Source organism: Alexandromys fortis, unplaced genomic scaffold (genome assembly GCF_014885135.2).
Source record: "Alexandromys fortis isolate MF-2015 unplaced genomic scaffold, M_Fortis_MF-2015_v1.1 scaffold_50, whole genome shotgun sequence".
Classification (NCBI taxonomy): Eukaryota; Metazoa; Chordata; class Mammalia; order Rodentia; family Cricetidae; genus Alexandromys; species Alexandromys fortis.
The window spans coordinates 6,715,821-6,782,593 of NW_026067932.1; the positions used below are offsets into that span (position 1 = coordinate 6,715,821).

Consider the following 66,773-nt stretch of genomic DNA (forward strand, 5'->3'; position numbering starts at 1 on the left):
ACTAAAGTGTTTGTAGACCATTAAGATTCTGCTCTCTTAGGAGTATTTTATTTAAAATTTGTTATTCTTATTTGTACATAATAAAGTTGGAAAGACCAATATTAAATATGTATATATAATGTTCATTTTTTACTTAGTAAAAGTTTGAAAGAGTGAAGATGTTTGTAGTGTTTGTGGTCACCACTGTTCTACAAACACACAGTGTTGTGTTTTAGAAGTTCTCTCATGTGACCCACAGTAACATTAAGATACGAAGCTTAGTACAGTACACTTGCCAACCACGCTCCAGTATAAGGAATGAGCTGGCGATTTTCTTGAGTTAAAACATGCCATCTTGAACTAAAGAGGCTCAAAAGGCAAGCAACTCAAAAGTCTCAAAAAGTCCCTAAAACTTAGCAGATTCACAAGGCCTCTTCCATCCCAGAATGTGTAAAGAGTAATGCCTGCTGAGAAGATACTTTCTTACCTGCAAGTCATGTGGAGCACTCCAAGGTGTCAGCTTCTTCTGAGTTGTCAGACAGGCTGGCATGGGCTTTTAGTGACGTAGTTACCGGAGATATCCCTGTTCCTGTATATGTCCCTCACCCATATTCCTGTAATTAACCCCAATAAACTCATTGGTTCATGAGGTTGGACTTTGGCAATATTGTTACTTTGATATGTTGTCCATTCCCTATCTGGGTGACTAGACATTTGTTTATCCCTTACCCCAAATAGCATCACACAAGACAGTGACAATATGGGTCTAATTGGTCAAAGATGGGATAACTTTAATTTAGAAGTTGAAAATACAAAACTGAGGCTCAAAGAGAAGATATTTACCCAAAGCAGTGGATCCTACGACAGGGTAATAGAGTATTGGCCAAAGGGTCTGTCAGTCATAGTGATGACGAGCAATTCTCGACAAGTTCATGTCGAGACTCCTGCTCCTTCCTGGAGGGGTAAGGTGGCGGAATGGCAGCACCTTTGCAGTGTTCTCCTGGTTGATGAACCAGCCTCTCAGAGTGGACCCAGTTGGCAGTATATTCATAACCTTCCTGATTCTGAAAATAACCACACACACACACAGGTAGAGTTCATCTGCCATTGTCAATGCACCATCAGGCTTTGTTGTCTGTTTCTTTTTCAAGCTGGGAGAAACACATAAATCCCATAGCTTAATGTTCTTATTGTAACAGAACTTGCGGAATAGTAGAGTAATAATTTATCTACAAAGTAAAAACAGTTTGAAAATATATACATATATGTCAATTTGGACCTTTGTTGTATCTCCGAAAAGGCCACAATGTTGACGTTAGCCCAGTCCCAGTCTCCATTGCTAATCTGGGCGATAGTATGGGTCTCTCCCTAGAAAAACGCTTATGCACAGATAGGCACGGTACTTCACAACATACACACCGTGGGGATGGTTTTCTGGGAAGACCACTTCCTTCAGAGACTGAGCTTTTGCCAGGCATTGCAACCAAGTTAAAAGTTAACTTTTGAGACCATTTAAAACTATGTACCCAATCCATTTCCCCATTGCGGGATGCAACTTGTTTAACTAGCCTTTCTGAAAACAATGTAACCAGCCTTGGATGTTTGGACATACCAGGTTTTACAGCCTACCAGCTTTTACAACCTAAGCTAAATGCTTCACTTTAATCTTTAACTATGTATTTACTCTGACATGTCCGGACTTAGAATAGGGGTGTGTGTGTGTGCATGTATGGTTTTTGCACGTGTGTGTTGTGGTAATCATTTACTGAAAGTAGTCAATAGGTTGAAAACAATCTTAAAGTAAGCAAAAATCCTCCATAAATTTTGGAACCATCACGTGACTCTAGGTTGATAACCTTTTTTGAATCTGTGAATGCAATTCTGGGTCAGTAGGAGTCAGTCCCTTGTAAAACTCTGTTAATTTTTTTTTTTTCTGAGAAAAAAATTCCGCATTCTTTCCTCATACTGGGCTGTTCAGTAACCACAGAACAAAATTCTCTGTTAGGGCCAGACAGCAAGGCAGATCCCACCTCCCATAGATAGACTTCAGACATATACACACCAGAAAGATGAGAAAGACACATCACAGACAACAGAGAGAGGAGGGCGACACTGTGGAAATTGAAATGGAGAATTCAAATTTGTGCTCACTGTTGTTCTAAACTATCCCAAGACAAAGAGTCTTTTTCTTTCTTTAATGTGGCATCAGTACCGTGCACTAACTATACTTTGGTTGTTTGACATCTCTTCATAGGCATCCTCTTGAGACAGGCTCTGTCACCAAACCTGGAGCTAGGGTGGCAGCTAGTGAACCCCAGTGATCCTCCGCTCTCTGCCCCTAATAGTGCGGGTGTTACAGGTATATACAGTCACGCCTGTTTTTTTAACATGGAAACTAAGATTAAGGTTTGTACAGCAAGCACCCTTTCCTGCTGAACCATCTCTCATCCCTTTATTAACTTTAAAGTTAGCATACAAAGAAATGAATTTCACTATGGTCTTTCATAAATATGTCTCTAGACTTTTAACGAAGAGCTTGAATCTAAGCACTCAAGACCAATGAAACAGCTTTTGTCTAAGAAGATGAAACTGATACCAACTCAGGGTGTTTATTAAGCACTTATATTTTATACTCCATTTTCCTCGTGACTGGTGACAGAAATACGATTACACAATGCTTTATTTTTTGTGTAACCTATGCCATATTCAGAGAATGGTGCCCTCACTTCCCTTCTTCCCAGCATTCTGTTCTGTCTACTTCACTTATCTAAATCCTGCCCTATCAAAAAAGCCAAGGCAGTTTCTTTATTAACCAATGAGAGTAAAACATAGACAGATGACCCTCCCGATCCTACACCCTTTCCATACTCAATTCTTAGCCTTGCAGTTGTCCGCTTTAATCAGTCATAAAAACTGGTAGTGGGTGGTGACAATGCACACCTTTAATTCCAGCAATTGGGAGGCAGAAGCAGATGGATCTCTGTGAGTTCAAGGCCAGCCTGTTCTACAGAGTGAGTTCCAGGACAGCCAAGACTGTTACACAGAGAGACCCTGTCTTGAAACAACAACAATGAAATCCACCACCACCATCACTACCACCACCATCAAAAAACAAGAAACAAAACAAAAACAAACAAACCCAAAACTGAGTGTTTTATGGTAGCTGCTGTTCTAGGTGACAGAAGATTAATGAAATGACAGTCTCAGGGGACAGAAAGACAATGAAAAATACATCTGCAAATGCATAATTTCAGGTGTGGATTTATGTGCCAAAAGAAAATATAAACCAGGGCAGAGGTTAGAGAAAAGAAAGCAGCTGTGATGATCAGCCAAGGAAGCTCCCACCTTCCTGAAGGGTAACATCGGGGCAGGGGTCCAAACAACCATGAAGAAGTGGCCCCTCGGTGTATCTGGAAAAAAATGGCTCTGGACGATAGAAAACATAAGTAAGCAATCCTGTAGCAGGAGCATGCGTGCACCCTAGTATAAAGACTCCTGCCTTGGGCTCCCCGAAATACCTCATAGTATTATCTCTGGAGACTCTGTTTCCTGGATCCTACACCCCAGTTTCCTCTAGCTTATATCAAGTTCCCTTCCTCTCGTGTGGCGTACTACAGAAAGTGAGCCAATGTGTACAATATTGCCACTTGTGATCGAAGGAACAGTAGGAAAAAGGCAAACAAAGGAACCCCGCCTATAACCATGCCTTTTTAAAGCATTCATGTCGTATATATGAACAGGCAAATTCACTGATGCCTATTGCCCATTTCATTTCAATGCCTCCTAAAATGTGTTCTTGCCGTCGTCCCTTCTCTTCCATCTGCCCTCTGCATGAACGCCAGAGCTGTCTTCATAAATGCCAGCTGAGCCGGGCACTGTGTGGCTCCAACTCCTCTCCAGTGATTCTCATGTGACAGCCTCATTAGGCCTTGGGTACCCACTGCCATCTTTCTGATGTCATCTTATACCATTTGTTCTGCTTTTTGCTACTTGCTGTTTTCGGTACCCAGGCATCCATCACACTGAGGCCATCTGCTCTGGAAACAATTCTGTCATCCTAATCCCGCCCCCCACTCCGCAGCTTGCTGGACTCTTCCCCCCTTCCAGTAGCTGCTCAGACTTGTTCCCGCTTGAGCTCAACCTTGGCTGCACCAGTTAAACTGTAAGTCCCTGGCTACGCCTTCCCCATCATCCAGAAATCCTCATAAATTGCTATTTTCCTTTTTTCTATAGCGTTTATCACTTCTTATCATACTATTGAACTTGATGCTGTGTCTTCATTATCTGCCTTCCTCCTTTTAAGTATAAATTCCCGGAGACCTTAGATGGTTGCATTTTATTCATGGATACATTACATTCTAAGTCGGAAGAACAATGCTTAGCCATGCATAATAAATTGATTGACTACATTAATCAATATACTTATAAACACAAAGATTGCTTTAAGTCTGCTTTCTTCTCTTTACTGGCCATGAGGAGGCATTATTCATTCTTTAAGGCTTTGCACATTATAAGCACTTAGTAAATTAAGTAAACGATTGGCCTTATCTGCTTAACTCAAAAAGTTTAAAAATAAATGTGCCCAGGTAAAATACTGAGATACACTGGTAAGCTCGAAGGGTTACTCCAGCAGAAGCCAGAGCATTTGTTCAGCCTGCACTTGAAAATGGTGATTTGGTTTGCAAGACCTTCATAAGCGTTGCCATGGCTGTGGTGTCTCTTCACAGCAACAAAAAGCCCAACTACTACACGGCCCCAGTGATCGTGTGTTTCTTTCCATGATCAGTAGCATTACAAGGACTGAAACACAAGGAGATGAAGAGGAGACATGAGCGAAATACCAGATAGCTTGGATGCATTGCTCCAAGAAAAAGAAAGAGCGATGAAAAATTTGGAGGACTTTGTAGAACGGACAGTGGATCTATTCACAAAGATGGTCTTGCATCACAGATATTAAAATCTGGCATGGAATCTGTTTGTTTCTTTGGGAAGTATAGACAAGCCAAACTTCCAGTTTAGCTGGTTATTTTGTTGTTAAAACACACTGGAGGTATGTTGCTTCGCTTGTGTTGCCTGATGTAGTCACTACGTAGGGCCCAGAAGCAGAATCCGCACATCACACATGCTACTTTTAGCACATGCTAAGCAGTAAAGCATTTCTGGCTGTTAGGAGCTAAGTGAAGAGAAGCATGCGCGGGTGAAGGGCAGAGGACTGTTAGGACAGTGGCACAACTGTCTGTGGGAGCGTAATAATGGCTACATGTCATTTTATATTGGCTCACATCCATACAACATAGAATATCAATCACGGACTCTCGTGTGAGCTATGGACTTTAAGTGATAACGATGTTCTGTGTAGTTCACGATTGTTAACAGATGTGACACGCTGCTGGTACAGTATAGGGTATTGAAGTTTGAATATGAAATGTCCCTTCAGGACTCATGTGTTAATTGCTTGTTGCTCAAGTGATAAAACTATATTGGGAGGTTGTGGCATGGAGGGGGCCGCTTGTTGGTTCCCAGTCGCCCAGAACCAAAATAATCACACAGAAACTGTACTAATTAAATCGCTGCTTGGCCCATTAGCTCTAGCTTCTTATCGGCTAACTCTTACATCTTAATTTAACCCATTTCTATTAATCTGTATATCACCACGAGGTCATGGCCTACCAGCAAAGCTTCAGCACAGCTATCTCTGGTGGCGGATCCATGGTGTCCCCTGACTCTGCCCTTCTTTCTCCCAGCATTCAGTCCAGTCCTCCCAGCCTACCCAAATTCTGCCCTATCAACAGGCCAAGGCAGTTTCTTTATTCATTAATGGCAATCATAGCACACAGAGGTGACTCCTACATCAGGAGGTACTGGGAACTTTTGAATGCTGTGCCTAGCTGGAAGCTATTTAGAGACCCTGTCTGAAACAAACAAACAAACAAACAAAAAAAAAAAAACAAGGCCAGCTGCTGAGCAACAACACCTAAGGCTAACCTCTAGCCTCCAGCATGCCTGGCATCAGTACATACAGTTGTAACCACACAAACGTGTAAATACACCTGGCACCACGCACGCATGCACGCGCTCCACCATCAAATTCTTCTTGTAATAGAAGCTGTCCTAGTACCCATCTTAAGCTATTTTAGCCTGAAACACAGACAGAGCAGAGGCAGGGGAGACCGAGGACAGCACGAGGGTGGTAGGACTACCGAGGGGCTACCTAAATGGGTAGCGGGGAGCTTGAGAGGCTGTGAGCAGGGAGGCCCAGGTATGTTTTCTGAGCAATGCGCCTCTTCCATGAAGCAAGTAGGATAGTCATTGTGGAGCAGCGGCACTGGGGTAGTCTGAGAACTTCGTAGAAATGCAGAATATGCGATCCCACTTCTCCATCAGAATCGGCATTTCAACACGGCCCCGTTTGAGAAGCCTGGCTTTCCTAGGTTCGAAGGGCTCTTTACAAAAGAGAGAAACCTGAGTCCTAAGTACCCAATCCCTAGACCTGCAAGGACACAGGTGGCCTGGGAAATGGGAAGGGAAAGAACCAGAGCGGCAGAGTCCAACCAACCAGCCGCTTCTGTCACCCATCTCCATTATACATTTGGGTACCTGTCCTCGTTTTCTTGGAGAATCCCTTTCTACGGCTCCGGAAACTCGGTCTGCTTAGCCTGGGCCCGGGGAAAGCTCATCCTACCTGGACGTCTTCCGAACCAGACTCAAAGGTAGGGCGGACGCTCAGGCTCCACTCACGACCCTTGAGCCCCGCCCCCACCACCCCGCTGGGGGCGGAGGAACGTCCAGCTCCGCCCCTTCCGAACCACCCGGAAGTGACGTCATGCCGGACCGGGCAGGTCTTTCGGTGTTCTTCCCCCTCCCGTGCTCTTCCTCCCCAATCCCTTCCCTCCCTTCTTCCCCCTTTACTCCTCCGTCTCGGGGTTCTGCGGCCTCGGGAGCGGCGGAGGAGATGGAGTAAGCGTTCGGTGGCGGCCAGGCGCGCGGTCCGCGCAGTCACAGCCCGGAGGCCTTCAGGGAGCCGGCGAGGGGGTGGAGGGGGGGGGGACGGGTCCCAGCACCGCCCCTCCAGGTAGCCGGCTGCGAGGTGAGTGAGTGACCGGCCGGTCGAGGGCACCGGGGGGCCAGGGTCTGCGACCAGCAAGTGGGCGACGGCCCTCCTCGATCCTCGCGGCTGGCGACTGTTGCCTGGTGACGGGCCGGGTCGAGCGGGCCGGCTGTGGGTGGCCCGGGGAGCCGGACCCAGGTAGCGACGAGCGGTAGGGAGCGGATCTCAGAGGCCGGTGACTCCAGGAGAGGCCTTCGGGCTACGGGAGACTTGCTGCCCAGTGAGTTCCCCGAGAGGGAGCAGGGGCTCGAGTTTCCGTGGTGGAGATCGCGGTATCCTTTTGGGAAATTGGACTCCGCCCCGGGGAGACAGCCCCCCCCCCCCCCGCGTCTTGTTTCTGAGACCTGGGGTCACCAACTAAGGCCCCTGAACTCCGGTTGCCCTTCTCGGACGGTAGTTGTCTTTCAAGACTGGACGGTTATTGTGTGTGAGGTGGGTGGGGCAGATAAGGTTTGTGTGAATAAAATCCCCTTGGGGTCTCCAGTGCGCTTGTTTGTTTAAGCTACAGAGAAAGGAGAAGGTTTAGCTAGATGAAGCTTTCAGAAACTTCGTGGCATTCAACTGGACACATTGCTTGTGCTCCGTAATTAAGGGCACCACTGGTATCAGATCTACCTCTCTAACAGGACTGATGAGACTCCCGTGCAGCGACTTAAGTGATTGGTTGTGAGTTCCAGCTGATCAGATCCAGAGCTTGTATGATGACACTTAAAAAAGCGGTATTTAAGTTTTCTAGGTAGTATGCCTCTGTTGCAAGTCAGTCAACCATTATAGACCCTGAGCCTCTCTGGTGATTGCTTCAAAGATTCCTTTCCGACTTTGAAAGCTTAACTCCCCCATCCCTTTTAATAAAGGTTGGAGGAGAAGAAGGGGGTGTGTGAAAGAAAGGAGCCTAATTGAAGACCTGGGGCTTTATTCTGTTCAGATATACCTTACATGTGAAAATTGCTCATTTTGTCTGTAAGACCGAAAACGGCTGAGAGAGGTGTGTTGTAATTTCACACAGTAGGACATTGTCATACAAACTCACTCTGGATTTGGAAATTATATCGTGTTGACATAATTGAAATTTATGATCTATCCTCTCAAGGAAAAAATGGGTTTTCTTACTGTGTTTCCATCCCTTTCTATAGGAGTTGAAACTTGTCAAGTTCTGCCATGCTTCCTTCTCCATTTCTTATGAAATCCTATTGATTTTGCCTTTTAAATATTTCTTGCGTCCTGATTTTCTTCATCTTCAGTATTACCTTCTTGTTCCAGCCACCGTTTTTTTCCTCTACCGCTTCATTAAGTCTCTCTCATCTAGAGTTGTTAACTCCCACAGTTTTTATTCTAGGATTAATATTTTCAAAATAAAGATCCGGTCACAATAGCTTCTTCTCATTGGTTCTAGGATGAATTGAAAATTTTAGCACGCTCTGTAGAGCCCTGCTCAGTTGTCCCCTCTGTGTGCTCCTTCAGCTTCTTCCCTTCAGTCAGGGCTTTGGCATTCTTTTCCTCTCCTTGTTCCCCGAGTCTACTGCCTTCTTTTCATTCCTCCTTCAGGTACATGGCTATGGGTTATACTTCCTGGAAGTGTCCATGAGAGCCTGGAAATGCTCTTCTTTCCTTTGCTTCTTGTTAATGCCTATTTATCATACAGTTCACTTCAGACTTGTTTGATCAGGGTAAATTCTCCTCATTAAGTCTTCTCAGAACACCGCTGCAGGTTCTAACTGTGTCCCTCATCTCCTGATACTGGGTAAATGTTTGTTAAGTGAGTAAATTCGTTTAGAGCTTATCAAGCACCCTAGAAATGTACTAAGTATTCTAGATGTATCATCATCTTTAATTCCTACAGCAATCGCTTGGAAGTCTGGGTGACTTCCCCTCCCTTTTTATAGATTAGATACTATGTTAGGTAGACTAATGTATCATAAAATAGATAGAATCAAAGTCTGTTAAAGAGGACTGTTAGGTTGACTTCCACAGTAGAAGCAGGTCAGGCCATTGTTGGTCCTCTGCATGCTGGAGTGGCACCCCTGGCAGCTGTGCGGTCCCCAAGGCCGCCTATCCGGTGTAGAGGGTTTGGCGTTTTGGTGGAGAGCCCCTTGTCTTCCGTCTCTGTTGGGAGACTGAAGAAGCTGGGTTCTGCCGTCAGCAAGGACAGCAACAGCAGTGACAGCCACAGGGTAGAGTCAGTCCCCAGCAAGGACTGAGCAGGCAGGTGAAAGTCTACTTTATCCTCAGATCTCTGTCAGGGCTGCCTCTGGAAGGAGTTGCCTACTCTAGGGGGGCAGTCTTCATCCCTCAGTTCATTCTTCCAAGAAAGCCCCCCCCCATACCCACCAGAGGTGTGTCCCTTAGTTGATCCCAGGTCCAGTCATGTTGACAAGCAGGAGTGACCATTGCACAGATATTCGGACTGGGCTGCGGTGTCCGTGCTGTTGGGTAGCATACGCATAAAGCATTCGGTTCTCGGACATTGCTGTGGGGTCAAGCCCCACATGGTCTAACTGCAGTGCATACATTGTGGTTCACAGATTCTGTTCCTTAGAGTCAGGACGGTCCATAGATGTTTCCCAGTCGGGAAGCTTTGTCTCATGGAACTTGTGTTTCACGAGTTCAATTTCACATGTTGGGCTCTGCTATGCTTGGATTTCCCTTTTGTTCCTTCTGTTTTCTTCTTTCCCTTCCTCCCTTCCTGTCTTCTCTACATTGCTTCCCTTCTTCCCCTTCCTTTCCTCTTTTGCTTCCCTCTCCGTCCCCCGCGCCCCCCCCCCGTCCTCTTTCTTTTAAGTTTAGGCATCTTTTTTTTTTTTTTTTAAACATTGCATTTATTTGCTGTGCACTTGTGAGGGTACTTGTGCTATGGCATGCATGTTGAGGTCAGAGGACAGATCTCACAACATGTCCTTTTCTTCCACCATGGGGTCCTAGGGTAGAACTCGGGTCATCAAGTTTGGCAGTAAGTACTTTTACTTGTTTTTCCATCTTAGCCGCCCTAGGTTTTTAAGTTGGGACTATATAGACCAGACTGGCCCTGAGCTAACCTGTGTAGCTGAGGAGGGTCCTGAACTCCTGATTCTGCCGCTGGGCATGATGGGTTTCTTTCTCATTTCTTCTTCTGTCCCCTTTCCTTCCGTTCTTCTATCTGCTTCTCCCCTCTCCCCTTCTTTCTTATATCTCTGATACTGTGTAAATATAAGTATTTTAATTGTCAAATGTATTTTAAGTAACATTTTTATTATAATACCTTGAACAAAATGCAAGCTAATGCTAGTTTTTTTATATTTGTGGACAATAAACGACTCTATTTGAGATTTAGGAGTTATTTGAGCATAAATAAAATTTTACATACTGCATTTTTTGTTTGTATCTAGTGTTCATGATCAGTTAATTACCCATGTAACGTGCTACCCACTTTTGCCAGCTGTTGTACAATCTAGTATTACGGCAGATTCACCTGTTGGTTCCTTTGATCGCCAGATGAATGCTGAGCCAGATGGCAGAGTGAAATGGTCGTGAAGCAAGACTGAAGTTGCCTTCACGTGTGTTCACTGCCTTTCTTTAAGCGGGGAGAGATGTTTGCATTCCAGGTGTCTGAGAGAACAGCTCTTATGGCCGCTGCTGGTAGAGGTGGTGTTGCAGCTCTTGACTAGGATAGCCGTGGTTCAAAAGGCAGACAACTAGAAAAGAGGACAGTTCAAATCCACGCTGAGTTCTTGCTCTCCTCAACACAGCTGCTCCACATGCCGTGGCTCACTGAATGGTCTCCTCCACACCTGGATTTTGAAACTGACGCTGAAGGTGACAAGAGGGAGCCCCAGCTCTGTCCGTTCCTTTGTGCAGTCGCTCAGTTCCTGTGCTCTAAGGAGGACTTGTTTATCTTTGCTTTGATCTCCTTCCTCGCTGTTGTTTCCTTAATTCAACAATTTGAAATGTAAAGTGTAACGAAATTGCATAACATAGGTATTTCATAGTTGTAAAACACATTTCTCTGTAGCTAGCCGTCTGTGTCTCTGTCCACATGTGCTTTCGTTTTCTAGATTGTTTGTCATCTCTGGATATTGGTGACACTCTCTCCAGTTTTCCATGCTCCCAGCCTCCACCTGAGTCTGGCTTCCACTCTGTTCCACGAACTGATTAGTCATCTACTCGCTTCCAGGAAGCCTTCTGTGACTTCTTCAGCCCGGTGTGTGCACGCTCATCGCTCTGGGTAATCTGGATTGCTGGTGTCGTCTGCCATATTTTCTTCTGCCGTTGTCTGAATGGCTTTGTTTCACTCCTACATCCTCCCCTTTTCGAGTCCTGGCCATGCACCTTAAACACGAGCATCTTCAGCACTGCTCTTCGGTCCCTAGTCCTGTGCTATTGTAACACTGTATCACTTTATCCGAAGAATAAATCCTTTCTAGTTTGTTTTCCTTTGTTTCCCTTCCCTCGGTTACTTACAATGATGTCAGGCACATGGGCACATCGGGGTTTTCAATAATAGCTAACTGATTAGTGTTCGTGTCTCCCACCTGTATAATTAGTGCTGCTTCTCTTTGGATGCTCAATAGGTATCTCAGATTTGAACATCAATTCTGAAACTGTCTTTTGTTTTCATCCTAAATATTTTTATCATTTTCAGTGTACATTATAATCTTCTTTTCTGTATCATGGCACACAGTAATCCTTCTTTAATATTCTGTTTCTTTTTCCTGTTTCCACCTAAACATTTTTGAGCTCATCTTTTTTAGATTTATTTTTATTTTATGTATACGAGTATTTTCCTGCATGTATGTATAGGCATCATGTGTCTGTCCATGAGGGAGAGGGGAGGGTGGTAAAATCTGGAATTATAGATGACTATGAGCTACCATGTGGGTACCAGGAACCAAAGTTGGGTTCTCTGCAACAGCAACAGGTGCTCTTTTTTTTTTTATTTGAAATGAAATGTGAACATTTATTGGGATGCTCAGAAATGAACGACATTATTATCACTCTCCTCATGTGATAGAGAATACATTTGACCCATGTTGTGGGAGGAAAAGTGGGTGTCAAGCAGCTCCAGAGGAAATCCCATTCAACCAAGGGCAGGGTGTTCCTGACAGCACGGTCTCTGCTCTAAGTTCCAGCCCGGGAATCCTTGACTATTTTGTCTTGTCACTCTTCAGGACCCTTCACAGAAGGCCCTCCACTAAAGCTGCAGGTCAGTCCACTCTGCTGTGGGCCTGTGTAATGATGGGCGGAGCATGCAGTGTGGAGCTGGTCTGGCAGGGCCGGAAGAGTGCATGGGTTGACTTTGAATAGGATTTTGTATCCTTGTACCTTATCAAGTCAGCAGAGAGCAGCTTGGCACAGCAAAGCAGTGTTTTCCTCATGCCAACAGCAACATTTTCTAATTACTTATAAAATGCAGCATTACATTAGGGAGAATGGGTCTATTTCCACTTAGATTTCTCAAATCTTTGATAGCAGAAAGTAGGTTATATTTGCATAAGTATAACTAACAGAGCGAGCAGAGTGCGGGCAAATGCTGCTTTACTCCAGTGGTCTTCAAGTATTTTGTATGGTTTTTTTTTTTTTTTTTTTTTTTTTTTTTTTTTTGTGGTTTTTCAAGACAGGGTTTCTCTGTAGCTTTGGAGCCTATCCTGGAACTAGCTCTTGTAGACCAGGCTGGTCTCGAACTCACAGAGATCCGCCTGACTCTGCCTCCCGAGTGCCGGGATTAAAGGCGTGCACCACCACCGCCCAGCTAAATTTTGTTTGTTTTTAGGTTGATGGTATCTGCTGAAATAGTGGAAAGACTTAATTTCTAGATTTCTGTGCTTTATTTAATCCAAACCAAGGATTTATTTAAATATCACAGAGATGTGCAGGACCTATACATAGTTTTTCTTGTGTGGAAGCAGAGATTGAACTCAAGGCCTTGAACGTAGGTACACAGGCTGGCAGCAAGCTTCATGCTCAGCCATGTGTTACACAGTTAACAGTGTGATGTTTCTCTTTATCTGGTCTGTTACTGAGCTAGACCACCCTCTGTGTGTGTGTGTGTGTGTGTGTGTGTGTGTGTGTGTGTGTGTGTGTGACTAGGATAGAATAATCTAGGGCCTTCTGGGTAGCTAAGCTTACAGCCTGTGCCTCAAGGCCAGGCTTAAGAACTCTTGAAGTCTCCAACAGAATTGGTGGTGTTTTCTTTTACTTCTGTCTGTTTTGCTGCATCTGTTTCAAAGGTGGCTTGTTGGGTATCTAGAAACAATGAATTGATTGCTTTGTTATTATAAATAGATGATTAATTGGTTGCTTTGTTATTATAAAGTGTACTATTTGTTTTTCAGTCTGTTGTGCCTGTATTAGTATATGCTGTTTTGTTAAGTTTGCACACACCTTTGTATCTTTACTGTATTTTTCTATAAGCAGCTTATAGTTGAAACTTCCTTTTTAAGTAGTTTGATATTGCTACCTCTTCATTACAATTTAAAATTTATTTTTCCTTGATGTCTTTATTTCACTTTTTTCTCCTAACCTACATAGTTTGTGGCTAACTATTACTTTTTCTTTTAAATAAGATTTATTTTGTTTTATGTGAGCGTTTTGCCTGAATGTGTGTATGTACACCATAAGCCTGACTGGTGGCCACAGATTCAGAAGAGATTGTTGGGTCTCCTGGAACTGGACTTAAGGATGGTTGTGAGCCACCAGGTGGGTGCTGGATACTGACCCAGGTCCTCTGGAGGAGCTGCAGCCCTCCGAGCCATCTCTAGCCCCAGCAGACTATGTCAACACTTGACAGGCCTCATCCTGTTATTCCTGTAAATCCAGGGTATGTGGTGTGCCCTCTGAGACATGTGCTGTCTCTGTTCTGTCTGTGAGTGACTCTTTTAAGACTTACTCCCTGGTTTTGAGTTACTCAGTGTGATAGTTTTAGGGATGTTTTTTCTTTGTGTTTGTCCTTTTCTGTGGTTTATGGAATTTCTTGGGACTTTGTATAGTTTGATGAGATTTGAAAAAGAGCTACATATTATTTTTTGAAATATTTTTCCATCTCTAAATCACAGGTCCATGCTGTCTGGAAATTAAGAGGGCAGATTCACTCTTTGTTCTTTCTTCCATTATCATCAGCTGATAGAGTAATAGTGATGTACAGAATAAAATACATAGGGTTAGAAAGTAAACTGAATTTGAAGCAGTTTTTAAAAAGCTTTAAAAAGCTGTGCTGAGGACTCTCTCAATGCTTAAATGAACAGAATCTAATGTGGGGCCTCAGGAAGCCTCCAATTGTCTCTGAATTCCTTTTCCTTTACCTTTTTCTTTTTCTCTTTAGGACAGGGTCTCTGTAGCTCTGGCTGCTCTCAAGCTCTCAATGTAGACCAGGCTGGCTCAGACTCATAGAGGTCCACCTTCCTCTGCCTCTCAAGTTCTGGGAATAAAGGCATTCACCATTATGTCTGGGTTTCTCTGGATTCTTTCTCTGACTTTAGGTTAGAAACCTCTCTTCTGAAATGTCTAGGCCCCATGGATTCTGAACAGTTTTCCTCTAACTATAGACACAGGGGTGCTCCAGTCTGAAGAGAATTACCATAGACAGCAGATACCATCTTTAAATGAGAAGAGTTAAACATAACAATTGCTAATCATTAGCAAAAAGTTACTGATGATTGTTTACTAAACAATTACTAATAAATGATCATCCAAAACACCAAATTATATCAAATCCTCATCAATTTTTAAGCACATTTTATGAGCTCATGCTATCTGTTTGTGTGTGTGGCTTGCAAGAAAAAGGGAGGGAGGAGATGTGAGGGTTACAGAGAAGAACGAGAAGGCCAGCCATGGCCTGCGCCTGTGGTGGTGGTCAGAGGAGCCTCAGTTGCTTGTTCTAGTCTCTGTTCACAATGTGCCAAGTTAGCTGGCCCAGACAGAGCTCCTGGGTGTCCTCCTGTCTGTGTCTCTCTGGTAGGGGGTGCTGGAAGTAGGGGGTGCCTGCTCTGGTGTACTGTCCTGCATATGAGTTCTCGGTTTACCCACTCACCCATCTCCCTAGGTTTTGTACATTTCTTTTCTGTTTTAATTTTTTTCCCCGCTGCTTTCAACGTTTTGCTGTTCCTGCTCCTCATCATTGCTCTCCTCTTCCTCTTCCGAGACGTCTCCCTGGAGGCCACAATGGCTTCCACTTTCAGTGGTGCTCCTACCCTAGCCTTCCAAGAACGTGTTTTATAGGTGTGAGCCGCAGACACGGGTGGGTTTTGTTTGTTTGTTTTGTAAGATGATTTCAAACTCATGCTGCTGCTCAAGTTGATTATTTTATTTTATTTTTTATTTTTTTGGTTTTTCGAGACAGGGTTTCTTTATGGTTTTGGAGCCTGTCCTGGAACTAGACCAGGCTGGCCTCGAACTCACAGAGATCCGCCTGTCTCTGCCTCCAGAGTACTGGGATTAAAGGCGTGCGCCACCACCGCCCGGCTCAAGTTGATTTTTAAACTCGTAGACTAAAGGGTCCTCCTGACTCAGTGTCATGGGTAACTGGGACTATGGCTACCCATTACTGTAACAAGCACTGTGCTTCTTTTAGAAAATGTTCTCAGGTCATTTCAGGGTGCAGTAGTGATATTAACTTCAGTAGTGCTGTGTGTGTGTGTGTGTGTGTGTGTATGAATATAAACGGTAGGGTTTGTTGCTGAATAAGACATTGTGTCCTTTAAGCTTTTTATTTTGTTTTTACTATGATGAGTGAGTTTGGGACTAAAATTTCTACTCATGGTTACATTTTTCTGAAGATAAAAAAAAAATCAACTTTGATATGGTGTTATTTTAGTCTTTTGGGGGAGGGGTACATTTTTAAAACTTAATATGAATGTGTGCCCAAGTCAAGTAAAAACCATTCAGTTTTTCCATATCCTTTTGTGTTTCTAGGTAACTTGAACCACCAAGTACTGCAGCCATGGAGTCGATGCTGAATAAACTGAAGAGCACGGTCACAAAAGTAACCGCTGACGTCACGAGTGCTGTCATGGGGAACCCTGTCACGAGGGAGTTTGACGTCGGTCGGCACATTGCCAGTGGCGGCAATGGGCTGGCGTGGAAGATTTTTCACGGCACTAAGAAGTCAACAAAGCAGGTTAGTCACTGATGTGACCTGGGAAGTAATCATGCCAGATCCTACAGAGTGAATTGGCTTTTCTAGTAAGAAGGCCCAAAAGTTCTTGAGTGGATTTCCCCGAGACGCAGTTAGCTCAGGCTGTCCTCATTCTCCAACTGTGTAGTTTTGGTTGCCCTTGAACTCGAGTGTTCTGTCTCTACTCACCGCGTGGGGACTGTAAGAGCTAGTGCCAGTGTTTTTGAATAAATTCTTTGTGTGTGGGTTTGGCATGTCTAGTTCTGGGTGAGTGTGCGTGTGGAAGCTGAAGATCGACTTTGGGATGTCCACCTCAGTCATGCTCACGGATTGTCTAGACTGGCTGCCCAGTGATCTCAGGTCACCGATCCACTTGTCTCCTGGCGGGCACATGTTTCTGTGGGTGCTGGGACGGTAGACGTAGAGCCTCGTGTTTGCACAGCAAGCACTGTGCAAACGCGGAGCCATTGTTCCAGCCCTTCAGTGGACACTGGAGGTCTCGCTTTGTTTATGACATGGAAGCAAATGCTTTCAATACCCACTGTGTCTCCTGGCTGCAGAGTCATCGTTTGACATACCATCTTGCCATTTATATCTGTTTGAGTAATAAAAATGTCATGTTAGCATATTAGCTGGTAATATTCAGTGAAGTATATGTTTAGGATAAAAATTCTCAGTCTGTAGATTTTGTTTTAATATTTGTCAATAGTTACTGGTGAAATAGCCTGTTAAATTTTTGCCAGCATTAAGTATGCCTTATTTAGTACTTTTTTTGTATAATAGCACTAGAGAATTGAACATGGGTTTCAGAGGGGCCTGGCAAGGACTTTACCAATGAATTGTACCTCAACACAGTTGCTGCTATTTGCTCTTTTAGCCTATAGAATTATAAAAAAAAAAATAGGTTTCTCTGATTTTTATTTATTTTGTTTATTCATATTTATTTATTTTGGTGTATTATTAAACCTGATAGCTTTTATCACCACCAGAGAAGTACAGTTGTGGGATATAGTAAGTTGTATATTTTGGTATATTTATTTTATTGTTTTTAAAACTTTTCCAAATTAACTAATTCTAGTGGAGTTGAATGAGTTACATTGAAAAAATAGGCTTAAGAAATGTAAAGGCTGATTAATTAACTAATTGATTAAGTGTACTTGGGGAGTGGGGGCTGTGCACATGAATGCATAGACCTTTAGAGGCCACAGGCAACAGATCCTCTGGAGCTGGAGTTACAAGTGCTTGGGAGCCACCTTGTGTGGGTGCTAGAACCGAACTAGGGTCCTCTGGAAGAGCAAGCAAATGTGCTGTCAAACACTGAGCCGTCTCTCCAGCTTGTGTTAAAAATTTGAAATTTTTTTCCCCATATGTACAGTTGTGTGTCTGTGGTGGAGGACGGCCTGGAATGGATGGCTCTTTCCTTCTGCCTCGTGGGACCTGGGGTTGGCAAGTGCCTTCACCCACATCTTACTAGCCAGTTAGTGTTGCAGTTTGTTAGCAGTTTCTGTTGGAATTGTCAAGGTTAGAAATACCCAGGTTTAGCCAGCAGTGGTGGCGCATGCCTTTAATCCCAGGACTCAAGAGGCAGAGGCAGGCAGATGTCTGAATATGAGGCCAGCCTGGTCTACTGAGCAAGTTCCAGGTCAACCAGGGCTAGACAGAGAAACCCTGCTTTGAAAAACAAAAAGAAAAATCCAGGTTTAAAATTCTGTAGAAATATGATTTTCCTGTTTTTATTGCCATTTGGTTGGAAATCTATTGAGATCCAAAGTTGATCTTTGTCTTAAATGGTGGTTGATTTAAATTGTCAGTTTTGAACCTTGTCTTCTCTTTCAGCTAGGTCTTTCTAAAGAGTGAGTGGTTACTAGTGTGGACTAGGGGGGAATGGTTGATGCCGCTGTGAAGGGATAGTAGAGATTGCGTCTGTTGTCATTTTCAGCCATACATTGCTGAATGACTAAGAAATACTGACTTGTTCGGTGTAGGAATATCACAGTGTGTTATTAATAAACTGTGGCAACTTTGATACTGTTAGTCAGTATGATTTGGGGGCATGGTCATGTGCTTGATGACTAACACGTTGTTCCGCACTGACTGTGAATAGGTGAAATTCCACGCCACACTTACAGAACGCATTCTTGTTAAAGCCCTGGAGGTAAATTGGTGTCTTTATGCTTGACCAGAGAGTTTTAGTGGCTGGCGCTGATGTCAGAGGTCCACATGTTAAAATACCGTGGTAGGTAAGGTAGAAGTTTATACTGTTGCTCATAGAGCAGGAGAGTCAGGCACAAATGCTGGCCACAGCCTGTTGTCAGCTGTTGGCTGAAAGTGTGAGCTGGCTTCTCTCCTTAAGTGTATTGCTCTGGGAAGTGGGAAGTAGCTGGATAAACCTGGGGTGCTTGTGGGCAAAGTTTTTGTTCTTTTTAATGTTTTTCATATACTATGTTTTGATCGTATCCCCCCCTCAACCCAGATCCTTCTACCCACCCAACTTATGTTCTCTGTCTTAAACAACAACAGCAACAAACCCCACGAAAATCGGAACAGAACAAGCAAAAGACCAATAAAACAAACAAAAATTAAAACAAAGATGCAGTTTGAATTCTTTTTCTTTGGTTCTTGTGACCCCATGGTCATCAACCTGTAGTACTTCTCCCTCAGCCTTCTGAGTGCTGGGATTATTGGTGTATGCTGTCATATGGGGCTTGGCAGTTGGATTGTTCTTGGATGTTGACTTAGTTGGAGTTTCTATTGCTGTGAAGAGAACATGATCATGACAACTCCTATAAAGGAAAGCATTTGATTGGGGTGGCTCACTTATAGTTCAGAGATTCAGACCATTATCGTCATGGCAGGAAACAAGGCAACATGTAGGCAGACATGGTCTTAGAGAAGGAGCTGAGAGCTCTTACAACCTGATTCAAAGGCAACAGGAAGTGAGCTGAGTGAGACACTTGGTGTGGCTTGAGCACGTAGGATACCTTAAAAGTCTGTGTCCACAGTGACACACTTCTTCCAGCAAGATCACACTCACTCCAAAAAGGCCACACCTCCTAATAGTGACACTCCTTTTGGGGACCATTTTCTTTCAAACCACCACCCGTGTGCCTGTCATTTCTGTGGAACCCTACAGTACTCCGTATGTTCTGCTCCAGCTTTTTCAGGTTGGATCCGCATAGACTTTCACCAGCTTTTAGCTCCTCTACATCCCTACCAATCTTGTCACAGTTATCCTTCGCAGTTTCAGATATTTGGGTGGAGTATCTAAGTTTTGAAAATTCAGTGAAGTATTTCTTTCTTCCCTCCTAAACTTTTGAGGCATAGGGTTTATCTCCTTGAGACTCTGCATAGTTCCATAACTGAGTCTCTATAGAGTTTCATGTTTAGCGTTAAAATGACTATCTGGGCATGGGTATTCTTGTCAAACATGTAACATACTCTAAAATTGGTGTACTATTGCTTCATGTGTTAGGGTTGTTATAACTTTAAAACTGGTGTACTATTGCTTTATGTGTTAGGGTTGTTAGAACATTCAAGGCTCCCAATTTAATTAAAACATGAGACAGTTTTTGTTTTATTTATATCTAACTTCTACTTTAACATTTTAGAAATTATATTTAGAGAGAGACAGAGACTGTGTGTGTGTGTGTGTGTGTGTGTGTGTGTGTGTGTGTGTGTGTGTGTAAAATCAGGGAAGCTTGAGGGAATGGCTTTCTCTTTTAACCGTGTGGGACTTAGGTTTGCAGTCTTGGCAGCACAGGCCTTACCCACTGAGGCATCGCTCACTCCACCTCTGCACACTTTCAAGGAGGCAGAGGCAGGTGGATCTCCATGAGTTCAAGGCTAGCCTGGTCAACAGCAAGTTCCAGGACAGCCAGGATTGTTATAGAGAAAGCCTGTTTTGAAAACTCTGGGCAGGTGGGAAATCATTTGAGTTTGAGCAAACATCTCTGCTTGCTCTGAGACAGTTGCACACTTTACTATATAATTTAGATTTATTCCTTGAACTATTTTGTTTTTGGCAGATTTCATCTTTACAGTAAGCAACTAACTTTAAAATTATAAATCAGGTTCTCCTGCCTCAACTTCTGGGATGCTAGTATTATAGTATGTTACCACACTTGGTCATTTTTTAAATAATTTTTATAGTCTTTTTTTTATTTAAAGTTAGATTAGTAAGAAAATAGTATTTTAAAAAGATGTTTTTAGTCTATGAGAATTTCATACAATGCATTTTGGATATATTTATTGCCTCAATTCCTCCCATAGCAATCCCCTTCCCCCTCCCATTTCTTTCCTCCCAACTTTGAGATTCTTTTTCTTTCTCCATTCAGTTCAGTTTCCCAGCTGGTCTGGGCATGAGGTCTGCTCTGGGATGAGGCTGACCTCCCAGGAGTCACACTTAAAGGAAACTGACCCCTCTGCCTGCAGCTTTCACTGCAGTGAAAGCTCCTCAGCTAGTGGCAGGGTTTGATGCCCACTTCCTGCTCCTTCCGCTGTGATTTTTGTCTGCCTGGTGTTTGCATAGGTCTTGTACACGCTGTCACAATGGGTCTGAGTTCACATGTACGGCGTCCTGTTGTGTCTGGAGAACACTTTCCTTTGTGTTACAGCTACTATTGACTGTTACAGCCTTTCCACTGTAATGGCTGTTCTTAGTTGTCCACTTGCCTATAGCTGGAATGAACTGTAATCCAAAATGAAGGGCACACCTGTGTTCCAGATCTCAAGGCCGGAAGTCAACTTCCTTTGATTCAGCTCTTGAGGGGGAGGGCACACCTTTAACCTGGGCTGCACTTTCTCCTGGAAGCCTGTATTAGGGCAGTGGAAGAAGGAAGTTTAGGAACATTTTAGGTTTCAGATCTTCAAGTTAGGGTTGCTCAGTATGACAGAAAATAATAAAACTATGAGCTGAAGATGACATTGATAACTCTAAGCATTTAAAAGTGCAGAGTTTTAATGTCTTGAAGTGGTGAACAATACAATTTTGTTGAAATAAATTAATTGTCATTAACTGACTCAGAGGGAAAGTTTTAAAAAGTCTAGGGAGGAGGAATCTGTCATCTTTTACCTAGAGCAGCGCATCCAGGATCCTCAGATAGAGTTGTTCTCTTTCCTCATGAACTGTGAAAAGTGTTCCTCTTTAAGAGCAGTGAAATGGCAAGAGTGCCAAAGCCATCCCATGTGATCGTTTTTAAAAGATACTGCGAAAAACACATTCAAATCAGATGTGTTTACAGAAGGTGTCGTAGAAGCACTTACTAAAATAAATGCAAGTGAACAGTGATGTAGGAACCTGGACTTCAGGGTCACTTGTGTTTAGATTTAATTAGTAGCACATGTGACTTTTCCCTTCTGCTTGTGCTATACTTCTTAATAGTCCAAGAGGTAAGATGTGTATAGATAGTGTGAGTGTCCCTCACCTAAAATCTACACTCAACATGCTCCACCTCTAACAGTTTGAGTTGCATGTGTTAAGTAGAAAATTCTACACCTGATTTCATGTAGCAGGTTGCATTCAAAATACAAACCTTTAAATACTGTTTAAAGAATTATCTTCAGGCTGTGTGTGAAGTGCACGTGAAACAGTATCCTATCCGCAAGAGAGTTCATGCATTTGTAAACCTGTGTCAGGAACAACCCTGGTCCCAAACAATGGTCTTTGGTTAAGGGTTATGCAGCCTGTACATAAAGGTAAAGCTGTCACTCAACTTCATTGACGCCTACCACAAGGGTATCCCTCGGAAATTCTCCTTGTTTGTCCTGTGCTCTTTCTGTGCAGACAGGATGGTGTGTTTGCTCTAGAGCCAACGACCAGATGCTGAGTTTTGACTCTTCGTCTTTGTTGTGTTCTTGCACAACATTCATTCTCCAGTGTCATTTTTTTTAATGGGGTGACTATGAAATAATGTCCGATGTGAAGAATTGGATACCCCCCAAGAAGGATTTAGCCCAGTACTTGCCACACGGCTGCAAATGTTGCCTGTTTCTGTAATTAATCAGCTGACATGAGAAACCCTTTTATTTGTTCAGCCTTTGTAGACTGATGCCTGCAACTGTAGCTACAGGGCTTGTTGCCTAAGTTTACTCCTTGACTGACTTCCTTTTGTAGTGCTGTGGTTTGAAAACAACAAGAACCGGGGTTTGAGTTCAAGGTCGGTGTAAGAAATGGCAAAAGTGCTCTTCCAGTTTGGACTTGGATGCTTCAAGAAATTGGATTCTTTAAAAAAATTTTTTAAAAAAGTTCTATTGCTTAAGGGAGGGATGACAGACAGTGAGTGTGGGCACACTTGTCCTGGCACACAGTGCAGGTCAGAGGACATGTGACAGTTCTGTTCTTCCACCCTTGGAAGATCGGGCTCAAGATTGAGAGGCTTGGAGACAGGTGTCCTTAACCACAGAGCCATCTTACTGGCCCTGGAAATCGGACCCTTAACCCAATGTAATGTAATGGTAGTTACATTTTTGGGTGTTAAATGTCTCTGACATTGGAGTGACATTAGATTTCTATTGTAACAGTTTACACAGTCCTAATGAATTAATGTCCCCTACTAAACTGACAAGATAAGGCGTATCTGTATTTTTCACAGATGCTATTGATCATCAACGTGCAGATCATTGATCAGGTGTATAGCATTGATCAGATGGGTATTAGCAGAAAATGCGTACTTAGAGTAGAAAAGAAACAAAGTGTAGATGTTGGCGTTAAGTCAGTGGTATGCCAAGATGCTCAGAATTGAATGTCTATAGTGTGCCAGGAATTGTCATTTCTTCCTATAGTTTGTTATTTGTTCTCCAGTGAGCAAATCTTCCCCTTTCCTCTTTGAAAGCTTCTTCAGTGGCAGCTGGTAATTTGGAGGGAAATTTTCTCAAAACTGTGGTCTGAATTTGTATAAGCATTGAGTTCTGTGTCCTGTTTTATGATGGTACATGTCATGATTTCCAAGTGCTTGGAGTTACTAGGTTGTCATTTCTCTCTGTGTCAACTCTTAAGGTCTTCATTCCCTAAAGTCCTTAATCTACTTCTCTGCGTTTGCAGAGCATCTAACTTATATTTGAGAAAACTATTGATTTGGAATGTTTCCGTGAAGTCTTAAGATAAAGGTTTTTAGACTAACTTGTAAAAAGCAGTAATCCTCACATCTAAGCAAAAACCAAAAAAACCCAGAAAATAGTTAGAAGAGACAGACGAGTGGGTTGGGGGGGCACACAAGCAGTTTAATGTGAGGCTTTTCAGGGGACTTTAAAGACTTACTCAAAATCTTTGTTCAGAGAGTCCTGGCAGACACCTGCTGTTCTGTGCCAGTTTGCTCTCAGCTTTCTGAGTGCCTGTCACCTGCTGATGGCATAGAAAGATAGTGTAAATATAGAACAGTTTTCCTTGTGTGCCTGAGAAAAATAAGAATATGGCAAAGAGGATGTAGGCTTTAGTGGTGTGTGTGTGTCTGTGTGTGTGTGTGTGTGTGTGTGTGTGTGTGTGTAACTGAAAAATGAAAAAGCTGTTAGGAGTTCTGGAGAAGTGAGGAAACAGCTCCTGAGCTAGTGACCGTCAGTGACCGCCATAGAGACAGGGAGGGGAGGAGGATAGGTCACTCACCAATGAAAGCCCCCCACAAATGGGGTTTTGGGTAGATAATTCTCCCTGATGTTGCATGGCTGGTGTGGTGGTATGGGGTGTAGTTCCAGCACCCTTCAAGTGGAGGCCTCCTTAAGCTGCATAGCCTGGGTTATAGGCTTTAATAAATCTAATACTGCAAAGTTATTATGAACAGTAATTTGAATTTTTAGGAACTTTAAAACATTTATGTTTTTGTTTAAGAGTACTACGTAGAGGAAATGAGTGGTACACAGTTGGTGTGCGTGTCTTAAAATTTCAAGATGGGGATTTTCCTATGTTCTCCTTATGTGAGGACCTAGGGTCTTATACTTCTAAATATATTTAGACTTTTCTATCTTTATTTACTTAGCTTTTGGTTGGTTATATTATTGCAGTATTGCTAAAATTTCCATGGCATTAATTATTTGTTTATAGACTGTTAGGGCACGTAGATATGATTTTACTGCTTTTATAGATTTCCTAATAAAATTGGCTACTTAATTTTTTTTTAATTAGGAAGTGGCTGTTTTTGTTTTTGATAAAAAGCTGATTGACAAATATCAAAAATTTGAAAAGGATCAAATCATCGATTCTTTAAAACGAGGAGTCCAGCAGCTCACCCGGCTACGCCACCCTCGACTACTTACTGTCCAGCATCCCTTAGAAGAGTCAAGGTAAATTTTGAAAATTCCTACAGGATATGTCCTTGATAAATAGTTAACAATAACTGTTTGTTCTATTTCGAATATTATCAACAAAATTTCTTGAAATGTGTTGAGATCTTATAGATCATTTATTACCCTAAAGCTGATATTATTGTGCATGCATGTGTCTATTTATTTTCATATGTATGTGTGTTTGCCTGTGAGTTTGTGTGCGTGCAGCCAGCAGAAGCCAAAGGTGGTGCCACCCTGGAAGTGGAGTTAATGGTGGCTGTGTGTCACCGTGTGGGGCTGGGAACAGAGCCTGGTCCTCCGTGGGCGCAGCCAGTAAGCTCCGTGCAGCCTCTGCGTGTGTCTGACGGAGGTGTCGGCACCTTTCATGTTGTCACGGCTCTGTAAGTGCCTGCAGCAGTCACTGCCTGAAAGGAGATGGCCTTGCCATTTGGCTAGAATTTCCCATCTCCTTTTCATTAATTCTCTGGTGATAACTTTTCCGTCTGCGTGAAGTGCTGTTCTAGACGTTATGCCCAGTGTGTCCGTCTGTAGCCCTCAGTTGTTTTAGCATCTGTTTTACTTAAGCTTGGGAAATATTGCTGAGATAATCAGAAAAGAAGATGTAGGCATCTTGACTGGACCAATCTTAGATACCCTAGCTTTGCAATTTTTCTACGTTATTCATAATCAGTTATTCAAACTTGTTTCTCCTCCTCCTTGGCCCATTGTTCCGTCTTAATTTAGGTCTTAAATTGTTAACTCCTTGTGGTCTGCCCTTTAGGATGTGAAGGATAAGGCAGGAGTAGGCCTGTGGAGGGTGCCAAGCTTCCCTGCTCCCTTCAGCTGGGGCAGTTTTGCTGTTGTTGGCTTTATATGTGATGTTTCCGAAGGTTCCTCGTAGGAAATCCTCAGGAACTCTCTCCCCAAATAGCGGCACAGACATTTACCGTGTGTACGACTGTGCTAGGTGCTCTGCGTCCCTTACTGCATGTGAGCTTCATCATTGTGCAGAACAGAGGGTTGGAAAACTGTTTCAATCTGGCGTGGATGCAGACCTCGGAGTTTTAGCGGCTTGGTTCCGAGCCTCTGCGCGCTCTGTGTACTGTACTATGTGGTGCCTACCAAGAAGCATGCTCACATCTCTTATTATAGAAATGTCTTTGTTAGATGAATTTCATCAGTTTGTTTTATCTCATAATACGTTTGAAGTTTCTCGAGGCAAGAGGGGCAGTATGCTTTACTGTCCTCCTCCCCATAGCTGCTCATACTATTCTAGAATTAGGAGCTTAAACTTTCTTGTATTAACTTGGGTGTATGTGATGTTCGTATGTGGGCACACATGTTATGGTGCAGGTGTACATGTGCCTGCGTGTGTGTGTGCATTCATGCATGTGTGTGTGGGGGGGGGTCAGAGGGCAATTTTGTGAAATCAGTTCTCTCCTCCCACCATCATGTGAGTTCTAGGAGTTGAACTTGGGTCAAAGTGAAGTCAGGAACTTGCATGACAAGTTCACCTGTTGAGCCATCTTGCAGGCCTCAAAGTTAGGAATTTGTCTTCAGGAAGAGACACAGTTCAGAGATTACTTATTAAAAATTGCAGTAAGCATTGATGATAGGAGGAGGGACACGTTAAGGACTAGAAAAATAACTTCCTTTTAAATCTAGTATAGAGAGTAAGATGATGGGTTTCGAGTCCGCGTTTCTTAGGTTCAGGGCAGAAGGAGGTAAGCAGTACCTTGCAGACATGTGAGACAAGAGTGCATAGCTGCTGTTAAGAAGCTGGCGTCTGGGAACGGAGGCCGGATTCAGCCTTGGTACTTTGCAGGTTCTCATTGCTAAGCCCATAGACAAAGACCTAAAATGCTGGGCCTGGGGATTATGACGATGGCAGTGCTGCATTTGTTGAGTGTGCGCACCAGACAGTGGTGCTCTGCCTTGTGTTTTGCATGATTATCTCATTTAGTTCTTACCAGAACCCTCCAGGGGGCATCTCTTAGCACTGTGTTACAAAGTGATGGACAAAGTGAGACTCAGATGGTGTGCAGCATCACCAAGACAAGAAACAGGAAAGCCAGGGCTTATGGCAAGATCTTAACTGTCTTCCAAGCTTGAGGTGATCGTTGTCATGAGCACAGACTGTTGGTATCCATGGTAACATTGTCTGACATGGGCACAAACTGTTGGTGTCCATGATAACATTGTCTGACATGGGCACATACAGTCGTTGGTATCCATGGTAACATTATCTGACATGGCCATATAGACTGTTGGTATCTGTGGTAACATTTTCTTACATGGGAACAGACTGTTGGTATCCATGGAAATGCTGTGTGAACATTAAATCTTATAAATCAAGAAAACAGTAATTAAAACTTAAAAACTGTTGAATCCTTTCAAAATGATGTGCAGAATAGATAAAACGAAGCTGTTTGGTTGAAGACAGACTGGTACCTGTCTCCCCAAATTGCCCCCACGGCATATGTCAGGAAGCTGCAGCTTTTTCTGAGCTTTTCTGAAAATTACAGCCTTATAGATAAGTGTAGAATAGGTTTCATGAAACAGTTTTTGAGTCTTTTTTTTTTTTTTTTGGGTTTGAGTCAATCATTTACAAACAAAATTGAGATATTTATCTCCCCTGACTTTTGAATGTAAAGTAGACTGTACACAGACTGTAAACAGTGCTTGGTTTAAAAGATGAACAGTGTGTCCAGTGTGATTTGTGTGTAGACGTGACTTCATTGGCCAAGGGTGTCGTAATCATGCTGGCTTATAAACCATAATATCTTACTGATATAGATTATCTACTATTTCATATGTATTTAATTTTTATAATGTGTAAAAATGATAGTAACTCCTCTTCTTTTTTGAAACAGGGATTGCTTGGCATTTTGTACAGAACCAGTTTTTGCCAGTTTAGCCAATGTTCTTGGTAACTGGGAAAATCTACCGTCTTCAATATCTCCAGACATTAAGGATTATAAACTTTATGATGTAGAAACGAAGTATGGTTTGCTTCAGGTATGCAGCTTTATGTATTTAGTAATGTGCTTTGATCCTGTTCTCCCAGGACTCTCCTGTCTCTCTGCTGCTGATCCTCCTGCAGAAGCCCAAAGGAGGGCATCAGATCCCCTGGAGCCAGAGTTACAGATGGTTGAGAGCCGCCATGTGGGTGCTGAGAATTGAATCCAGGGCCTCCATTGCTCTTAACTGCTGAGTCATCTTTTTAACTAGTCTGTCTTCTGCTTTAAAGTAGTTCTTTAGTGACCCATGAGTTTAATTAGGGTCACTTAGAGAAGCCGGGGACCTTACCAATGGCCACGTCAATGAAGAAAATGTCTCTCCCACTCTCGGCAGTCATTGAAACTGCCTGTAGCCGGCAGGGGAGATGGGGAAGTCCCTGTTCACCCTGCGGGGAATGCGGACAGGTCCAGTCTTGTGCAGGTAATCTTAGTGGCTGTGAGTCTCTGCAGCCAACACTGCCAACTATAGAGAACCTTCCGACTGAAGGAGACAGATGTATTCAGCAGTGGACACAAAGTACTTTAGAAGGCAGTTTGACAGGTCCTTCATGTCTGTTTAACAAAACAGCTTTGTCCTCCCTACTGGGGACTACAGCCTCACCAGCCATAGGCTTTTGAGCAGATTTACAGCATTGTAAGTGAGTTTCTCCCTGTGGAGCCGGCTCCATTCTGGTCAGAAAGCGGCAGGTCACCCCACAGCAGACTTGTCCCTGCTGCACTAGTGCACATTGACTCTCCAGGGTGTGGTCCACAGCCGAGGCCACTAATACTCATTTCCCCAGCGCACTTGTGGGAACGTTGGTGCGCAGCCAGCAGGTCGGATGCGTCCAGTGTGGTGCCAGCTTTGATTTCTTTATGTCTGGAGGTCAAACGTGTGTTACCTTCTGCAGTAAAGTCTTAGCACCTAGTTCTGGTGGGCAGTCAGCAGTGGCAGTTGCTTGTATTTTGGAGGGCCTCTTTGACCAGCAGCTCAAAGGAGAGTACCCTACCACTGGCAGTGGAATTTTCATTGAATTACCTATGGCTTCTGGGGACAGTTATAAATGCTGGCCCCACCCCCGGCTAAGAGAGGAACTTCTTTATAGAGAGTTGTATTTCAGTTTCGTTGCAGGATTTCCCTCACTAGTTTGATTGCTCGCTGACTAGGAGAACCAACAGGTATTGTGTTCAATATAAGAAGTCATTTCTTTTCAAGAGTTTTTTTTCACTTCCAGGTTTCTGAAGGATTGTCATTTTTGCATAGCAGTGTGAAAATGGTTCATGGAAATGTAACTCCTGAAAATATAATTCTGAATAAAAGTGGAGCCTGGAAAATAATGGGTTTTGATTTTTGTGTATCATCAAGCAATCCTTCTGAACAAGAGGTAATGACTAAGTGTTGATGTTTGGATTTTTTTAAATCGTGGAACTCTATGGTTGTATCCACAGTGGACTAGAAAATGTCACATAGTCTGCTAAAGTGTGAGATGCGGTGATGGTGTACTGACTGGCATATCTCACTGTCTAACGAGAAACCTCCTAGTGTAGGTTGTGCCCGAGAATGTTCTCCAGATGATTGGTTCTATAGATGTCTCGAGATGAGTTAAATAGGAATTTCTTTCTTCGGAATCCAGGTGTACAAACTGATGTTGTGACTTTAACACCGCGTCCCTGCTGTGAGAATGTGGGGTCTTCCTTGGGGATCAGTGTGCTGGCATTTATTAGGGATTTTATTAATTTTAAAAATTGGTTGAATTTTTCTTTAACAGTTTCATATACGCATATATTACATTCTGTTTAGTGTCCCCCCCCCTTTTATTTTCTAAGGTATTCCATGCATTAACCTATTTAATCCTTACAGCAACTCAGTGTGCTGTGGGAGCACTGAGTTTAGGTGTGTGCTGAATGTGCCACCTGGATGTGAGCTCCACTTTCTGCTGCTGTGAGTCAGGACACCTGCCCGTTCGTACTTAGAAACGCTGCTTTAGGCCACACTCTGCATCGATTGCTTCCATAGGCTGTGCTAGGGCACCAAGTACAGCTCAGATGTTCGTTGCTCCCATTTTCTGGATTTGGTGATTTGGGAATTTTAGCATTTTCATTTTGCTTGACTCAGTATAAATTCTTGCTGTTTTATTTTTTGAAACAGGGTCTCTCTGCATAACCCTGGCTGTCTTAGAACTCATTGTGTAGACCAGACTGGCCTGAACATACAGAGGTCCACCTGCCTCTGCCTCCCGAGTGCTGGGATGAAAGGCGTGTGCCACCATACCTATCCGGGTTAATGCAAATTTAAAGATAGCTATAGCCTGTAGTGGTTTGCTGTTACTTAATGTTCTAACCTGTCATCCTGTTTCTGTCTTCTTACAGCCCAAGTTTCCTTGTAAAGAGTGGGACCCAAACTTACCGTCACTGTGTCTTCCAAACCCTGAATACCTGGCTCCTGAGTACATCCTCTCCGTGAGCTGTGAGACGGCCAGCGATATGTATTCTCTAGGAGCTGTTATCTATGCCGTGTTTAATAAAGGGAAACCTATATTTGAAGTCAACAAGCAGGACATTTATAAGAGCTTCAGTAGACAGTTGGATCAGGTATTTGCCTGCTAGTCCTTGTTTGAAATGTCTCCTTGGCTTTTTTTTTTTTTTAAATGTAGACAGAAAATTTCTCTTAAAAATAAGTATCTTGCTAGCCTGGTCTATAAGAGCTACAGAGAAAGCCCTGTCGCGAAAAGCCAAAAAAAAAAAAAAAAAAAAGAAAAGAAAGAAAAATATCTTTATTAAATCTTTAAAGAATCTCAGCCAGGCAGTGTTGGTGCACGCCTTTAATCCCAGCACTCAAGAGGCAGAGACAGGTGGATCTCTGTGAGTTCGAGGCCAGCCTGGTCTACAGAGTGAGTTCCAAGACAGCCAGGGCTACACAGAGAAACCCTGTCTCCAATAGCAAAACAGAAGAGGATTTTATATGTGCATATATTTTGATCATATTTGTCCCTTTCCTTCCCCAAATCTCCCAAAATCCACCCCATCTTCTCAGCTGCCCTCCCAACCCATGTTCCTTTTTTTGGGTTTTTATAACCCATCAAGTTTAGTCTGTGCTAAACTCAAGGGTGTGTGTGCTCAACCGCTGGTGTGTTACAGACATGTCGGCCACATCCTTAGACAGACCTGTCTTTCCCAGCAGCCTCAGCTACCAGGTGAGGGGCGAGGTCTTCGGAGTCTTTCTCCCACGTGCTGGAATGTTGACTGCCTCGAAGTCGTGTGTTCTTTAGGCAGTCACAACTGCAGAAATTCCCTAGTAGAAATGAGAACGTGAAGTTTGTGTAAAATTAATTCAGTTAAAATGATTTGTGTAAAGCTTACTAAAAGCTGGGTATTACAACTTTCATCATAGCCTTTCCTAGACTTTCTAAAACACTCCCATTTACTTTAGAAACGGAAACATTTTAGTTATGTCGGAAGAATAGTATTTGTGCAGTTAACTGACTTGTAGAAAGGGTTCGTAGCCTTTTGAATGTTTTCTACTCATATGTGTTTGTTCTTTTGAGTAGCTGAGCCGTTTAGGATCTAGTTCACTTACAAGTATACCTGAGGAAGTTCGTGAGCATGTCAAACTCTTGCTAAATGTGACCCCAACTGTGAGACCCGACGCGGATCAGATGACAAAAGTGAGTGCCTCCAGGCGTTTGCGTGAGATGATGGACAAAAACCAAAATAGAAGAAACTTAAAATGCATAATTTTATTTTTATATGTGCTCTGTGTTTTAGAATGTACTAAAACTTCGGCTTTTAATATTAAATAGCTAAATAATTACTTATGTATATTTGGTGAAGAAAATTAAGATTTCAAATGAACAGAGATCCTGGAAGTCACCATTAGGGAGGCAGACATTCTAACTGCCCAGAAAAGTCAAAGCATTGTCGTAGATAGTGAGGACTCATGCTTCTGAGGTATTTTATTTTTAGACATTTTATTTATTTATTTATTTATTTTTAGTGGTGTATTAGTGTGTGTCCATGTGAAGGTATATGTATATGAATGCAAAAGTTGCACAATGTTTATGCTGGCAGTTTAACTCAGGAAGGCAACACCTGCTCTTCACCGCTGAGCCATCTTGCCAGCACCAACTTTGGAGCTGTTTGAAATTCTCAGTATTTTATAAATCATGTTAGTGCTCAGCTAACTCATAAGTGCTGGTGATTTGAATTTGAAAAGTTAATTTCTTATTTGGAGTGTTCTAGTTAGAATTTTAATGTATATAATATATGTATGTAATTACATTTTTAATAGAAATGTTTAGAATATCACCGAATGTTTCTGAATACGTTTTCACTTTGTTGTGGTAATTTTTGGCTATGAGTAATTTTAACTGGATAGTTATCAAGATAACTGATTTGCTTACTTGTAGATTCCCTTCTTCGATGATGTTGGTGCAGTCACACTTCAGTATTTTGATACCTTATTCCAAAGAGATAATCTTCAGAAATCCCAGTTCTTCAAAGGATTGCCGAAGGTTCTGCCAAAGCTGCCCAAGGTTTGCTATCAGTTTATTTACATAGTCAGGAGATTTTTGTTTCATGTTACTTACTATAATAAACCACTCCTCCAAAGATGCAAAACAGCTTTACCCGAGGGACAGATATGACAGTAATGTACTGCAAACTAAAGCCAAAGCTCAGTTATTATGCAACAATCAAAGGACTTTCAAAAATAGGATGACCTGTGGTGGACATCGTGTCCGAAAGCTGTCCGTGAACAGCCGCAGTGGAGCTCATGCCTCTCCAGCGTTAAAGAGTGCATGGGTGTTGGTGCAAACCTTCCTGGTTCCTTTACTCGACAACGAATGCAAAATAGTGTTAAAGATGGCGAAGAGGCCGGGTCTGGTAGCACACACCTCCCAGCACCTGGGAGGCAGGGCCTTGGGTCTCCTGAGTTCTAGACTAGTCAGATTGTGTAGTGAGACGGACAGAAACAAAAACAGCTGATGGATGCTAACGAAGATATTGTTTGTAAAGCTACTCATTCCAGAGCTTCTCCAGTCACAGCCATTGTCTGTCCACCCCTTTACTCAGGAGGTTTGGAGAGTGGACAGAAAATAGAAATACTGCCGTTCCTCCCAAGCCGTTAGACTAAACAGGCATGGTTGCCCCCGTGGATTACCAGTTAGAAAGTCAGGGTAATGCTTTGCTAGGTGGCAGGAGTCCTAAAAGTCAGGGTAATGCTTTGCTAGGTGGCAGGAGTCCTAAGTGGTGACAGGGTTGGAAGAACACTATCCGCGAGCACTCGTTAGAGATTTGCTAAGGTAGTGTGATCATGTATCCTGTTTTATTTGGGATATGCTGGCCCTGTGCTGTTTGTTTTGTCGTAACAAGCAACAGAATTTTATTTTTCTCTTAAAAAAAATTTTCAGTTTCAGCCATGAACTTTATGGTCACTTTAAAGTCCTGAAATACTTTTGTTTTTATGAATTTTTCATTTTTCCTTTCAGCGTGTCATCGTGCAGAGAATTTTGCCTTGTTTGACTTCAGAATTTGTAAACCCTGATATGGTACCTTTTGTTTTGCCCAATGTTTTACTGATTGCTGAGGAGTGTACCAAAGAAGAATATGTCAGATTAATTCTGCCTGAACTTGGTCCTGTGTTTAAACAGCAGGAGCCTGTGCAGGTATGTTACGCGTGCTTCTGAGTATCATACGGTTACAGTGATAATGACTACCACTAAAAACAAACCAGTGGCATTTTGAGCTTTTAAAAATGGAGTAAGTTGCCGGGTAGCACACCTTTATTCCCAGCACTCAGGAGGCAGAGGCAGACAGATTACTGTGAATTCAAGGCCACCCTGGTCTACAGAGTGAGTTCCAGGACAGCCAGGGCTGCACAGAGAAACCCAATCTCAACAAAACAAAATAAAAGATGGGTAAGTAGAGGCTAGAGAAATGGGTTAGTACTTAAGAGCCTGTCTCTCGAGGACCTGGGGTTGGTTCTCAGCACCCACATGGTGGCTCATACCATCTGTAGCTCCTGTCTAGTGGATCGAAGTCTGGACTCCAGGAACCAACACAGGCACACATCAGGCAAGGCACCATATACACTAAAGAAAAATGAATTGAAAATTTTAAATGTTTAAAACATTGAGGTAAGTATATTAGATTTTTTTTCACTAGACAGAAAGCTATTTTGCATACATTTGAATCGTTGCCAAGATTGTGATTAAACTTAGCAAATGAGTATCTGTGACTCTCCATAAATCATTATTTTAGAAAACAAATTGCAATCAAATTTTGCATGTGTTGCACTGTTCCTAATGGAAAGGTAGCAGTTTGGTAAAATAATAGTCATATTTCTGGTTTAAGATAGTTTTATTCGGTTTGCTCTTCAGTAGTTAATTTGCAGAGGATTGTGTCAGTTGTTTCTTTATTTTCTTGGTAATAAACTTTCATTAAAAGAGGAAAAAGTGTAAAGCATCATGGAAATATGCACGTGAAAAATGCACATTCTATATGTAATATGTATGTGTCAAGTGAATTAAATTATATAGGTTTTGTTACAGTACGTATTTGTCAGAAACAGAGTTGTCCTGAGTTTAAGAACACTGGGGTTACATGCCTGGATTAGAATCTGGGTTTGTCTCCTGTCTAGAACTTTGTATTGGTCATTCTCATCTGAAAGCTTTTTGTGCCCATTTCTCAATGCAGAGTTGCTGGCACATGCTGAAATCATTAGGTGTTTCTACTGCTGGGTGATGGGAGCTTAGCAGTCAGCTGCTATCAGTCTGGTGTAGTGGATTGTGGTTCTTTACAGGTCTTCCCTTGAAAATGGGAATTTATTTTTTAATTTATAAAAACAAGCATATAAGGTGTTACATATCGTTATGACATCTTTGAGTAGCATGCGCTTGAGCGATTCTCCTCCTCTTTCATCCCCCTGCTATCCCTTGTCCCTACTCCTCTTTCTCTGAGAGGGGTTGCACCATGTCGCTCTGACTTGCTTGGCACTCGCTATGTAGCTCAGCTAACCGCAAAGTTGCAAAGATTCACCTGCCTCTGCCTCTGCCTCCCGAGTGCTGAGATTAAAGGTGTGTGTCGTCAGGACAGGACGGAGCCATGAGCGTTAAAGCAGGGCTCCTGCCAGTTGTCACAGCGTCCAGAGGAAAGGGTGGTGGCATCACACTGCCTGATTCTTCATCTGCCGTGATAAAATTCCAAGACACACGATCTCGGTTCCCATTGACCCCGTTCTTTTTATGTTGGTAAAGTTTGGTTGTTGGCCGCATACTGTGCAGGATCTCCTGAGAAGGACTGACTGTGTAATTGTCAGGTCGGCTGTGCTTGTAGGAGAGAGCTGAGCACTGACAAGTAGAGGGAGCGAGCGAGCGAGGAGGGTGGGGTGGAGAGTGTGTGTGTGTGAGCGCGCCTGGGAGTTTGCATCTCCAGCTGCTTCAGATTCCCTCTGCGTGGGACTGTGGTCCAGATCAGCCTTTAGCCTTTAAGTTGCTTTGTCGTGGTGTTCATCCCAGGTAATTAGGTATTTCTCCCTCTCATGGTTTCAGTTAATAAGCTCTTCTGGAAATTTTAATTGAGCATTGGCAAATCTAAGTGTTCTGAACTTGGAGAGGTGGCCCCGCAGCTGAGAACGGCTGCTCTTCCAGAGGACCCGCGTTCAGTTCCCAGCACCCACACACATGGCAGCTCACAGCCATTTATAACTCCAGTGCCACTTTCCCTGGCCTCCATGTAGCCACAGACATATTTGCAGGCCAAACACTCATGCACATAAAAGTAAATAATTAAAAAACATCTCACCTAAGTATTTTGGTTTGTTTCTTACAATTTAAGTATGTAGAGACTGCTAGGGAAAAAAAGATTAGGGACAATTAAAAATGTTTATTTCTAGAATTTTTCCTTACAGATCTTTTCATTTCTTTACTTTCATAGAAACCGAATGATAAAATTTCCCCTTTGAGACATCTTTGTTTCTTTTTGGCTTTTATTTTTTTTAAGCGCAGTAGCTTTCTGGATAGTTGGAACTTGTAGTGAAGTCCTGTGTTACTGTAGACATGTTGGAAGTTCGCTTTATTTAAGTGAGGTGAAAACAGTTAAGGGTGTGCTTAGAGAAATGTAAGAGACTTGATGCCTGTGTTTTTGTCTTCCATGCCTTCAGGCTAGCAACATGGTGAGTGTCAAAATACACAACTTATTCTTCTGAAAACACTACATTTTGACATACTGAATTTCTCAAAGATTGTACAATTTTAACACATCTTCCCTTTTCTCCCACAGATTTTGTTAATTTTTCTCCAAAAAATGGATTTGCTCCTTACCAAAACCCCTCCTGACGAGATAAAGAACAGTGTGCTGCCCATGGTCTACAGGGCTCTGGAGGCGCCTTCCATTCAGATCCAGGTACAGTGTCTGGGGTGATCTTTTTCATGATGGTCTTTAGGCAGGAGAAAGAAGTAGTAAGGCATATTATAAAATTGTCTTAAGATTCTGTGTGCACTCAGTCGTTACTATGTTTATCACATTACCTCACTGACTCACTGTGTCCGTCTGTATTAACTTGAGCTAAAGGAGGGCTGGGGAGATGGCTCAGAGGTTAAGAGCAGGTGCTATTTGTTCGGAGATGGCCTTATTGTGTAGCCCAGGCTGGACTTGTTCACAGAGCTCCATCTGCTCGTGCCTCCTAAGTGCTGGGATTAAAATGTACGCCAGCGTCGTGCACCCCCCCCCCCCCCCCCGCACCTCTTCTACAGGACCCAAGTTAGGTTCCCAGCCTCCGTGTCAGGCTGCTCACAACTGCCTATAACTTGAGCTCTAGGGGATCTAATACCTGTTCTGGACTCCCCCAGCACCTGCAGGAATTCAAGGCTAGCCTGGGTTACATGGTACCCTGTCTCAAAAACGCTGTGGCTGGGACTGTAGGTTTGTACTGCCTTGTATACATCTGCTTCTACCATGTATTTAAAATAACATTTTTTTATTCATTTTTGTCTTCCTCTAAGTTTATTTAAGAGTGAGGTTGAATTTTTTCTCCTTATAATTAGTCACAGGATAAGCAGGAGCTGTGTTCACCTCTGCTTGTCAGCTCTCTAGAGTTAGAGCCCTGTACCATGAGCGGTACTGGCCTGCAATCCCAGTACTTAGGCTAAAGCAGGAGGGCTGCAGACTGAGGCCAGCCTGGGCTACTAAAGACTATGTCTCAAGGGAAAGCAAAACAGTACAGCCTCTTAGACACTACCGCAGGCCCTGTGGAGCCATGTCATTTTTCAAGTGTCAGGACTTTGTAAACACATGGAAGTTTATTTATACAGTGGCAACTAGCTGAGTGTGCAAGCTAAGCTGAGAGCCTTTCCTGGACACTGACAGATTTGTTTTCCAATAGGAGCTCTGTCTGAACATCATCCCAACTTTTGCAAATCTCATAGACTACCCTTCCATGAAAAATGCTTTGATTCCAAGAATTAAAAATGCTTGTTTGCAAACATCTTCCCTTGCTGTAAGTATTATAGTTAATGTTTGTCTCTCACTGCTCAGTTGGCTTCATTTTCCCATTTATTAATAACTAGCTTCTGGTTCATTTGTGGACTTTGTCTTAGTTATAGGTGACCTACATACAGTATTTTACATTTTTTCATCTAACTTATTTATTTTTACATGTATTTGCCCTTTGTGTGTGTGTGATCATGCGTGCATTCATGCATGTGTTTGAACATGTGGAAGTCAAGACAGTTTGTTCTCTCCTTCAACCACATAGTTGCAGGGATCGAACTCACATGCTCAGTTTGGCAGCTGCTCTACCTGCTGAACCCTCTTTTCGGCCCTTAAAGACATTTATATTTCCCAGAACTTAATGAATTTGCCTTTTATAAAGCTTGATCATTGGAAATCCTCATCCATCTTTTCCTTGCGCTGTGTGAATTAGACGAAAACAGTAGTGTACTAGACTTGAGGCCACAGCAGTGCGGCACAGTTTTACCTGCTAGACTCCCGATCCGTATCAGCCGGTGTCCCTTGTGGAAAGGCTCTGAGACGGAGATAGAATACTGAACGAAGTAGGAGAAGCGTCGTCACTGAGGTGCAAGCATGGAGTGAAATGGGCTTTATTCTGATTCTGTAACTACCGCCCATGGCCTTGAGGATGAAAATGCCATTTCAGAAACCTTAATGCTTTATTTATGCTGTTATAAATTTATGTTAACACAAATCTTAAAGTATTTATTATACAGCCCTCTACACGTGCGGGGTAAGTGAATGTAGAGTGCACAGACACTTGGTGGTCTTTGGCAAACTCTAGCTGGTCCTGGACCTTCAAGACAGGGTCTTATGAGGACGCACAGGCATACATGTTAGAATAGTAATTCTGAATGGACTTGCATCTCATGTCTTATGAGGACGCACAGGGCACACGTGTTAGAATAGTAATTCTGAAATGGGTTTGCATCTCATGCCTCACTTTAAAAAATGCGTTTTAGATGGGACTTTCAGTGCTTCTAGCTTGCCTTGGAGAGGCTGATAGGAATTTCTGTAGTGAATTTATAGACTTACTCTCTAGGGTCTGGCAGTTTGAACTAGGAAATGCCAAAACCATAAATCATTGATTGAAATTGCCTAAAAATGAAGAAAAACAGAGCATAGCTAAGTACATTTCAAGAGGTATATTTGTGATTTGTCTAATATTTTATGCATCAAAGGAAAATAAAATTAAACCAGCACTATTAATTTATGTCCAGTAGATGCATTAGTTCTTTACTCTGATAAACTGACTCTGAGAACAGGTTAAACATTTAGATAGTATTTTGAATTTACATTATTCTGTGCTTGAATTTCAGAAAGTAGTTGAACAAATAGAAAAAAAATCTTCATTTTCCTGTAAACTATCATTCAATGGAATTATTTTCTGCTTAATTTTTTTAGACTGGAGTTTTGTTGATATGTGTAGCCCTGGCTTTCCTGAAACTCAGTCTGTAGACCAGGCGGGCTGGCAACTTAAAATCATCTGCATCAGCTTCTCTAGGGCTGGGCCACCACTGCCCATCAAATTTCTTATGTTAGTAAGGCCATGCTTATACAATCTACTTTAGTAAACCTGTTTTTATTGAGATTTTTAGTATGTGTCTATTTGAAGATTAAATTTATATTAAAGTATTTTATTTTACACCATAGAAACTTCTGTCAAATTTACATGTAATTTATCTTTTTTAATAGGTTCGTGTGAATTCATTAGTCTGTTTGGGCAAGATTTTGGAGTACTTGGATAAGTGGTTTGTACTTGATGATATCCTACCCTTCTTACAACAGATTCCCTCCAAGGAGCCTGCGGTCCTCATGGGGATTCTAGGTAGCTGAACTTAATGTCGTTTGGTATCATTTTAACCTTAATTCAATCGTTTTTTAGTAAAATGCTCATTCTATAAAGCCATTGCACTTCATTTTTATGTATATGACATTATGCAGTTGTAGAGTTATTAGATAAATGCCACATTATAAACTTCTCCCTCTTTAACAACAAAAGAAGTAGACTCTGACATTTATGTACTAGAAGGCTGGGTCCATAAGGGAGCGCTTGACTCATGGGCATCAGCATTTGATTCCCAGCGTGGGGGAGCGGGGAGAAGTAAGATAATTTAGGCTGATGTGATAGTATATAACTTTCTTCTATAAAGTAGTATAAAGAGGCAAACTTGCTGTGCTGAGTTTGACTGTCAGAAGTGAACGTGTAGCCTCTACCCCTCACTGTGTCTGTATTTAAACATCTTGAAATGGAGTTCTGGGGGCTGGAGAGATGGCTCAGTGGTTAAGAGCATTGCCTGCTCTTCCAAAGGTCCTGAGTTCAATTCCCAGCAACCACATGGTGGCTCACAACCATCTGTAATGAGATCTGGTGGCCTCTTCAGGCATACATATAGACAGAATATTGTATACATAATAAATAAATAAATTAAAAAAAAAGAAATGGAGTTCTGAAATAGATGTTTCTAGGGTAAGGAATTGTTCTGTAACCTGGTTGTTGGGTTATTATAGCCAAGCCTTTAGTTTTGTGTTGTTATTAAGTGTGCTCTCAAACCAAAAGAGTGCAGGATAAATATGCCATAGTATTTATATGCCTGGACTGGGGGTGCAGCTGGTCCACATGGAAGAGAGCATCTTCAATATAAGAGGGAGACATCTGTGCCATACCCATTGCAAAGGCTTTTCATAGGTACAGTAAGTTCATGGTTTCTGTGCACTTGGTGCCAGTTTCTGACGTTCATCACTGTGTCCTCTCAGGTATCTATAAGTGTACTTTCACTCATAAGAAACTGGGAATCACCAAAGAGCAGCTGGCTGGAAAAGTACTGCCTCATCTCATTCCCCTGAGTATTGAAAACAATCTTAACCTCAATCAGGTGGGAATATTTTATGTGTATTTGATTGTTTTTTTCTTTTTGCTACTTGTATTGTGTGCTTGTATTATATTACAGATATAGGTGGCCAAAAAAGTAAAACATGCCCCACAGAGTTAGTTAAGGTTATGGAGTAGAAGGATAGTCCTCAAAGGCCTCATTAGAGGAGGTGATGAGCAGGGTGCTGAGATTGCATCTACTTTAAATTTGGGGCCGTGTGTTGATATGAGCAAAGTGACAGTCTGTTTGGATGTTATTGCTACATAAAAAATTACCATACACAAGTGTTTTAGTATTTTTAAGCAATGCTTACTTACTAATCGTACATTTTCTATGATCAACCACACCAGGACTCGGCTTAGTTGAATTTATTCCAGAATGAGAGTTTCTTACCGTGCTATAATCAAGACCTTGGGTCTCATTTGAAGGTCCATCTGGGCAATCATCTGCTTCTTAGTTTTCTTAAACGGTTGTTGTAGGATTTGGCTTCTTCTGGGCTATTAGGCTGAGGGTCTTAGTCTTAGCTGTATGTTATCAGTTCTGTACACATAGCTCTCTCCCAGATAGTAGCCTTGTTTTGTCAGACTGAAGTCAGGGTCTTGTTATGTCCTAAAGGAAGTGACGGTCTTCGCCACTCATCATAGGCGAGCACACAGTGACATAGAGAGTTCAGGGACAGGGGACTGGAGAGATGAAGTGAGATGAGAAGGGATGGACTTGAATACCTATTTGCTTTAGGTATTGAACTGTGAAGATGTGGTAAATGTTTGAGCACAGGAGAAATGTGTGTAGAAAAGTTGCTACAGAATTGTTTCTGCACACCCCTGTTGCTGTAGTTTTCACAGCTGTGTGTGCACTGAGACTGTGGCACTATAGCTTCCGTGAGGCTGGGTCTTCTGCTTATTCTTCACTGTAGCCCAGGAAGAGAAATGGAATCAGAAGAAGACGGTAGGAGCCTGGTGTCTAATGGGACGTGTAAAAGACTGAGCCAAATTACTGTTTAATTGAGGACCTGTGGTAGGTAGGCAGGGAAGACTTAGAATTAGGTGGAAAAGTGAGTAACAGCAATGAAGAATGACGAGCTGAGAGGGAGGAAGGGTTGAGCATTGGAGAAGAGTTCTTAACGGGCAGAGTTTTGAAGGTGGAGAAAGTTAATCAGACCCAACGTTGCGTCTGAAGTAGTAAGGTGAGCCTTTATCCTCTGCTCCTAGATTTAATGCTTTGTGTTTACCTGGGCTGTCAGGTTAGGGCTGGCAGATGGGAGACCCTGACTGTGAAGAGGAATAGGCCCAGAACAGTTCTTGAGTTTTCGTTGTTTTCTCTGTCTGATTGAGGATGTTATAAAACATTTCCAGGGAACTGGAGAGAGAGCACTTGTTGCTCTTGCAGAGGACCTAGTTTGGTTCTTTGTACCCACATGATAGTTCATAACCATCAAGATTCAAGGGCTCTGATGCCCTCTTTTGATCTTTGTGGACATCACCATGCACGTGGTGCACATACATGCGTGCAGACAAAACATTCATACACATAAAATAAAATAAATTTAAAATACCAGACCCTAAAAGCTTTATCAGCCATACTGCCCCTCCATACAAAGACTGAAGGCTTTGGTATTGGGAGTTTAAACGAACTGCGCTGTGTCTGGTGCAGTGAGTCCTGTTCCCCGGGGAGAGTGCAGACCGTTAGTATTAACTGCGGAGTTGTCGTGACTGACGTCCTCACCGTCTCTGTCTCTTACCGTGCCAGTTCAGCTCTTTCATTGCCGTCATAAAGGAGATGCTGAGCAGGCTGGAGTCTGAGCACAGGACTAAGCTGGAGCAGCTTCACATGATGCAGGAGCAGCAGAGGTGAGCAGCTGTGCACGTGCGGCATGCCGGCCAGGGCTGCCAGGGCAGCACTCAGTAGGAAGACGGATGGCTCTTTCATTTGCTTATATGTGATGCATTTAAATTTTTTCCAGTAGATTAGTCCTGCAGATTCTCCTGTTGGGGTTGGGTTCAGTCTGTCTTGGCAGGATGAGACGTCCGATTCCCCCAGAGTTCTGACATCCATTCCAGGCAGGGACAAGGTAGCTGATGGGGTGGAAGGCAGCTTTTTGCCATGTGGGTGGCCTTGCCACATCCAGAGCCTCCAGGAGGAAGTTCTCCAGCCATGTTTCTTCTTGTAGGAGCTACAGGATGGTGCAGGAGCTAGCATGTCTCTATCATAAGAAGTTTTTTTTTTTTTTTTTTTTTTTTTAAATACCATACTCATATGCACGTGAGAATCAGGGTACCTTTATCTGTCTGATATTTTTAAATTAGACATAAAAGTTAAATTTGGATAAACAGTTTGCCCAATTAGTTACAGTGTACCAATGTCTCAGAGGCAAGAGGATTAGAAGGAATATTTTAGTCTCTAGTTTTTAGTTGTCCTGAGACCAAGAGCATAATTTTAATCTGTACAAGGCAAAACGAAGTTTTAGTGTTGTAAACAATTTAGTGTTTTAAATTAGCACGGAGGGGTTTATTCTTAAGTTGAAAAATTTGTCTGCCAGCAAAATTTACTTGTATACATGAATGTAGAGATGCACCTTTAATATCTCAGTAAATCAGCATTGTTATAGGACAGGACAGGAATTATCATATAGATATATATCATAAGCCAAAGTATATTGGAGTGGAATGACTCCGTGGTAGGGCCAACGCACATAGGTGGGTGTCCTTAGTAAAGATGGTGCTGACGTTTTTGTTTTGACCTCAGCTGAAATGGCAGCTGTCCATGTGTTTATATTTTTCCAGAGCAGTTGTAATCTGGAGTTACAAGTTTTACAGATTTTAAAACAAGCATTCTGTAGCTACATTATTTATACATGCACTCTGACAGATAAACAGAACTTTTCCCAGGACACTGTCAGCTGACCCACTTAAAAATCCCAAAGATAGAAAGAAACCATAAGAATGAAAGGTGATTTATGGTGGTAAGGCAGCTCTTACCAGGTTGGGCCAGCCTGCTGCCCAGAGCATGGAGAAGGCTCTGAGGAACAGAGGAGGAGCGTCAGAGGGGCTGGGCCATGTGGAGGATATGGCAGGTTGCAGCTTAACCTCTGGGGAACACAGACAGAGTTAAGAGTGAGCATCCAAGAAAGGCTAGGGACAGCTGAAGGAGAAGGGGGCAAGGATGCAGAGCTCAGGAACTTGGCCAGGGTAGCTCAGCCCCAGTATGGATAAATTTTATAGGGTGTTTGGGGAGCAAGCTTGTTCCTGGAAGTACCCATTCATAAACCATTAGCCAGAAACCCGGAGACTAAGACAGAGCATCCTCCGAAAATAGCCTAGGGTCAAAACAGTAGGAGGTTTGGGGTACCCCTGTGCAGGATAGCTCCCATACACGGGCCCCAAATGGTAGAGACTGTTTCTACCCCAGAACAGGCCAGCCATCTGTCACTGCAGTACCTTCACAGACAGAAGGCAGAAAGTCTCCTGGACCCCTTCAGAGGCTGCAGCATGAAATTGGATAACTCACTGAGCAAGTCTGACCAACAGTGGGGAATGAAGAGTGATTTTCTCGCAGCCAGCTGGCAGCCAGAAAACTCAACGTTTGGTGAAGTTTAATTCCTAGTTAAGGGATCTCCTTGCTGCTAACCTAATAAGTAATCCAGGTTTATCTGAGCAAAGCACTCCTGGGTTGTATTGTTGGAGGCCGCTTGTTAGTTCCCACTGCTCGGCCCCCAAATAACTGCACAGATGCTGTATCAATTAAATCACTGCTTGGCCCATTAGCTCTAGTGTCTTATTGGCTAACTCTTACATATGAATTTAACCCATTTCTATTAATCTGTATCACCACGTGGCTGTGGTTTACCGGCTAAAGTTCCCAGCTTCTGTCTCCAGCGGCCCCATGGCTTCTCTCTGACTCCACCCTTTTTTCTCCCACCATACAGTTTAGTTTTCCCTGCCTAACTAAGTTCTACCTTGCTGTAGGCCAAGCCTTTATTAACCAGTGGTTTTCACAGCATACAGAGGGGAATCCCACATTACCTCCTCTTTTCTGTTTAAATAAAAAGGAAGGTTTTAACTTTAACACAGTAAAATTACATATAACAAAACAGGTATCGAGCAAGAATTACAGATACATTATTTATGTCTACTTTATCTCTTATCATAACTAAGGAAAACTATATTATTACGATCTACTCTTCAATTTCATCAAAGACTCCAGAAGGATATAATATTACCTAAGTAAACAGGAAGTGCATTGTAAGCAACTTCCAACACTCTAAAAATGACAGAGACAACTGACTAACTGGGCAGTCACCCAAAGTTCTTCTGTACCATTGGGGTACCCAATCTTCAGCCCACACTCTCATAGTATCCAGCAGACTTTTCATGAAGTAGGACATTTCAAAGACAGTCTGTCTGTCACATTTTCTGTGTCCTGCAGAATGTTTGGCAGACTCTTTCCGAAGGATTGTCTCACCTTTAGGCAAGTTCAGCAATCATTTCTTTGTGGGTTCTGTATGTCCAGTTTATGCAACAGTCTAGGCAAGAGCAGTCTCTTGCCCAAATGGCTAACCAACTCCATAAGGAACCTCTTTGATACCCATCTTCCTCTTGAAGTAATTGGTGCTGCCAGGAGCAGATGTGTCTCACTGTCATGAAAAGTCTTAAGTTTTTAAACATTTTTAAATGCCATACTCTGAAGGTCTCTGAAAGATTTGAAGAATCCCTATCTAACTGAAATGTATCTCTTTATATCTAGAAAATCTAACTCAACTACAATCTTGACTGTTATAGTTGAGTATCTGTTAACTTACATTGCTTAATTATACATTACATTTTTTAAATGAGCTATGTAGACACAATACCTTGAACAAGATCGAAAATACATATACATATAATGAAATTGACCTTAAATATGTATCAATAAGCCAAGATCCATACCAGTGCAAATTATTGATATCTATATAATATCCCCCTTTAAATTTATAGGTAATATTCGGGAATATGGGCATAGTTTTCTCCATACTTCTTCCTGCTGATTGTTGGGCATAGTAATTTTTGGGGGTGTTCATGGCGACCTTCCAGGGGTCTTGTTCCATCAAACCACACCAGTCTGGAAGCAATCCACAGGTTCTCATCCTCTTTGGAAACAAGAGAACCTCTTTTTCAAAGCAACATATCCTTAGACCCTCATTTGGAAGTTATAATACCTTTATAGTATACATGCTGGTTTAGCTTAGCAGCCCATACAGTGAAATGTCTCTCTGTACTTAGCTCATTCACAGTAAAAAAAAAAAAAAAATTCAAAGATAACATAATAATATACATAATCCAGACGCTGAATTTTCAATTTTTACGTGGCTTATTTTTCTTTACTCCTTTTAATCTATTACTATCTGTATTCTGTGTCATTAAAGACTTTTTTTAAAATAACCAATTTAATGGAGATTTAGAAATATCTGTACTTTCTTTATAGTTTGATTTTTTTCTACCACCAGTTTCTTCCTTTAAACTAGAGAGGAGGAGATGAGAAGATGGCTCGGCAGGTAACAGAGCTTGCTATGTAGTGATGATGACCAGATTTCAGATTCCAACATTCACATAAAAAAAATCATACTTGGTAAAGACTTTTTTTTAAAAAAACAATTTACTTCATTTTCAACTCTCTATACTCTTTCTCCTCTCTCTCTCAAGCCTACGTACATTTATCCAACACCAGGACCCGTTTAGAGGTCTTTTATATCTGAATCTGTCCTGATAGCTGTAATTATTTACTGTCCAGGAGTGTTTCTTATCTTAAAACTTCTGCTGCGGCATTCTAGGTCAAATACGGTACCGTCTGCTTGCCCCAACCAGTCCAGCACGGTGGAGCCACTTGTACCTCTTGGGAGCTATGCACATAACCAAGCCGCAGCACACTGCTCAACAAATCCCATCCAAATACTCAATCTCCTGAAAGAGCCAGAGATCGCGCTGGCAGCACGTCCCAGAAAGCCTACATTTCAAAATGGCATGGCTTTTTTTCCTGCTACAGCTGAATCAGGAAAATCTCTCTTAAAGGAGCTGCGCAAGCCACCAGCTGGAAAAAAAAAAAAAAACTGTCGTTTGTTGTCTTGTGTCTAGAGTTTTTTTCAAGCCCTCTCAGGTTTCACATGGATTCAGTCCACCATGTTGGCATGCCAGTTGTTGTTGGAGGCCACTTGTTGGTTCCCAGCTGCTCAGCTCCAAAATAACCACACAGAAACTGTTTTAATTAAGTCACTGCTTGGCCCATTAGTTCTAGCGTCTTATTGGCTAACTCTTACATATTAATTTAACCCATTTCTATTAATCTATGTATCGCCACGTGGCTGTGGTTTACTGGTTAAAGTTCCCAGCATCTGTCTCCAGTGGCTCCATGGCTTCTCTCTGACTCCACCCTTCTCTCTCCCACCATACAGTTTAGTTTTCCCTGCCTAAGTTCTACCTTGCTATAGGCCAAGCCTTTATTAACCAATGGTTTTCACAGCATACAGAGGGGAATCCCACATTACCTCCCCTTTTCCGTTTAAATAAAAAAGTTCTAAACCCAATACAAAGATATATACAATAAGAACAAATATCAGGTATAAAAATTAGAATTACAACCTGCAGTAACAATATCATGCCAGAAACATGACAAATGTTTCAATAATTATCCTATCCTAATGAGTTTAAGTCTTGTATATAAATAACTTGGCCAAGTCATGAGAGGAAAGTAACTACAACTATCTAGTCTTCAACTCTATTGAAGAGCCAAGAAGGGAAAATAATATTACTTAAGTAGGAAGTGCAGTCAAGGCAACTTCCAAAATGTGCAACAAATGACAGAGACAACTGGCTACCTGGGCAATCACTCAGAATTCTTCTGTACCATTGGGATATCCGTCTTCAGCCCACATACCCATAGTATCCAGCAAACTTTTCCATGAAGCAGGACATTTCAAAGACAGTTCCACCTGTATTGGCAGCTTGTCCATCACATTTCTGTTTCCTGCAGAATGTTTTGCAGACTCTTTCGTATGGCAGGAACCCCCAAAGGATTGTCTCACCTTTAGGCAAATTCAGCAGTCATTTCTCTATGGGTTCTGCATGTCCAGTTTATGCAACAGTCCAGGCAAGAGTAGTCTCTTGCCCAAATGGCTAACCAACTCCATAAGGAGCCTCTTCGATGCTCTTCTTCCTCTTGAAGTAATTGGTGCTGCCAGGAGCAGATGTGTCTCACTGTCATGAAAAGTCTTAAGTTTTTAAACATTTTTAAATGCCATACTCTGAAGGCCTCTGGAAGATTTGAAGAATATCAGTATAACTGAAATATATCTCTATACATCTAGAAAATATAATATGACTACAAGCTTGACTATTATAGATGAGTATCTATTAAATTATTTTTCTTAATTATATATTATATTTTCAAATGAGCTACACAAACACAGTACCTTATTCAAGATCAGAAATACATATAAATGTCACAAAATTGACCTTAAATTTGTATCAATAAACCAAGATCCATACCAATGCAAATTATTCATATCTATATCAGGATTTCCCCAAGTGAAGTTTGGGAGACCACGAGGGGAACTCACGAGGTGGGGGATTTTAATGTCCTGGGGGATGGAGCCACTGATCGTGGGCTTTTTGAGGGCGGAATCTGGACTGAGGCAACTCCATAGGAGGGGGTTAGGGCAGGAGCCTCTATCCAAACATTTTGGTGTTTATTCGTTAATGTGTATGTGAGGCACATGAGCCATGCAAGCATGGCATGTGTGGGGGTCAAAAGACACCTTGTAGGACTTGGTTTTCCCTTCTGATATGTGAATCCCAGGGAGTTGAGCTCCACTTGGCAGGCTTGGCACATACAAGTACTTTTACCTGCTGAGCCATGTCCTTGATCTAAATATTTTCCCCATGGTGTATTTATCGTGTGTGTGTGTGTGTGTGTGTGTGTGTGTGTGTGTGTGTGCATGCATGCATGTGTGTGGGTGGCCTTGTAGTCTGGGGCATTGGATAGCTCTGAACCTGGAGTTACAGGTGTGTGGAAGTCACGTGATGTGGGTGGACGGAAGCCTATCTGGAAGAGCAGCAAGTGCTCTTAACTACGGAGCCATTTCTCCAGCCTCTTGCCCCAAATCCTAAATGTTGAATTAAAAAAAAAAAGCAGAGCTATTTTCAAATTGTTTATTTTGAGAGAGGGAATATGAGTGTGAGTGTGATGTGTGCGCATGAGTGCAGATGCATGCAGCCACTGCTCAGGTGACGGCTTTCAGGAGGGCTCTCTTTCCGCTGCGCTGTGCACTATGGGAGAGCTGCTGCTGGCTCTGGAGCTTCCAGTTGACTCTCTGCTCTTTGCCCCATGTCTTGCTGTAGGGTTGCTAGACATACGGATGCGTGCCCCACATCTGATGTTGTCACGTGGGTTCTGGGGGTTGGATTCTGGTCATGAGACTTCTGTGGCCCAGATGTCATCATCATACTCATCAATAATAGTGGGAGAATCTGAGCTAAGGAATGAAGTTGGTTTCATTTAACTACCTTCCATAATTCTGCCCGTCTTGTAGGTCTTTGGAGATTGGAAATCAAATGAATGCTTCCGAGGAGACGGGTGTTACACATGCCGGAAGTCAGGTAAGAAGACACCCATTTTCACAGAAGATGCCTGAGAGTTAGCCTTACTCAAGGGACAAAAGGGCGTTTTTATTGGGGTGTCTTCAAGTGTTGGACTTGTATCTCAGCAGATGGACAAGGTCTTCAACAACATTGGAACAGACCTTCTAACTGGGGGCGAATCCGAAAATAAAGAAGATGGGCTGCAGAATAAGCAGAAAAGAGTAAGTTTCTCGACCTTAAAAGAAAGCATTTCTGTTGTGAGACTTCCATAAACCACACATATTTGCTGGGAATACTGGGAATATGTGTAGCCTCTTAACAAGGAGTCGTCTCTAGCTGTCTATGCACTGTGTTGGGAAGGAGTGTGCATAAGATGTTTTGGGTTCCTTTGTTACCCCCCCCCCACACACACACCCATGGTGCCTTGTCTCCGTTGCTTAGCTCTGCCTGTGATGCCAGCACCTGCAGCTATACTGCCTGGCCACTTAGGAATTGCCACCTGTCAGCAATTACAATTTGTTTTTTATTTTCTATCTACCTACCAATCTCTCTCTCTCTCTCTCTCTCTCTCTCTCTCTCTCTCTCTCTCTCTCTCTCTCCTCTCTCTCTCTCTAATCTAATCTAATCTAATCTAATCTAATCTTTGAGACAGGGTTTCTCTGTGCAATAGCCTTAGCTGTCCTGGAACTCGCTCCATAGACCAAGCTGACCTCAAACTCGCAGATATCCTCCTGCCTCTTCCTCCCGAATGCAGGGTTTAAAGGTTTGTGCCACCATGCCTGGCTCTTTTATTTTTTCAACGGTGTGTGTTTGTGGTGGTGAGAGGGCTGTACACATGAGTGCGGGTGCTCACGGAGGCCAGGAGGGCGTCAGATCCCCCCATGCTTGAGCTGTAGGGAGCTGTCAGCTGCCTGATAACAGGTGTGGGAGCCGAACTCGGGCCCGCTGGAACTAGCCACTGAGCCCGCTCTCCAGTCCAGCTTTTCATCGTCTGAATTCTCTTGTTACTACATTCCTGTCAGTGTGCATGCTGAATTGTTAGATGTTCTTTGTTAGACCAGCACCCTTGACTTTCTTTGGTTTTTATTCCATGGCGATACCTAACTTTTATGGCCTCAGATATTCACTCAGGTTGATTTTTTTTGTTTTTGTTTTTGATCTTGCTCAGGCTGGACTTGAACTTTCTATATAGCCAGTGGCTAGTCTTGACCTTCTGGTCTTTTGCCTTTACCTTTCTGCAGGAGTTAGAGGCCTGAGCCTCCACATCTATTTTACCCTGACGTACACACAGACTACCTTGTCAGTTGTTGGGTAACATGATGCTCAGATTGGAACTGGCTGACGTTTCCTCATAAGTAGACTAAAGTTATACGTTTATTTTACTTATTCTCTCACTCTGTGTGTGCATATGTGAGCGTGCCCATGCCATGGTGTACACTGGAGGTCAGAGGACAACTTTCACAAGTTAGTTCCCTTCTTGAGTGTGAGTCTTGGGATCAGTATCAGTTGTCAGACTTGATGGCAAGTGCCCACACCTGCTCAGCCACTTCCCCAGCCCAGGTTACACAGTTTTGGCAAGAATACTAAAAATATGATGTGGGACCCGTCTTGATTTATTTTATTAAGAATATATAATGTTGACATACTTTATTAATGGGGAATGCTATTTTAAAGATTTCAATTAGATGCAGTTTTATTCTACAAGGACTTAAGATCTGAGTATAGGCTTTGTCTGTTTCCTTTTTAAAGATTTGCTGTCCTTATGATTTTGAATAGTAAACCTTAAGATAATACTTCCTATTGAAATTTTGGTTTCTAGCCAACAAGTGAAAATAAATTTCTTATTACTGTTGCGTCCATTTTTGTATTTATTTACAGAGTAGGATTATCTGTGTATAGAGCTAATGTGACAACACAGGGGCTCACAAAACTGAAAAAGAAAGTCTTGTGAGCTTGCTGTTTAGCAAACTAGATGAGTGCAGAGACAGACACAGCCCTATGTAGCACTCACAGTAAAGGAATGTTTGTTCAGTTCTTCCTTGGCCTTCCTTGGCCTTCCCTTATACATGTTGTGGTCTTAAGATTGAACTGAGGGCCTTGGGAATTCTTGGAAAGTACTGTAGCACTGAACTCCAATCCCAGGCCACGTTTTACTTAAATTTATTATGTTTATTTATTTTCTTACTTTGTATGTGGTTGTATGTATGCATGTGTGCCCTCCAGGGCATTGTGTGACGGTCTGAGGAAAAGTAGGAGAGTCATTTGGTGCCTTTCCAGCAGGGGGGAGACCCAGGGATTGAACCCAGGTCATCTGACCGGGTGGCAGGCTTCTTTATCTGCTGAGCCTTCTCACTTGCGGCTTTTCCTGTGCGTGTGCATGTGTGTATGTGGTGGTCAGGGTAACTCAGGTGCCAGTGCTTGCTTTTTTGTGCACAGCTGTGGAGCCAGGCTGGGATCACAGGTGTGCTGTGTCTAGCTTTACTCAAGTCTGCCATTAGTCATCCCTGTAGCTCCCGTTTTTTTGTTTTGTTTCATTTTGTTTTTTGAGACAGGGTTTCTCTGCGAGGCCGTCCATGAGTGTCCTAGAGCTCACTCTGTAGAGCAGGCTGGCCTTGAGCTCACAGAGATCCTCTGCCTCCCGAGTGCTGGGATTAAAGGTGTGCGCTAGCACACTGGGCTCTAGCTCCTCTCTTTAGTTGTGTTCTGAGCTACAGTCTCTGTGAGTTGTACTGACTGGCCTCGGACTCACTGTAACCCAGGCAGTCACTAAATTTGTGGTCCTCCTGTCTCAGACTTTCAAATGGCTGGATCACAGGTCTTTGCCATTATATCTGACTCATGAGCGTTTTAGACTGAGATTTAAATTTGAGCAAGAATAAAATCAGTTACTCTTAAAGAACCAGGTAGTTCTAATGAACTTTGGGTGAGATTCCACCTGAGTCACCAGTGCCGGATCGCTTGCTTGCCCCTGACGTAGTGAAGCATTGCCAAGTGTGCTCACACCTTACCAGAAAAGAAACATCACTCTACAGACGGAGAATAAAGTTGTGGGTGAGTTTTCTTTTGTTTTGTTTTTGTTTTGCTTTAGGCATCGCTTACACTTGAAGAAAAACAGAAATTAGCAAAGGAACAGGAGCAGGCACAGAAGCTGAAAAGCCAGCAGCCTCTGAAGCCCCAAGTCCACACTCCCATTGCACCCAGCAAACAGGTGCGTTTCTTTTGCATCAAGTGTCCTCGATGGTAAGGAGCCGAGTGGTAAGCAGCTAGTGCTCGGGCAGAGGCGTTTAGAGACTACCATGACAAAGCAGTGACTTAAAGGTGCAACTTAGGCTGTCCAGCAGCTCCTGAGCACCCTGCCCCATGTGCAGTGTTTACCCCAAGAGGAAACGTAAGAATGATGTGGATTAATAGTGCCATTATCAGGAATATTCTCTTCACACCCTTAAGTGTATCTCAGCTGGAAGGAGCTGCTGTTTCTGACTTTTCCATTCTGTCTGACTTTGTAGCTTGGGTTTAGAAGAGGCACCTACATCACCTGAGCACATTGATTCCCTCTGTGTTCTGGGCATTGTTCCTGATGCTGGCGCTGCTTCCCTGGGCAGCCCCTGCTTGCAGAGTGCAGGCTCGCTGGTGCAGCTCAGCGGTGTTCAGCTCACTGCTTCCTGGTCTTCAGTCACCATGGCTCTTCCTCAGGAGGAAATGTTGTGGGCTAAGGGGCATAGTCCAGAATAAATGTTAGCTTCTTACAGAATAGAGGAGTTAAATTCCTAAAAATGTTGGTGAAATTCAAAATAAAAAATATAAAATTATCCTGTTTATGACACAGTTCTGCTGGAAAGAGCACAGTTCTGCCTCGGGAGCATCTCACTTACCTGTAGTTTAGATTGCCCATAACTGTTATCAAATGATTGCCAGTATTCGCTGACAGGAGCTGTTACTCACATTAGTGGTCACTGTGTGGCTGCAGGCCGTAGCTAATTGACTGGGTGGAGATCCCTGGCCTGACTGGCATTGTGCTTTATCAAACTCTGTCCATGCTTACTAATTGGACAGTCATTTGCTCCTCTTTTTCAGACTAAGGACCTGACAGATACGTTGATGGATAACATCACCTCCTTGACCAGCCTTTCCGTTAGCACTCCTAAGCTTTCCGCTTCAAGTACCTTCACATCTGTTCCTTCCACGGGCCTCAACATGATGTTTTCTACACCAATTGATAATACAAAGAGAAATTTGACAAATGGCCTGAATGCCAACATGGCCTTTCAGACTTCAGGATTCAGCATGCCGGTCAACCCGAACCAGAACTTCTTCAGCGGTTCAAGCACCGCTGGAGTGACCACGATGACTCTGGGAGCGGCTCCCACGCTGTCGAGCTACAGCCCTTTGAGTGTTCCTCCCGCTGCTGTGAAGCAGGCTCAGCAGAGACCGGCCGATATGTCGGCCCTTAATAACCTCTTCGGCCCTCAGAAACCCAAAGTTAGCATGAACCAGCTATCCCAGCAGAAACCAAATCAGTGGCTGAATCAGTTTGTCCCTCCTCAGGGTTCCCCAGGTATGGGCAGCGCAGCCATGGGCGTACAGGCGAATGTGATGGGACAGGCTGCCTTTGGTATGCAGGGCAACCCTTTCTTTAACCCGCAGAACTTCGCACAGCCACCAGCTACCATGAACAGTAGCAGTTCAGCTAGCAACGATCTGAAAGATCTTTTCGGGTGAGGCGTCCCGTGCTGCTCCTCGAAGGTTGCTGCAGTTCAGTCATGGGTGAGCAGACTTAAATCGGCGTGCAGCTGGCTTGAAGAAACTGCTCCCGGGGGGCAGTGGCTTGTTTCTGTGACGGAGAACACCTGCTTCCATGCCAGCCAGCGCAGGAGTTGTGTGGATTTTAACCAGTTCAGTTTTTTAAAGCGTTGAGGATTTTCTCCTCTACAAAACCTCCTCTTCAGGTTTTTAAAGATCCAGTCCTTACTAGTCTCAAAGTGCGAAAGGACAACCGAGTTATCTTGAATACCAGTTTTTAAATCAGATGTTTATTTTGGCTTGTAAATCTTCATGTTATTAAAGCCTTGTGTTGACGGTAGCTGGGCACTCACCTGTTCTCTCACCTTTGTATTCTCTTGTCCTCACCAGTGGGAAGAGTCTGGGTTCTGTGTGGGTTTGTTTGCCCTGTGTGACAGGGGATGGTAACATGAAGGGGAAGCATCGGGTCCTTTGCTTCTTCCAGTCTTAGTTTTCAAAGGAACTTATGCTTCGTGCAAAAGACAGTAAAAATGCTGCAAATCTTAATTTACGTTAATTTCACTGGTTTAAAAGCATTATTAACCATCTTAAATGCAAACTAATCATTGTGAATTATATTTTAGCATGATCTGCCTCAAATAGCAATGTATTTCTGCCTTTACTTGAATATCTTTAGGATCACCTTTTTCCTGTTGTACCACAGGAGAGCCATTGTACAGAAACCAGACAGAGCGCCTGGACCCGGCTTCCCCGCCCCTGCCTTCGTACTTGAGTTTGAATTCAAACTTCTGAAGTTGCAGCACATATGAATTACATTTTCAAAAGGAGATTTGTAAAAAAAAAATAATAATTAAACTATATTTAATGAGTAAACTTTTGAGATTTCTGCCATATTGTTTAAGCTGTAATAACCCGTAAAAATGAGTGAGCCATTGAACACCAACAGATTGAATGTTAGCTTGCCATGAAGTCCAGCCCCCGTTAGGTACCTACTACTGAAACTCAGTTCTTTTCTAGGAGTTCCAGAATCTTGGTTTGGATATTCAGTGTCTGTAAAGCTGTCACTGTTAGGAGGGAAGTAGTTCCAACAGGGACACGTCTCACTCTCCAGGAGGCTTCCCTGGTGTTTGTCTTTAATCTGCTGATTCTACCACAGAGCCTTATGCTACAAACATCATTTGTATTTTTAAAACTCATATCCCACTGTTATGTGATAACTAAAGAACTCTTAAAAAACTGTGTATGTGATATAGTTGCTGCCATACAGTTTGTGGTTTTTAATTATTTGGAACCAGCAATCATTTAAAATAAATCATATAAAGTTTAGTGTGCTGATACTAAGTTTATTAAATGACTGAATGTTCATTGAATATATATATATATATATACACACACACATATATAAACATACACACACATTTCCCCAGACGCGTATACATGTTCCATGTACTATACAGTACTTATTACAAGGTACCATTTCATGCCATTACCAGTGCTGATAGCATCCAGTTAAAAGCACACTTAAAAAAAAATGCAAGTCAGTGTTCACACCTGGCACTTGTGTAGCATGACGTCAAAAGAATTTCTTTCAAGAAATGAAAAGGCATTTTTGTCAAGTACCTTTACAACTTCACCAGACTTGTTTATAAACACAGTAGTAATATTTCTTTGGGGAAATGTTTTGTATGGAATAAAATTGTTGAAGAACATTTCTCTGTAACAGTTCAGTAGCTGTTTATTGAGAAGTTCTTTTTAATTGTTATGTGTGGGGGTGGTTTGCCTGCATGGGTGTAGGCGCACCATGTGCATGCAATGCCTGTAAAGGCCAGGAGAGGGCACTGGACCCTGCTTCAGTTATTTCATGACAAAACACCATGACTATGGCAACTTATAAAAGGAAGCATTTCTTGCGGGCTCAAAGTGGTCCCCTATCTTGATGGGGGAGCATGGTGCTGGAGCAGTATCTGAGAGCTTACGTCCTGATCCACAAGCTTGAGGCAGAGATGGGTGGTGGGAGGGAAAGAGGGTGAGCACACAACACCTGTCTTGAAAAAAAAAATTGTTGAGAATTGTCCCTCCAGTTCCCCCACGTTGTAAACAGAGTTTACGTTATCTCTGCCAATCGAGTTGGTGTCCTCGCATCTGCTATTAGGAAGTTGCCCTGTGTTTAGGATAATGTGTTTCTTTGTGGATCCAGTTTTAAACTGGTGGACATTCTGAAGTCCATTTCAGAAGCAAAGCGTTTCATATCTCTTTTCTTAAAATAGGAAGTTGGTGGGCATCTGTAGGCAACAGTTGCAGTAAATTGATTTTGGGGGAGGGTTCCCTTCAAAATTGAAAATGAGCTATGCACAGGATGTATAAACAGAAATAGATTGTCTTGTGTACTTTCAGATCGTATAGTATGTGTGTGTGTATGTGTGAAAAGATCTGGTAGCAAACACAGGACGTATCAGGTTAACCTGGGCAAGCCTTGCCATGTTAAATTCTAACTCCATATTTCTTGTCCTACTTGAGAAGTGTTTGTTCAGTTGATTTGCCCCTCCTCCCCATTGTTTAGGATTATTTGCTTTATAACTGAGTCTCACTATTCCTGGTTGGCCTTGAATTAGTAGGCCAACCTACCTCTGCTTCCTGAGGGCTGGGATCATTAAATTCCAGACACTTGTTTGTTCTTTAAAAGTATCCTTTATTCTTTGATGAGTTTATACATCTATACAATGTATCTTGACCCAGCCACGGCTGATTCTTCCTTCCCGTTCCTAGTAGTAGATTTGTAACTTACTACTCTTGCAATATTTTAGGACAAACGGATCTGTAACAATCCAAGTTGCCTAGGACTGCCATGTCTTTCAAGCTAGAACATGGAGTAAGACATTGGTTTAGATGCATGAGCTCACAGTATAGCCAGGTCAGCATCAGACTCCAGCTCCTGCCTCAGCCTCCTGCAAGACATAACTGCAGTGCACCACCACACTGGCTAGAACACGTTTTCTATTGCAACCTCTACGTAAAATACACAGAACAAAAGTTGGGGAAAATGTCTTTAGTAAGCATAGTACACCTTATTTTATAGTTAGTAAAACCCTAGAAGGGTTTCACAAATTGGTTGGAAACAAATGGAGTTCTGTTCCATCTCCCTTTCTCTGAGTGAATGTGGAAACAGAAAGCCCAAGACTTGCATGGCTTAAGAGGTCAGTGTCCAGTGGGGGTGGACACTATGTTCTTTTGTGAATTCTGCACCTGCTTTAGTTGAGACTGATTTATGTAGCGAGTACGCATGATGGAAAGCCGTGGTAGAAGACGGGGGGGGGGGGGGGGGGGGGGGGGGGGGGGAAGGAAGATGACTGAGACCCACACAGGCTCAAGTGTCAGTGACAGGTGTACTGGGGGACCCAGTGGTGCTGCCAGCACCCAAATGTCATGGGATTAAAGCTGGCAAACCTGGGGAGGAGAGAGTACAGCGAGAGCAGCCATTTCCTTGCTGGTTCCTAGAAATGTTTTCTAGCCCTAGCTAGCTCCCGGTGTTACTGCAATGTGGTGTACACACGTACGCAGGCTGCACATACCTGTGTAGTTTCAATGTTCCCATTTTAAAAGTGAAAATTCATGTTGCTGTATCTTATTTAACTTTCCCCAAAATGCTGTTAGGGTTTGAATTGATATAACAAATCTGTGAGATACTCCCATTGCTTTTTTTTTTTTTTTTTTGGCGGAGGGGGGGCTCTTTAAGAATTTACATATGTTTGGCATTTTAGCACGTTTCAGTTCAGACGACTCGGTCTCCACGCACAGCTGGTAGCTGCTGTATTAGGCAGTGCGGTTATGCGTGGGAGCTGCTCTCAGCAGTAAACTGTGGCACCTTTCTGCTTGGCTCCAAACTCCACCAGAGCTGGACGCGCTAGACTTACTCTTTGCTGACAAGCACTGAGCTGCGTCACTAGAGGGCGCCGGAGCTCCGGCATGGGAGCCTAGCTGTGAGCAGGGAGGCGTCCTCAGCAGAGGGAACCTAGCTGTCTGAGCAGGGCAGCTGGGCTGCCTCTGAGCTACTACTGTGAACAGATCCAACTGGGCCACTCTGGCCCGTGCCGTCCAGCAAGGTCTTCCTTATGGTGGAAACAAGTTGGGAGGGTGGGGTTGAGCGCCCCCCATCTCTGGAACCCTGTTTTAAGACAAAACTTTTTCTTCAAAGACCCTGCTACTTGGGTGTCTTTTTGCATCTTACTCCTCTTTAGTTGATGAGCTTCTAGCTAATAATTGTTAAATCGTTTCCCATTGATGAGGTTTTCAGGTCCCTTCCCCTCGGGAAAATACTCATGGATGCTGGGGAAGGGGGAATTGTCTTCAGTTAGTGTAGGCATTGGATAGCTCCCACCCATCTTCTGTGAATGGCCCTGGTTAAACTCAGTGGGACACAAAATAAAAAAAAAAAAAAAAAAAAAANAAAAAAAAAAAAAAAAAAAAAAAAAAAAAAAAAAAAAAAAAACATGGCTGTGGGAACGGGACTTTAGGGTTTGTTGGGGGTGAGAGTCATGGATACATTATACATGAAGTTGTCAAAGAATAAATGTAATAAATTTTTTCCTGTTTGTATCGTGTGATTTCTGTCTCCTGTGTGACCCTGAATCTGCTACAAAACTATTTAGAAACAGGACTGAAGAGAAGGCTCTGGTGGCTAAGAGCAGTGCCTGCTTTTCCAAAGGTCCTGAGTTCAATTCCCAGAAACCACATGATGGCTCATAACCATCTGTAATGAGATCTGGTGCCCTCTTGCAGAAGACGCCTGGTCAGTTGTCCTCATCAACTTAGACCATGAAACCCAAGGTGATAATTTCAACAGAACCACTACATACGGGCTGCCCATGCATGCTTCAGCATTGCCAGGGCATAAATTTCATCATTCATTCGTTCATGGTATACACACACTCTAGCAACAGGCATGGAATAGTACCTGCATGTTGTATATTAAAACTTACCCTTTGAGAAGTTCTGAGTTGGGCATGGTGGCTCAGGTATGTAGTCCCAGCATTTGGGAGGCTGAGACCGGTGGATTACCGTGTATGCATTGGCGGCCAGCCTGGGCAGTGGAGTGATGCGCACTTCTAAGGAAGAACAATTTTGAAATTGTTTGAAATGTGCTGATGATAGTGGAAATAAAGTTTGGCTGCTTGAGCTCTATCTGATGCTTTCAACACCACCGCCACCCACCACCCTGCTCCTTTTTCAGTATGACCCCTTGTGCAGTGGCCTAGGTTGCTAATAAACTCAGAGTTTGACGTTTCTGCCAAGGCGCGGTGTCTGGAATTCGGACGTAAGAATCAACAGCGATGCAAGTTTAATCCTACCTACGCCTCTAAGCCTGCTAGCCTTTCTAGCTGCAGCGATTAAAAGTTGCCAAAGTGACGCATGCAGAAGGCATGCTAAAAGCATGCAATTCATGGACTTTGGAGCCAGACAAAGGTGTATTTGCACGCCTTTGGTTTTTTGTTTTTTTCAAAAAATTACGCCAGTTACTTGTTTGTTCATGAGTTGAAACAGCCAAAACTGTGCAAAACAAAACAACAACAAAAATCCCTTCTCTTTGCGTTCACTTATATGGAGTCAGCTTTGCTGCCTTGACCCTTCCCCCTTAGCCGCTAGGGTTCTGGGGTTACAGCTTCCAGCATCAAACCCAACCGGTCATTTTTGTAAATAGAGGGAAATGTTCCCATGGCGGCAGGTACCCTCCCAAGACTGCTCCCATCTGAGGAGTTACCGGCTGTTTCGGGTTCAGCGATTATGGTTCTGTGACTGACATTCTATCGGCATCCATCCACACACACACCAGAGAGCAATCTGCAAGATCTCAGTTTTCAAGAGGTCTATGAATAGGCTCAAAGTTAAGTACCCACTTCTCTAGGAATTCTGAACTAAACCCACTTGAGCCCTCTGTGCCTGGGTGGCTGAGTTTGGACCATGGCTGTCACCTTTGTCACATTTGAACCGTGTTATGAAATCAGTACTGGTGCCAGGAAGGACTGACTGACTCTAACATGGAATATAGCTGCTTTGAGTTTATGAAGGACAAATGCTAGGCTTCAGGTCGCGGGTAGCAAGATTGGTTTAATTGTCGACTTGATACAACCTCAAATCAAACCGGCTGATGAGTCTCAGTGAAGGATTCTCTACATTTAATTGGCCTATGGACATGTTAGGGGTGTCTTAAGTCAATGGCCTGGGGGACTCAACCCACTGTGGGGAGCACCAACCCCTTGGCAGGGGATTCTGGATGGTGTTAAGGAGGGAAACTGACTGAGCAGAAGCAAAGAAGGAAGCATTTGAATAGCAAATCAGAAGGGGACAGCCAAATTGTCAGGGTACTACACCAAACATACAGGGTGTCTCAAACGACAGGGTGTAGTGCTTATAGTCTGGTTGCAACTGTGTGGTGCTTATAGTCTGGCTGCAACTGTGTGTGTGTGTGTGTGTGTGTGTGTGTGTGTGGTGTTTGTGTTTAATCCTCCTTTTCTGTGACTTCCTTTTTTATATAAATATTTTAAATTATGCATATCTGTGTGTGCCTGGGTGTGTTTGTACACATGTGTGCAGGTGCTGTTGGAGGCCGGAAGAGTATGTCAGATCCTCTGGAACTGGAGTGTAGGTGGCTATAAGCCAGAACTGTGGGTGCTGGGAACCAAGCTTAGGTCCCCCATAAGCAGCACGCTCTCTCAACCACTGAGCTGCGTCTCCAGTCCATGGTTTACTGTCTTAAAAACAGAATCACGTGATGCTCATGGACACTCCTGCTTTGGAATTAGAGCAAACATTTACTCGAAATGGGTTCAAACGTTTTTCTTTCACAATGCGGGATGAGTTTTCTCAGGCAAATCGAGGGTCGCACCTCCCAAGCACAGGCCGGGTGGTGGCATGTGTGAAGTCCCTGGCGTGTGCCCTAGATCCAGCTCCCTCACAATGGATGTGCACCTTCAGACTGCTGCCATGAAGAACAAATGTCCCATTGAGCTCAAGGCAAATGCATTCATTCTTCAAAGACTAAGCCTCCAAGCTGTGACAGACTTGGACCGGTGAGAATCTTGGGGCACAAATATGAGCAGGCGTTGGCCTTGGCTCAGGTTTGCCCTGCTGAGTAAGCAGTCTGGGAACTGCCACATAGGCTGTGGCTGGGAGCCAGGGAGCCCTCACTCGGTCAGCCTAGGGAAGCTCTCCAAGAGCAGGCAGAGCCTGAGCCCAGTATATGGAGCCCTCTTAGAAGGGTTTCTGTGCTGGCAGACGGTTACCAAGGAATCAGATTAAGCTGGAAATATTGAGGATGGGATTTGTCTAGACAATTCCCAGAGTCCTTCTGAAATCGGAGGTCATGTTAATATTGCTTAATATCGCTATCTTTAAACACAGACTGTGTATTCTATCCTCCTGCTTCAGCCTCCTCAAGTGTTGAGGCCGCTGTATTGATCGACCTAGTAACTTTTGTTTAACATTATAGCCCAGGTTGGTCTTTGCCGCGCACCGCGCCCCCGTGTCTGCGCCCTGTGCGCTGGCACCCAGTTTGCGAGCTTCGGGCAAGGGGCTGGAGGTTAAAATACACAGACACACACAGACAGAGAGACAGCGACGTGGGTCATCCTTGAATTCCCCAAGAATGCTCCCTTTATTGTGTTCAGGGGCAGATTATATAGAGATAGCCACGCCCCAGCCAAACCCACCAGAAACCACTCTCCTGCCATCAGGAACTCCTGAAGGTCTCATGCTCAGAGCAGCTGTAGGCACTCAGGGAATTACAAGAAATTCAGGATCTGGGATCTCACTGCTCCCAACAGGTCTTAAAATCCTAACAGGGCCCCTTGCTTCCATCTCTCAAATGCTGGGATAATAAGCATGAACCATGACTTCAAACAATTTTTTTTCTGCGCGTACATTGTGTGTGTGGCGTGCATGTGTATATGTGGGTACGTATAGATGCCAGAGGATGTTGCGTGTCTTCCTCAATCACTCCACCTTACATAGTGAGGCAGTATATCTCACTTTAGAGAGCTTGCTCGGGAGTTATCCTGTCTCCAGGTGCGGGGTTCCCAGGTGGCCACCATGCCCTCTGGGTGTCAGAACTCCGGTCTCCACGCTCGTGTGGCAAGCACCCGTACCAGCTGACCCATCGCCGTAGCGCTCTCCTAATAACTTTAGATGATAAAGGAGAAGTGGAATTAATGTTAGCTTAAAAGATGTTGTATTTAGACAACAACAAAGCAAATAACAAAATAAGTAATCGACAGTGTTATTTGTAGCTAACCGGCGGGTAATCTGAGTATTTTGGAAGCTGGAGAATTCACAGGAATTTGATGTGTATGTAGAATAAATAACCTTATTTGAAGACAGTGGCTGATTTCTGCGAGGGGAGGATGTTTGCTGTGAATGGATCTGTTTCATGTACAAAGCCCCAGAAGATGGCACTGTTTCCCAAATGGTCATCATATTAGCCTCTTACTAGGTGCATTCTTGGGACATAAATAGGCAGGGGAATACCTTGTCAGGGATGTTTGGCTTGTGATGAGAAGAGCGGGACCTCAAGAGGAAGGCAACTCAGTGAAACAGTCTGGTCACTCAGGGTTCTGCCTGCACCACTGTCATAGCAAAGTCAGGTCAGGAAGCTGGCTTAGTCCGTGAAGGTGCCGGATAGCCTGATCCCAGGCATTCACAGGAGAGAAGGAGAAACCCAACTCGGGCACATTGTTTTCTGATGTCCATGCTCATGGTGTCTGTCTGTCTGTCTGTCTCTCACACACAAACAAACACTAAATTGAAAAGACAAGGTGATAAAATAGTCCCATATGCCTTGTAATATTGACTTGTTGTAGCATTTAGGTTTGGATTATCATGATACAACTGAATTCACTAACTTTGCTAGATTTTATCATTTATTTTGATTTTGGATGCCACCTAAGAATCTTTGACATTTTAAGGGTCGTTCTTTATGGAGTATAAAGCAAAGTCAGATTTTTTTCCTATGGTGTAACAATCACATGGTGAAAGGAACCAAAATCTTCCAGTTTCCTCAGGGGGGCAGGGAGGGGTTCTGCATATTTCTCAAAGCCATCCAGAAGACCCCCCCCCCCAAGAATAAATCGAGCCTCAGTTCTGGACAGTCTGGTTTGCGAGTCCTTACTGGTTCCTATGGTAAATAGCAAATGTAACCAACTAATAAACGAGACTGTCTGTTTTGGCTTCTGATTTTGGATGCATTAGTTAATCATTAATGGACCCTTCTCTTTTGGCTTCTGATGGCATGTTATGGTGAGCGTATGTATCCAGTCAGCATCATTTATCTTCTGGCTGGGAAACAAAGGAAAAGAGGAAAGGACTGGGGTTCCACTGTAAGGCCTCCCGTTTGACCCCGCCTCCTCAAGGACCTGGTAATACCAAGCCCTCGAGGAAGCCTTTATTTGCCACGTGCACCTTTGGGTTGTAGGGGAGGAAAGTGTTTATTCAATCTTACATTTCTAGGTCACATTTCATCACTGGGGGAAGTCAGAGCAGAACTCCAGGCAGGAACCCAGGGGCAGGAACTGAAACAGAGAGGTAGAGAAAGGCTTTTTACTGGCTTGCTCTGTAGCTCTCTGTTTAGCTGGCTTTGTTTTCAACTTTCAACAGAAATGTTAGTATCCTACGGCAATAAAAAGATACGAAGTGGAATCAGCAGCGTAAATACGTGACTTAGAACGCACACAAGCAATTTTGAAAGATAATAAGTTAAAAATTAAGTTCTGTGTGTCACAATGAATGGAAAGTGGTGGAACAAAGGAACAACTCTTTAAGTATTGAACTATAGCAAGAAAGACAGCCTGTGGCTCACTGAAATCCAATATAACTTGTAACAATTTCATACATCGCTGGGTGGTGGTGGCACATGCCTGTAGCCGCAGCCCTTGGGAGGTAGAGGCAGGTTGGTTTACGTGAGTTTGAGGCCAGCCTGGTCTGCATAGTGAGACCCTGCCTCAAAAAATTAAAAACAAAAAGTTCATATGAATTGTATTTTCTTTTGGATTGAACTCTAACATATATAGTCCTAGCCATACACAGACTAACATTTTCTACATCTTTTCTAGCAATAAGTGTTAATGATGCGGAAGTTTGTAAGAGAAATATTTTCCTGTAGTGTTTATGAAGTTATAAAACCTGCTAAAGTTTCGCAAATTCTGTCAACACCCTCCAGTGCTTCATTTTAATTAGGTCTATTTTAAATATCTCTATTTTTTGAGGCTATAATTTAATTATGATATTTTTGAGGGCCCTTCAGATCCAAACTAGAACACGGCCGCATATCTAACAACAGCTCTGGCACAGAGTTAGGAGACAAGTTCTAAAGCCAGGCTTTTTATCCCATCAGGTACGTTTCTTAGCTGTGTGAGCTTCAGCTGGTCTATTTAACCCCTCTGTGACTCAGTTCTCTCATTGTGTGTCACCTAAAGATAGAAGCTACTCAGGGTCATTGTGGGGATTAAGTGAGCCAGCGGATAGTAAATGCTTGAAGCCTGGCACCTGGGAAATGCTCCCCAAATCATAGTGATTAATGTCATCGGCCATCCACAGCACCAACAGACTTTCTACAGGGATGGCTGGTGCCCTCAGCAGCCACGGACCCTCGGAGACTCAAATGGCCTTTGCTGAGTTCTGCTCCCAGCACAGGAGATAATATATAAGTATCCTGAAACTGTTTGGGAGTTGGAGGATGGATTAGAAGCTCTGCTAGGGGATGCTTTCTGTGGAAGAGACTGCTTCTCATATTTTATTTTTTTTCAAATATTTATTTATTTATTTATTTATTATGTATACAATATTCTTTTTGTGTGTATGCCTGAAGGCCAGAAGAGGGCACCAGACCTCATTACAGATGGTTGTGAGCCACCATGTGGTTGCTGGGAATTGAACTCAGTACCTTTGGAAGAGCAGGCAATGCTCTTAACCGCTGAGCCATCTCTCCAGCCCCCTTCTCATATTTTATTGACTTGCATCATTTTCTTTGAGCACGTGAGTGATCTTTGAGGGGATGGGGGGTAGAAGAACTAGACATGTGGTTTCCTGGGGCCTTAGGGTTCTGTATCGTGCAGAGTTGCATTGCCGAGGTTGGCAGCAAGAAAATAATCCTTAAAGAGTGAAGGGCTGGGCAGGTGTGTGTGTGTGTGTGTGTAAACTGAAAAATTGTTCCTAAAGCTCATATGAAAAATATGTAGGATGAACCAAAGGAGTTTTTTAAAAGAGCAAAGTTGAAGGACTTTCATTTTTCTCATCCAAAGCTTATAAAGCTATAGTCAGAGAGTGTGATACTGATGGATTAAGCAGGTATATAGATTGATGGAACAAGATTCAGAGTCCAAAGATCTTCATGGTTTTGTTCAAAATAAAATTGCCAATACAATTCACTGGCAAAGCAAAGATAGCTTTTCCAGACTGAGGGGATGGTTCAGTCACTAAAACATTTGAATATTTGTCTTATAGCACGAATAAGGATAAACTCACCATGGGCCATAGACTTAAACTTAAGTGCTGAGACAAAGAATCCCTTAGTATAAAAGACAGGAGAAAACCCGTGAGGCTTCAGAACAGCTTAAGCAAAGTTCGTAAAAGAAAAAAAAAAAAAAACTGGATCAGTTTTTACCTCATCAAAACACAAAAGAGCTGCCCTTCAACACATAGAAGGAAGAAAACGAGGAGACAAAGAGACCAGGGAAACATTTGCAAAACTGACAAAGAACCTGTGCCCAGAACACATGCCCATGGTATCATTAATCAGCAGGCAAAACCCACTTAAAATGTGCAAAGTGTCTGAATAGGAATTTTATGTCCCCCCTCCCCTTTCCCCCCACACAAAGCGATGCCAATGGCTCCTAAACAATGGAAAGATGACAATGTCGCCAGTCATAATGCAGATTAGAAGCACAGTGGCATGTGTTATACCCACTACAATGGCTGCACTGGAAAAAGCCAGCAAGTCTTGGCGTGGATATGGAGGAATGGGAAACACCGTACGTGCTAGAGGGACTGTCAAATACTGCAACCACTGCAAAAATAATCGGGCAGTTCCTTCAGAAGTGAAGCGCACATCTTCATAACACCTGCTAAGCATTTGCCCAAGAGAAATAAAAACAGAAAGCCATATACAAATGCTCATCGTAGTTTTCCTCATGACAATCAAAATAGGAATAGTGAAATGCGCGTCGATAAATCAGTGGATGGACACTGTGTGGTGCATCTGCACAATGACATGCCATTGACACATGCAGTGTACCCACACAATGACATTGACACATGCAGTGTACCCACACAATGACATTGACACATGCAGTATACCCACACAGTGACATGCCATTGACATATGCAGTGTATCCACACAATGACATTGACATATGCAGTGTACCCACACAGTGACATGCCATTGACATATGCAGTGCATCCACACAGTGACATTGACATATGCAGTGTATCCACACAATGACATTGACATATGCAGTGTATCCACACAATGACATTGACATATGCAGTGTATCCACACAATGACATTGACATATGCAGTGTATCCACACAATGACATTGACATATGCAGTGCATCCACACAATGACATTGACATATGCAGTGTATCCACACAATGACATTGACATATGCAGTGTATCCACACAATGACATTGACATATGCAGTGTATCCACACAATGACATTGACATATGCAGTGTATCCACACAATGACATTGACATATGCAGTGTATCCACACAATGACATTGACATATGCAGTGTATCCACACAATGACATTGACATATGCAGTGTATCCACACAATGACATTGACATATGCAGTGTATCCACACAATGACATTGACATATGCAGTGTATCCACACAATGACATGGACATATGCAGTGTATCCACACAATGACATTGACATATGCAGTGCATCCACACAATGACATGCCAGTGACATATGCAGTGCATCCACACAATGACATGCCAGTGACATATGCAGTGTATCCACACAATGACATGCCAGTGACATATGCAGTGTATCCACACAATGACATTGACATATGCAGTGCATCCACACAATGACATGCCAGTGACATATGCAGTGTATCCACACAATGACATGCCAGTGACACATGCAGTGCATCCACACAATGACATGCCAGTGACATATGCAGTGTATCCACACAATGAAATGCCAGTAATAGTGAAAAGGAACTGATACACGTTATGAGTTGGATATCTCTCATACTGAAAGAAGCAAACCACAAGAGACCAAACCACACATGATTCTATTAATAGGAAATGGCCAGAAAAGCCAGTCTACAGAAGCAGTACATGTGTGGCTGCCAAGGGCCAGAAGGTGGTGTGTGTGACAATTACCGGTGAGTGTGAGAGTGCTTGGAGATTAACACTGAGTATGTGGGATTTAAGCAGGTGGTAGAAATATTTGAAAATGGCTTCATGGAGATGATCGTGCACGTTGGCAAATTTGACAACGTCTCATTGCTCTGTCCACTTTGGAAGAAAACGACAGTGTTCTTTGGGAATGCTAATAAACAGCTGTGTGATCTCAGGCACAGCTAACTTCTTCTTGCCTCAGTTTCCAGGCACTAAAATT

The 66,773-nt window shown here is 43.0% G+C and overlaps 2 protein-coding genes across 8 annotated transcripts in view; both read left to right on the forward strand.

The window, feature by feature from the left end:
* Actr6 (actin related protein 6) overlaps positions 1-106 on the forward strand; it is an 18,659-nt gene extending 18,553 nt beyond the window's left edge. For all 3 annotated transcript variants that reach the window (XM_050145542.1, XM_050145544.1, XM_050145545.1), the window contains one exon: positions 1-106. This exon is cut by the window's left edge and continues 563 nt beyond it. The gene's annotated coding sequence lies outside the window, so the exon portion shown is untranslated.
* Positions 107-6,801: 6,695 nt separating this feature from the next.
* On the forward strand, positions 6,802-54,476 carry Scyl2 (SCY1 like pseudokinase 2). Of its 5 annotated transcripts, none has more exons than XM_050145537.1 (18): positions 6,802-7,066; positions 15,968-16,172; positions 24,283-24,440; positions 27,296-27,440; positions 28,657-28,806; positions 29,792-30,013; positions 30,970-31,086; positions 31,828-31,953; positions 32,908-33,084; positions 35,699-35,821; positions 36,801-36,914; positions 38,624-38,756; positions 39,686-39,804; positions 41,551-41,651; positions 48,362-48,428; positions 48,536-48,631; positions 51,499-51,618; positions 52,485-54,476. In XM_050145537.1, the coding sequence occupies exons 2-18, from the start codon at positions 15,996-15,998 to the stop codon at positions 53,127-53,129; spliced, it is 2,790 nt and encodes a 929-aa protein (XP_050001494.1). In that variant the 5' UTR covers positions 6,802-7,066; positions 15,968-15,995; the 3' UTR covers positions 53,130-54,476. The 5 variants fall into 5 exon arrangements, with proteins under 5 accessions (XP_050001494.1, XP_050001498.1, XP_050001495.1 ...); XM_050145541.1 differs by having other exon boundaries at positions 48,539-48,631; XM_050145538.1 differs by lacking the exon at positions 6,802-7,066 and adding an exon at positions 11,138-11,285.
* The last annotated feature ends 12,297 nt before the right edge of the window (positions 54,477-66,773 follow it).

Excerpts from the sequence above, each read along its gene's own strand:
- Scyl2 (XM_050145537.1), top strand. The coding sequence starts at position 15,996 with ATGGAGTCGATGCTGAATAAACTGAAGAGCACGGTCACAAAAGTAACC. Across the intron at positions 28,807-29,791 it reads GCAATCCTTCTGAACAAGAG|CCCAAGTTTCCTTGTAAAGA; the intron begins GTAATGACTAAG and ends GTCTTCTTACAG. Across the intron at positions 33,085-35,698 it reads AACAGCAGGAGCCTGTGCAG|ATTTTGTTAATTTTTCTCCA; the intron begins GTATGTTACGCG and ends TTTCTCCCACAG.